The sequence below is a fragment of the Triticum dicoccoides genome, chromosome 4B, assembly GCF_002162155.2.
Source record: "Triticum dicoccoides isolate Atlit2015 ecotype Zavitan chromosome 4B, WEW_v2.0, whole genome shotgun sequence".
NCBI lineage: Eukaryota > Viridiplantae > Streptophyta > Magnoliopsida > Poales > Poaceae > Triticum > Triticum dicoccoides.
The window spans coordinates 403711706-403783794 of NC_041387.1; positions in this window are offsets into that span (position 1 = coordinate 403711706).

Genomic DNA, 72089 nt, shown 5'->3' on the forward strand with positions numbered 1-72089 from the left:
CGTCGTTGTTGATGATCGAAGGAGCCATCGGGCCTATGAGCGACGACACAGAGGAACTCTCAATGAAAGCACCAATGTTGGTGTCAAAACCGGCGGATCTCGGGTAGGGGGTCCCGAACTGTGCGTCTAGGCGGATGGTAACAGGAGACAAGGGACACGATGTTTTTACCCAGATTCGGGCCCTCTCGATGGAGGTAAAACCCTACTCCTGCTTGATTAAGATGATATGGGTAGTACAAGAGTAGATCTACCACGAGATCAAGGAGGCTAAACCCTAGAAGCTAGCCTATGGTATGATTGTTGTTCGTCCTACGGACTAAAACCCTCCAGTTTATATAGACATCGGGGAGGGCTAGGGTTACACAGAGTCGGTTATAATGGTAGGAGATCTACATATCCGTATTGCCAAGCTTGCCTTCCACGCCAAGGAAAGTCCCATCCGGACACGGGACGAAGTCTTCAATCTTGTATCTTCATAGTCTTGGAGTCCGGCCAATGATGATAGTTTGGCTATTCGGACAACCCCTAGTCCAGGACTCCCTCACCCGACCACGACAGAAGATAGAAAGAGAATGAAAGTCATTCCCTATGCCTTAGTCATAGGTTCTATAAAGCATGCCATGCTATGTACCAGACCAATTGTGTGCCTTTCTATGAGTTTGGCAAGGGGGTACGATAGTTATCCAGGAGGGGATCACTGGATAGCGGTCAAAGTTATCCTTAGTTTCCTAAGAGGACTAAGGAAGTATTTCTCGGTTATGGAGGTGATAAAGAGTTCATCGTAAATAGTTATGTCGATGCAAGCTTTTACACTAATCCGGATGACTTTGGGTCTCATTCTGGATACATATTGAAAGTGGGAGCAATTAGCTAGAGTAGCTCCATGCAGAGCATTGTAGACATAGAAAATTTGCAAAATACATACGGCTCTGATTGTGGCAGACCCGTTGACTAAACTTCTCTCACAAGCAAAACATGATCACACCTTAGTACTCTTTGGGTGTTAATCACATAGTGATGTGAACTAGATTATTGACTCTAGTAAATCCTTTGGGTGTTGGTCACATGGCGATGTGAACTATGGGTGTTAATCACATACAAATGTGAACTGTTGGTGTTAAATCACATGGAGATGTGAACTAGATTATTGACTCTAGTCCAAGTGGGAGACTGAAGGAAATATGCCCTAGAGGCAATAATAAAGTTGTTATTTTATATTTCCTTATATCGTGATAAATGTTTATTATTCATGCTAGAGTTGTATTAACCGGAAACTTGATACATGTGTGAATACATAGACAAAACACTATGTCCCTAGTATGCCTCTACTTGACAAGCTCGTTGATCAAAGATGGTTAAGTTTCCTAGCCATGGACATGTGTTGTCATTTGATGAACAGGATCACATCATTAGGAGAATGATGTGATGGACAAGACCCATCCGTTAGCTTAGCATAATGATCGTTCAGTTTTATTGCTACTGCTTTCTTCATATCAAATACATATTCCTCCAACTATGAGATTATGCAACTCCCAGACACCGGAGGAATGCCTTGTGTGCTATCAAACATCACAACGTAACTAGGTCATTATAAAGATGCTCTATAAGTATCTCCGAAGGTGTTTGTTGGGTTGGCATAGATCGAGTTTAGGATTTGTCACTCCGAGTATCGGAGAGGTATCTCTGGGCCCTCTCAGTAATGCACATCATATGAAGCCTTGCAAGCAATGTGACTAATGAGTTAGTTGTGGGATGATGCATAACGAAACGAGTAAAGAGACTTGCCAGTAACGAGATTGAACTAGGTATGAAGATACCGACGATCGAATCTCGGGCAAGTAATATACCGATGACAAATGGAATAACGTATGTCGACATTGCGGTTCGACCGATGAAGATGTTCGTAGAATATGTGGGAACCAATATGAGAATCTAGGTTCCGCTATTGGTTATTGACCGGATAGGTGCCTCGGTCATGTCTACATAGTTCTTGAACCCGTAGGGTCCGCACGCTTAATGTTCGATGACGATATGTATTAATTTATATGTTTTGGTGACCGAAGGTTGTTTGGAGTCCCGGATGAGATCACGTACATGACGAGGAGTCTCGAAATGGCCGAGAGGTAAATATTTATATGTTGGAAGGTATTATTCGGACACCAGAAGGGTTCAGGAGTGTATCGGATACATACCGGAGTACTGGAGGGGTTACCGGAACCCCCCGGGGAAAGATATGGGCCATATGGGCCATAGGAGGGAGGATAACTAGCCCACAAGGGGCTGGTGTGCCCCCCACAAGGGAGGAGGCTGAATTGGACTAGGGGAGGGGGCGCCACCCCCCTTTCCTTCTCCCTCTCCCTCTCCTTCAGCCTTTCCCCCTCCGTTAGAAGGAAGGGGGGCGAATAGGACTCGGAGTCCTAGTAGGACTCCTCCCTTGGGCGCGCCCTAGGATTTCCTCCTCCTCTCTCCCTCCTTTATATACATGGGCGGGGGGGGGGGCACCTCTAGGCACATCAATTCTCTTAGCCGTGTGTGGTGGCCCCCTCCATCGTTTACTCCTATGGTCATATTGTCGTAGTGCTTAGGCGAAGCCCTGCGCGGATCACATCACCATCACCGTCACCATGTCGTCGTGCTGACGGAACTCATCTCCTTCGTACCTCTACTGGATCAATAATTCGAGGGATGTCATCAAGCTGAACGTGTGCAAAACTCGGAGGTGTTGTATGTTCGATACTTGATCGGTTGATTCGGGAAGACGTTTGACTACATCAATCGCGTTAAGTTAACGCTTCCGCTTTCGGTCTACGAGGGTACATGGACACACTCTCCCCCTCTCGTTGCTATGCATCTCCTAGATAGATATTTTTGAAATTGCATGCCACGTTTCCCAACAGAGTTCCCGATTATGGTGGGTGGTCGGGGCCAAGCGATGCACGGAGGTTTGCGGGTTTCTCTCGTACACGTACGTACATGTGTGCGAGGCATTGCGCTCTAACTAAACCCGAGCGAGGCATTGTTCTCTAATTGAACCCGAGTGATTGCACTAGCTACGTTACGGAGCCCCGATCGATCCCTTGCTGTTAACTAAACCCAAGTGATTACTTCGCTACTACTTCTAACTGAAGACGATCGAAGCTGCCTCTTGATGAACAATTCCCGATGGGGGTTGGATGAATAGTTCCCGGTGGGGGTTGGATGAACAGGATCCCGTGGTAGTAGAGGCCATTGCCGCTGGATGAACAGGACCCCGATCGAGGAGGTGGAGGTGGATGAATAGTAGCCGGTGGAGGGACCTCATGGAGGGTTGGTTGAACAGTAGCCGCTGGAGGCTGGATGAACAGGACCCCATGGAATGCTGGAAGAACAGTAGCCGGTGGAGGCTGGATGAACAGGACCCGGTTGATGAACAGTAGCTGGTGGAGGCTGGAGGAAGTAGACGGTGGATGAACAGTAGTAGGTGGAGGCTGGAGGAAGTCGACGATGGATGAACAGTAGCCCGTGGAGTCCCGTTTTGTGGTACGGCACACCCCTCCGATGAACAAGACCCTGTTTCGATTGTAGGCGCTCCAACACAAGTCCGTTTCCTCTGTTTTGCGGTACGCCACACCCCTCCCGATCAACAACACCCCATTTCGACCGTACGCTGTCAAACACAAGTCCGTTACCTCCATTTTGTGGTACGCCAGACCCTTCCCGATGAAAAGGACCCTGTTCCGATCGTACGCGGTCGAACACAAGTCTGGTTCCTTCATTCTGCGGTACGCCAGACCCTTCCCAATGAACATGACCCCATTTCGACCGTATGCGGTCGAACAGAAGGTCCGTTTCCTCCATTCTATGGTACACCAGACCTCGTTTTAGCTGTTCCGTCCAAGCCGGTTGGCTCCCGATGAACATGATGTATTATGTTGCCTCCCGATGAACACGACGCATTCTGTTGCCTCCCCATGAACACGACGCAGTTTCTCCGTTCTGACCCAGCCGGTTGGCTTTTGATGAACAGGACGCCATTGCTGCCGTTGTAGCGACCAGACCTCAAACAGTCTGATCTCTGTGCTTCAGTGTCATCCTTGGATCAGTAATGCTGAGACGCACAGTACTTGAAGGATTTATAACAGAGTAGCAATCACACACTTATTACATCGAATGTCTCAAAATAGAACTTATTACAATAAACATGGCTTAAGGCCATCTAATAACGATAACAGCGGAAGGCTTGGAAGATAAGTGAGTCCATCTACTCCAACGGCATCACTGAGTATAGAACCACGACCTAAGGCACCTTACTCGTCGTGAAAAGTCTGCAACATGAACGTTGCAGCCCGAAAACGGGCCAGGACATGGAATATGCTGGCAATGTAACACATAGTGTAATGGAAGAATAATGATATTCTGCATGCATATATGGCTGGTGGAAAGCTCTATGGTTACAGTTTTGCATAAAGCCAATTTTTCCCTACTGCAAAGGAATAAATTTAATTTAACTATCATGGTGGTTGTTAAACATTGTGAAGATAGACATCCTCTCAATCCCAATTAAACATCATCATTAAACCCAACAAATTAAACTAAAGTAACATGATGAGATTCACATGATAATCTAGGTACTAGATACTCAAAACGTCCATAACCGGGGACACGACTAACCATAATTAGTTTATACACTCTGCAGAGGTTTGCGCACTTTTCCCCACAAGACTCGATCTCCTCTGTTGGATTTCTCGCACTACATGGTGTTTGAGAAATGGATGACCGAGACATAGTATTTCAGAAGCGTTTGCACCTTACGATCGGGTAGACAGTACCAACCTACATCCCCTACATCTGCTAGTCTACCACTATAAGAGTTCACACAACTTAATCAACTATGCTAGAGCCCATAGTAGCTTGTGGCTGCACACGGAAGTTTCTAGCATGAATAATCTCATGATCCCTTTGAGCCTGGGTGGCGGTCCATAAAGAAAAACAGGCAATCGCTGGAATACCCAGGTGCCTCAATCCACCCAGATGTGTGTTTAAGTTGCCACCTTAAATAAACCATTAAATAACAATGTCACATCTGTCATGGATACACTCATCCAATCCATGTCTACTAGCATAGCATGGCATAATAAGCAAACGTAGAAGTAACTCCCAAGGGTTTGATATTAAAGCAGGTAATAGGTACTACCTCATCTACTTCCCAAAACCCACAATTTAATTAGATCCTAATCATGCAATGTTTGAGGATTGATCTAATGCATAAAAACTGGGTATGAAAAGGATATGATCAAAGTGTTACTTGCCTTGCTGATGATCTGTGAAACCTAGAGATTCGAAGTAGCAAGCGGCGCACTCCGGGTACTCTATCGCAAACAAACAAGCATACAACAAGTACTCATCTAATGCACAAGAAAAACTCAAATAAGAGATCTAACCAGAAAGTTGAACTGAAGAACTCCGGTTTGCAAAAAGAATCAAATCGAACGAAGCAACGAAACACAAACAGCGAAAGAAACAAGCTTTGTTTACTAATCTGGACCTAAGTCAAATTTTACAGAAGCAAAAACTTGTTTGAGTTGGTTAAATGGAAAGAGGGTTTCGAGACGAAACTCTAGGCGCTTGAATCGCCTGATTCCGATAAAGGAGCGAAAAGTTATACTAGAACGAAAATCGGACCAGAAACGTGATCTGGAATAACCGTGGAAAAATCCGAGAAAAAGAAAAACTGACGAACAGTTTAGCGAACGGACGTTCGTTAACTGAAACTAAACGGTGAACTCGTTTGTTAAAACGAACGAACGAGCGAACGCTCGCTAAATAAATAAACCAAAATAAAAAATAAAATAAACCGACAAAAAACCCTAGGGTTTTCTAAAAAAACCAAATTGGTTTTTCTTAGAAAACCGGGGCGGGGGCGGCGGCTACCTCGTCGGGCTCCTGCGAAGTCCGGCGGGGTCCGGGGGCTGTGGGGCCCGGCAGCGGCGGCGGGTGGCGTGGGTGGCAGCAACGACATCGGCTGGGACGGGGTGAGGCGGCGGGGTGGGGCGGTATTTAAGGAGGGGGGGTGGTGGCTTGGGGGAGGGGGCAAGGCGGCGGCAGAGTCCCGGTCGGACTCGGGTCCGAGCGGCGGCGGCGGTGCGGCCTCCTGGCGGGAGACGGCGGCACGGGGAAGACGGGCCTGCTCGGCTGGGCCTCGGCCCAGTCGGGCGCTCGTGTTTTTTTTAAATAATTCCGCCAAACAGAAAATAAATCCTAGAAAAATAAATAAAAATCTTAAAATGCCAAAACAAAATTTCATCGTCTAAATAAAATATTTAGAACTATATGAACATTTTCTTGGCCCTAAAATGCAGTTTTGAAAAACGTGCAATTTTCCTAAATTCAAATAAAATAGCGAGAACTCCAAAATAAAATCTTATTTGATTTTTTATTAAATCCTCAATATTTCTTTATTTTGGGAAAGTCATTTTATTCCCTCTCTCATATTTTTATAATTGAAATAATTGAAGATAAAATAAATAAAATCAAATGATCCTATTTTCAAAATTCGAGAAAAACTCAAATATAAAAATAACGAAATCCCCAACTCTCTCCGAGGGTCCTTGAGTTGCGTAGAATTTCGAGGATCAAGACAAAAGCAATAAAATATGATATGCAATGATGATCTAGTGTATAACACTCGAAATTGAAAATTTGGGATGTTACAAACCTACCCCCTTAAGATGAATCTCTCCCTCGAGATTCGGGTTGGCGAGAAAATAGGTGAGGGTGGTCCTTCAGCAGATCTTCCTCTTGCTCCTAGGTGGCTTCATCCTCGGTGTGGTGGCTCCACTGAACTTTGCAAAACTTGATAACCTTGCTGCGGGTGACTCGACTGGCATACTCAAGAATCTCAGTCATCTCTGCGGTAAACTCGACTGGCATTCTCCTCATAGGTCAAATCACTATCCAACTGAATCGCTTCCAGCGGCACTGTATCTCTTAGCGGTATCTCAGCCATCTCTACGTGGCACTTCTTCATCTGGGAAACGTGGAACACATTGTGAACTCCCGACAATCCTTCGGGCAATTCCAACTTATAAGCAACTTCTCCCATACGCTCCAAAACTTTGTATGGTCCTACAAAACATGGCGCTAACTTTCTCTTAACTCCAAAGCGCTTAACTCCTCGAAGTGGAGATACTCGAAGATAAACTCGGTCTCCGACTTTGTAAACTATCTCCTTGCGTTTAGAATCTGCATAGCTCTTCTGCCTGGACTGGTCTACCTTGAGCCTATCGCGAATCAACTTCAGCTTCTGTTCAGACTCCTTAATCAAATCTGGTCCAAACAATTGGCGGTCTCCAACTTCAGCCCACGACAATGGGGTCCTGCACCTCCTTCCGTACAAGGCTTCGAAAGGGGCCATCTTCAAACTGGATTGATAACTGCTGTTGTAAGAGAACTCTGCATAAGGCAAATTGTCGTCCCAACTAGATCCATAATCTAGCGCACAAGCTCTCAGCATATCCTCCAAAATCTGATTGACTCTCTCGGTCTGTCCATCTGTCTGCGGATGAAAGGCTATACTGAACTCTAGCCTGGTACCCAAATTTTCGTGCAACTGATTCCAGAACTTTGAGGTAAATTGGGTTCCTCTATCTGATACAATGCTCCTCGGAACTCCATGCAGACATACGATCCTGGTCATGTATATGTTGGCCAACTTAGCACTGGTGTAAGTGGTCTTCACTGGGATGAAATGAGCTACTTTCGTCAAACGGTCGACTACAACCCAAATCGAGTCATAGCCTGAACGAGTCCTGGGCAATCGTGTGATAAAATCCATGCCTAACTTATCCCACTTCCATTTGGGTATCGGCAATGGCTGTAACAATCCTGCTGGCTTCTGATGCTCTGTCGTCACTCTCAGACATACATCACAAATTGCTACATACTCCGCAATATCCTTCTTCATTCCGGTCCACCAGAAAGTATCCTTCAAATCCAAATACATCTTGGAATTTCCTGGGTGAATCGAATACAGTGAATCATGGGCCTCTTGCAGAATCAACTTCCTGATCTCTGGATCATTAGGCACATAAACGCGGTCCTCAAACCATAAGGTATCATGCTCATCCTCACGAAATCCTTTAGCTTTTCCTTTGCTCATCTTCTCCTTTATAGAGGCAATCTCCTTGTCAGTCTTCTGAGCTTCTCTGATCTTATCCATCAAAGTAGACTGGACCTCCAATGCTGCTACATAGCCTCTCGGAACTATCTCCAAATATAGCTCATGAAGGTCCTCGTCTAACTCCTTCGGTAACTCTTCGGTCATTAGTGTGTTGACATGGCTCTTGCGGCTCAACACATCGGCTACTATGTTAGCTTTTCCAGCGTGACAATACAGTCTCATATCATAATCCTTGATGAGCTCCAACCATCTCCTTTGCCTGAGATTCAACTCCTTCTGCGTGAAGATGTACTTCAAACTCTTGTGATCCGTGTACACCTCACAATGGTTTCCGATGAGAAAATGTCTCCAAGTCTTCAATGCATGCACTACAGATGCTAACTCCAAATCATGTGTAGCATAATTCAACTCATGAGGCTTAAGCTGTCGTGAGGCATACGAAACAACTCTTCCCTCCTGCATAAGCACTGCTCCAAGTCCTCGACGATAAGCGTCGCAATAAACTTCATAATCCTTCGCTGATCTGGCAGAATCAATACTGGCGATGTAACCAAATGTTTCTTCAACTCCTAGAAACTGGCCTCACATTCCTCAGTCCATTTAAATTTGGTGTCCTTCTTCAACAACTCCGTCATGGGCTTTGCAATCTTTGAGAAATTCTCAATGAACCTCCGGTAGTATCCTGCGAGTCCAAGAAAATTCCGGATCTCTCCAATTGACGTGGGTGATTCCCAGTTTGTCACAGTGACAACCTTGGTGGGGTCTACTGCTATTCCTTCTCCGGATATAACGTGTCCGAGGAATCCAACTTCCTTCAACCAAAACTCACATTTGCTGAACTTGGCGTACAACTGATGTTCTCTGAGCTTCTCAAGTACCAAACGCAAATGCTCCTTATGTTCTTCTTCATTCTTTGAGTGGACCAAAATATCATCAATGAACACCACGACGAACTTATCCAGAAACTCCATAAACACCTTGTTCATCATGTTCATGAAATATGCGGGTGCGTTAGTCAGACCAAATGACATAACGGTATACTCGTACAACCCATACATGGTGGTAAAAGCCGTCTTGGGTATATCCTGCTCTCGAATTTTCAACCGATGGTATCCTGATCGCAAGTCGATCTTGGAAAATACCTTAGCTCCTTGCAATTGGTCAAACAGATCATTGATCATCGGCAGTGGGTACTTGTTCTTGATGGTCACTTCATTCAATCCTTGATAATCAACAACCATCCTTAATGATCCATCCTTCTTCTCCACTAGAAGCACTGGCGATCCCCAAGGTGAAGAACTTGGGCGAATATAGCCTTTATCCAGTAACTCCTTAATCTGCTTCTTAATCTCCTCCAAATCTTTTGCGGGCATCCTGTATGGTCGCTTAGATATTGGCCCTGTGCCTGGCAAAAGCTCAATCAAAAACTCAATGTCTCTATCCGGTGGCATGCCTGGCAACTCCTCTGGAAATACGTCAGGAAAACCCTTCACCACTGGTACTTCCTCCTGTACAACTCCCAATAAGGAATTTATTTGAGTCCTCTTCGGCACATGCCGGGATACATACTTGATCCTTCTTCCTTCTAGGGTGGTAAGCAAAATCGTCTTACTAGCGCATTAAATGTTCCCTCCATACTTCGATAACCAATCCATGCCTAATATCACATCCAATCCTTGCGATTCCAATACTATTAGGTCCGAGGGAAACACATAGATACCAATCCTTAATGGTAACCGATCACACCATAAACTAGCCATATACTTTGCTCCAGGAGAGGTTACTAACATGGGTGACCTAAGGGCTTGGGTAGGCAGCTTATACTTATCCACAAATCCCCTTGATATGTATGAATGCGATGCACCAGTATCAAAAAGAACGAGTGTAGTAAATGACTTAACCAAAAACTTACCTATTACTGCATCTGGCTGGGCTTCAACCTCCTCCATGTTAACGTGGTTCACCTGTCCCCTATTGAAAGGGTTCAGCTTCTTCCCAGAACTTCCATTGCCATTTCCATTCTGGGCTTCAGGACATTCCTTGGCATAATGTCCAGTCTTCTGACACTTATAGCAAGTGACTTGGCTCAGGTCTCTCTTGGCTGGGGTTGATGGGTTGGTACGGTTCTGGCCGTTGCTTCCTCCATTCCTATTACCATTCTTGGGGCCATTATGATTGTGCGAACTCCCTCCTCCATGGCTATGCTGAAAATGTCCTCCCGATTTCGGGGTAAAACATGGCTTCTGCTGAGCTCCAGAAGTGTACTTTCCTTGTCCATACTTCCTCTTGTGGTTTTCAATTTGCTGCTGCTTCCCTTAAATCATAAGAGCATGATCTACCAACTCCTGGTAGTAATTGAAAGTTGCTACCATCAACTGCATGCTCAGCTCATCATTCAGTCCCCTCAGAAACTTCTCCTGCTTAGCTGCATCCGTAGGAACGTCATCTGGGGCATAATGTGCTGACTTACTAAAGTCATCCACATACTGGCCAACTGTCCGTCGTCCTTGGCGCAAGTTGCGAAACTCACGCTTCTTCATGGCCATAGCTCCTGCTGAAACATGGGCAGTACGGAAAGCCTGTTGAAATTGATCCCATGTGACAGTGTCGATAGGATAAGTGGCTGTGAAATTATCCCACCATGATGCTGCGGGTCCATCAAGCTAATGTGCGGCAAAATGCACCTTTTCCGCATCTGTGCATCCTGCAGTGGTCAACACCCTCCCGGTCTTGCGGAGCCAATCATCTGCAACCATCGGCTCGATGCTACTAGAGAACACCGGCGGATTCAGTCTAAGGAAACATGTTAAGTGATCAACTGGTGGTGGTGGTGGTGGGTTGTTGTTGTTGTTGTTGTTCCCCTGATTCTGATTTTGGACTAGCAACTGAATCAATGCATTCTGCTGCTCGATCAACTAGGTGAGCTCCGGTGGGAAAGCAAATCCATTGTCACGTCTCGGAGGCATCTGAGGGTTTAGAGAAGATGAGAAAATAGAATAGAATGAGGTCTAGAGAGAAAACACTACCCATATGCACTTGAGACAAATGCAAACAAAATCACTTCATTCAATCAAACAAGGGCATACAACGGTCTAACTATCGTTATAAAAGTGCTCGGACTATACTAGATACATGTGGTATACTACTACTATTATGGTGGTCGACTAGAAAAACTGCTCTGATGAAGACTCCATGATATCTGCTCCAGCTTCATCAACATAGTCATCATCGCTGTCGGATGTTGGGTTCCAGTAGACCCTTAAGGTTCGAACTCTGGGGTGCGCACGAAGATCTCTCCCCTATCGTTCTACACTCGATCGCCTCGTGAGATCTAGGCTAGAAATGATGAACAACACAAGGGACACGAGATTTATACTGGTTCGGGCCACCGATGTGGTGTAATACCCTACTCCAGTGTGTGGTGTGGTGGATTGCCTTAGGGGCTGATGATGAAAAGTACAATGGGAGAACAGCCTCGCGAGAGGTGTTCTTGAGCTGGTGCAATGAACTGCTCGGGTGAGTTCGATCGCCTCTCTCTCTCTCTAGGCTTCCCCTCGTCTCTCTCCGGTGCCTCTACTCTGTGGTGGCTAGCTCTATTTATAGAGGCCCTGGGCCTCTTCCCAAATATTGAGCGGGAAGGGCGCCAACAACGGCCATTTCAAAGGGGAACATCTAGTACAAGTTGTCCTGACTAAAGTTGGTCTTCGGCTGCCAAAAGCACTGGCGATGACGCCGTCTTGGGCTCCATGGTGACCTCCATCCTGCTGCTCCGCTGGTCTTGGTCTCGTTGCACTGAAATGGCAACCTTTGCCTGATGCCTCGGTACTCCACGTCTGTGCTTGCCCCCTTTGCACCAAAGAGGAAACAAGGACACTGCACAGGCCGATGCCCGCCTGGCGCCCGCCTGGTCTCGATCGTCATGGCTTGCGTCACGAGCACCTCGCGAGGTACCCTACCTTGATCTCTTTGCCTCCTCGCCAGCCAGCCTGGCGAGGCCGTCCCTGAGGAAGCCTTGTGTCGCCCGCCCCGTGAGGCTTGGCCCCTCGCGAGGATCTTGAGTCTTGAGCTGATGAGGACGGGCCGTACTGGGCCACCACTTGAGCCACGCCACAGGCCGCAAGCAGGCAAGCCTGGGGACCCCCGTTCCCAGAACGCTGACAGTAGCCCCCGGGCCCAAGGTGCGCTCGGACTTGGCTTAGCGGAGAAGCGAAGGGGCAAGTGCGGAGCATCGCGGGCCCCATCAGCCTGCGGCCTTGGGCGCCGCGTGGCGGTTGATTGGACTGGGCGTCTCCGCTTTCCCATGCTGCCTCGGCAACCACTCGACTTGACAAGTCCCTACATGCAAAAATGGGTCATGATTACCTAAGATCATGGTGGCCGACGGTTGGCCTTCTCCGGACTATAAGTACGGACGGGCGAGAGCCCCCGCAGTCCATCCCTTCCCGCTACTCTCTTTCTTCTTCTTCTTCCTCTCCCTTGCTCCACCTTACGCCAATGGCGTCGATCCGCTGGTTTTCCACGGAAGAGAAGGGAAAGGCCCCCCGAGAGGGTCCTGACCCGCTTCCGCCGAAGAAGCGACCTATCCCCGGCCGTCGCGACGTGGTCGCTTGGCAGGGGTCGTCGCGGCCCTGGTACGAGCGGCCACAGCCTGGGTTTCCGCTGCCCTTGTACACGCGACTCGAGGGCCCTGGAGGAGAAGATGCCGAGCAACACCGACGATGCCGACGGCGGCGCCGGCGAGTCACGGCGGTGCGCATCGTCACCCCCGGCGTCCACGCCGAGGGTTCTTCCCGCGAATTCGTGTTTCATGCCGCCATGCCTCCGCGATCTTGGATTCACCTTCCTCCCTCCTTTGCCTTTGAGATGCCGCCGAGTGGGTCTCTGGAGCTCTGGCTGTAGCACGTTGGCTGCAGCACCCTTGCAACCGGAACGGAGGTTGCGGTCGTCGCTCCAGGCAAGGTCTTCATGACCTGGGGCTGGGGAGAGATCGCCCAAGTCTGCCGGACAAGTGGTGCCCTGGTAATTCATCTTGAATACGATGGTGCCTCCTTGATGTTCTTCAAGGTCTTCGACGCGGAAGGCCGCCGGCTGGAGTGCTGCCCCGAGAAAGGCGACCGATGCACCGGCGTGGCAAGGGCCAGGCCGGCCAACTGTCTCCGCAGCAGCTCCTCAGACAGCAGCGGAGGAGCCAGAGGGTCTAGCAACTCCGTCGAGCTTCATGCGACTCCGGAGACGAGCGACTACAGCTACGAGCCCCCGAGCTCGCGTCGCGCTCGGAGCAGGGCAGCCGCTTCAGGCCATCAGTGCCACTGATCTGGATGGGGTTGGTGCCGGCGCCTAATGGCCCACTGTTGACGATGGCGTCTCCTGCAGAGGCGCGCATAGTTAACGCTCCTTAGGATTGGCACCTGTTGTTCCCTGCGAGGAATCGAAATGACACCCCATGGGGGTATGTAAGGCGCTTGCCATGTCTTTTTCGATTTGTACATCCTTATTATGAATCGATGCTAGATGCATGTCCTGTCCCGGCTCGGCTCCCCCTTTCTTTCCTCACGAGGGCTCGGTGCTCTACGCTGACAGGTCCCGGTCCCCAGGCAGGCTTCAGCCGTCGCTGGTATGCCAGGTCACGATGCCGTGGTCAAGGCCAGGAGGTGAGCGGCCCAAGGTCCAGTAAGAGCCCCTGAGTTGTGATGCTCAGGAGGTCCCCTTTAGCGCTCAAGCAGCCTCCGCTGGGCGAGAAAGGCAGGCAACGTTGCCGTGGCAGAGCTACAATAGGCGAGGGTTTGGTGTTGAGTCGATTTAGCTTTCGCGTGACTTATCTCATGGGTTTGGAGTAGTCCCTCGGCGAGGTGCTGGGCCTGCGTGCCGGCAGCTGGGGTGTTGCTGGGTCAGGTCCTCGTGAGCTTCTCCCCTCTTCCCCGTGCTTTCCTTCATGCTCTACGTCCTCAGGTCCCGGCCCTCGAGCGAGCTCAGCCGCCGCTGGTATGACAGGTCGCGATGCCGTGGGTCATGGCCAGGGGTGAGGGTTGGAGAGCCAGTAAGAGCCCGTGAGTCACGATGCTCAGGCGCCCTCCCTTTTAACGCGCGAGTGGATCATGCGGGGGAGAGGGAGAGAGAGCTCGCGACGCCCCCCGCGGTACTCCTGGAGCGGATCCTGCACACCAATCACGAGGGAAAACAAGGTCTGTCGTTACGGTTGCCAGCCAGCCATTGGTTGCTCCGAGGGAGTGATTGGGGCATTGAGGGCCTGGTGAGGTGGCGCTATGCGGGGCTGCCGCGGCCAAAGGTCGACCACTCAGATTTGTCGGTGTTGCAGGGACGGACCCATGCGCAAGCGCCGTGCCAGAGCGAGCGACTCCAAAGGTAGGTGTCAATCGAGCAGGCGATTATCTCGAGCAGGTTAATCATGAAGGAGCAAATCCACTTAGATCGATGTGAAGAAAGCAAACGCCATTGGGTCAGGTCCGAGCGGCTTGGGGATGATGCAGCCCGAGGGGCGCCCCCAACAAGGTAAGTAGAAGATATAAGCAAAACGGATACGTGCCGCAGGGACGGACCCACACGACGTGGGAATGATGCAGCCCTGAGGGCACTCCCAGCTGAAACAAAAACTGAAAAGAAGTCACATGATACTGTCGCAGAATGATTGTCGGAGTAGCTGATGATGCGGGGCGAAGGAGCCGATCTTCACGAGCCCTCAGGACTCCGAGCCTCGGGAGGCTCAGGAGGTCCGGGCGGCCTGACGAGGTCCACCTCCATCTCCTCCAAGAACGCGCAATGCTTGGCCACCTGAGCTTCCAGAATGCTCCTCATCAGGCGCTGGTGGGCTGCAGCCGCGTTTGGCAAGCTGGAGGGCATGCGAACAAAGCTGTGCGGTAAGCCCGCGCAACGCCCCATGCACAAAGGCCAGAAGCACTCTTGAGAAGCGACTCAATTGAGCCCTGGGTAGTCGATGCAGACGCGCAGCCCGCCATCCTCGCCTGGATTGGGAGCTACGCCGGGCAGACGGCGGTTGCCGCGCATGACTCTCGATTCCTCCACATCCTGAGCGGCCTTGGTGATGAACTCCTGAGGGTTGGGTCCTTCTTTCCTTACGCCTTCCTGAGGGAAACGTGCCGTGAAGCACGCCTCCAAGTGGTGCCCAAGCGCCTCCCTCGTGACCTTGGCAAAGTCGGTAGCTCCCCTGGAGAGAGCCCTCGAGCCCTACCCGAGGAGGGCGTCAGGCGCGCCTTCCTATGCGATGGAGGGTGGCGCCCCTGGGACGGGCGCATGTCCTGATGTGGCGCCTCCGGAGGTGCCTGCCTCCTGAGGCCTTGAACCAGGTGATGTCTTCTTCTTCTTGGGGGCTGCTCCAAGGAGGTTTCCACTCTTGCTGTCCGGGTCCTCGATCGACGCGGCCGAGAAGGCGCACTCGAGGGAGCACACCGCATCCTTGTCTTCACAGGGGACCATGATGACCCCACCGCTTCCTAGCATCTTGAGGACATTGTAGCCATGGTGATTCACTGCCATGAACTTGGCCAGGGCCGGATACCCGAGGATGGCATTGTATGGCAGGCGAATGTGAGCGACATCGAAGTCAATGAGCTCGGTGCGGTAGTTGTTGCACTGTCCAAAGGTGACAGGAAGGCGGACCTGCCCTATCGGGACAGTGGAACCATTAGTGACTCCTGAGAAAGGCTTGGTAGGCTGAAGCTGATCATATGGCACTTGGAGATTGTTGAACGTCTCAACGGATAGAACGTCGGGTCCAGCGCCGCCGTCGATGAGGGTCCTGGTGACTTGCACATTGCTGATGACTGGGGAACAGAGCATTGGGAGGACACCGGCCGTCGTCGCGCACTTGAGCTGATCCGCTGAGCTGAACGTGATGGCGCACGCAGACCACCTGAGAGGGCGTGTGGCCTCAAGCTTGGGGAGGCCTGCATTCACCTCGCGAGCAAACTGCTTGAAGATGCGCTGTGAGGCTGGGGCCTGAGCGCTGCCCAGGATGCAAGCGATTTCACGTGGCTCTTGGAAGCCCCAGCCCCCTCATCCTGATGATGGTCTTCATTCCTTCTTGGTGGTGGTGGCAAAGGAGGAAGGCCTGCGTTGCCTTGCGGGCGGTCCTCACGAGGCTGATCTCTCCAGGCTCCCTCGCGAGGCTGGTCCTGCCAGCGGTCCTCGCGAGGTCGGTCACGCTACCCTTGGCGAGGGCCACAGTTGTCCCATCGTCCTCCACCTCTTGCTCCGCCTCGGCCGTAGCCCCGATCGTTGCGCTCGGGGCGTCGACCGACGCGGCCTTCTCGCACGGCCCTGAGCTCTTGGCACTCATTAGTGTTGTGGGTGTGGATATCGTGGTACACACAGTACCAGCTGCCCTTGGACGACTTCGGCTGGTCCCTGCCGTGCTTTGTGTCTGGCTCTGCTGCGAGCACAGCTGCTCCCTTGCGCTTCACATCCTTGGCCTTGGCTTTCTTCTCTTCTGGGTCCGCTGCTGGGAGCTCGAGAAGGGAGAGGCGTCCCTTTTCAGCCCTTGCACACTTGGTCGCCAGGTTGAACAGCTCCAGAGACGTGCACAGATCTTCATGGATTGCCAGCTCCTCCTTCATCTTGACGTCGCGAACGCCATCAGAGAACGCCGAAATGATGGCCTCCTCAATCACCCAAGGAATCTTGAGGCGAGTGTTGTTGAAGCGCTGGATGTACTTCTGCAAGGTCTCTCTAGGCTGCTGCTTGATACGGCGCAGGTCACCCACGGCTGGCGGACGGTCGCGCATGCCCTGGAAGTTGGCGATGAAGCGGGTGCGCATCTCATCCCAGGAGGAGATCGTGCCAGGAGCCAGGTTCAGGAGCCAGGTTCGGGCATCGTCCTTGAGTGCCATGGGAAACCAGTTCGCCATGACCTTTTCATCCCCGTTGGCGGCTTCAATGCCCAGATCGTAGAGCTGTAGGAACTCCGCGGGGTCTGCTGTGCCGTCGTAGCAAGGAGGCAGGTCTGGCTTGAAAACTTGCCTGACCAGGCGACACTGCGCAGCTCGGGTGTGAAGGCGCGGCAGCCTGCGGTGGCCACCAGAGCTCTTTGCTGGTGCTGGGCTTGCTCTTGGAAATTCCCATGCGCCGCCGCTTGGAGCAGCGCAGGGTCTTGACGTGGCGGCGCAGGGATGCGGTCATGGCGCATTGGTGCCGGGAGCACATGAGCACCTTCTTGGGGACGAGGGATTTCTTGGCAGCTCCTTTCTTGTCGCGCGGGCGCCGGACGTGGTGGATCTTGTCCTGGGGCCACGCGCCTTGGGGCCAGGGCGCCTTCTTGGGGAGGAGGTGGCGGAGGAACCTCCTGATCTGCGTCTCCTGCGCAGGACAGAGGGCGAGGCAGCAAGAGGGACAGCATAGGAGAGCCCCCTGCAGCGCTGACAAGCTCGGTGATGCGGGCGAGCCAGTCCTCATAGAGGTCGTCGACAGGACGGTAGTGCGTGCGCGTTCGTGGGGGCTTGACGGGCGTGGGACGATGAACTGGCTGGAGTCAGCGACGGGGTGGTGGTGCGGCCTTCCCTCCTCAATGAAGGATGCAGAGACGAGGCCTGCTGCTCGTTCCCCACCGGGCCGGTGGCGGCGTTGGCGGCAGGCGACGGGGAACGATGGGGGCACCCGCCGACGGGCGCCGTCTGGGCGACGCGGGTGGCGAGAGCAGCCTGACGCTCGGCGCGAGCCCGACGAGCGTCAGCCATGGACACGACGAAAGATCGAATGCGAACAACGGAAGAAAGATTCCGGCGCACCCCTACCTGGCGCGCCAAATGTCAGATGTTGGGTTCCGGCAGACCCTTAAGGTTCGAACTCTGGGGTGCGCACGAAGATCTCTCCCCAATCGTTCTATGCTCAATCGCCTCGTGAGATCTAGGCTAGAAACGATGAACAACACAAGGGACACGAGATTTATACTGGTTCGGGCCACCGATGTGGTGTAATACCCTACTCCAGTGTGTGGTGTGGTGGATTGCCTCAGGGGCTGATGATGAATAGTACAACGGGAGAACAGCCTCGCGAGAGGTGTTCTTGAGTTGGTGCGATGAACTGCTCGGGTGAGTTCGATCGCCTCTCTCTCTCTCTAGGCTTCCCCTCGTCTCTCTCCGGTGCCTCTACTCCGTGGTGGCTAGCTCTATTTATGGAGGCCCTGGGCCTCTTCCCAAATATTGAGAGGGAAGGGCGCCAACAATGGCCATTTCAAAGGGGAACATCTAGTACAAGTTATCCTGATTAAAGTTGGTCTTCGGCTGCCAAAAGCACTGGCTATGACGCCGCCTTGGGCTCCACGGTGACCTCCATCCTGCCGCTCCGCTGGTCTTGGTATCGTTGCACTGAAATGGCAACCTTTGTGTGATGCCTTGGTACCCCACGTCTATGCTTGCCCCCTTTGCACCAAAGAGGAAACACGGACACTGCGCAGGCCGGCGCCCGCCTGGCGCCCGCCTGGTCTGGATCGTCATAGCTTGCGTCACGAGCACCTCGCGAGGTACCCTGCCTTGATCTCTCCGGCTCCTCGCAAGCCTGCCGGTCGAGGCCGTCCCTGAGGAAGCCTTGCATCGTCCGCCCCACGCGGGTTGGCCCCTCGCGAGGGTCTTGAGTCTTGAGCTGATGAGGACGGTCCATACTGGGCCACCACTTGAGCCACGCCGCAGGCCGCAGGCAGGCAAGTCTGGGGACCCCCGTTCCTAGAACACCGACAATCACTATCATCTGGGTCCGAGTCGGTGTCGTCGATGATGATGTAGTTCTCTGGACAGGTGCAATCATCTTCTCCTCTAGTCGCGGGAAATCCCATGAATACCTTCAGTTTCTTCTTCAGATCATCGTTCTTCTCCACGAGTGTTGCTATTTCCTCCTCATATCCATCGCGTGTAGACTTGAGTTCTTCCTCCAGTCCCGTGATCTTGGTCATGGCCTTCTTCAAATCTATCATGCCTGCGCACATCTGGTTCTCCTGGCGTCGAATGTGGTGGTTTAACTCCTGGGTGAAAGCTGCAATTGATCTATCCTTCCTGGTATTGATAATCTCCCATTGATCATCTCGGCGCCCACAAATCTGGTAGATAGTATCCTTGAGATCCTTTTTGTAAACTTCTCCAATGCGTCCCATTGTGATGTGGGCTGCCATGCTCTTTCCCAAACTCCAGGTTGGTGCATCGAAGGAAAACTCTATGGGCTCAGTGACGGGCATGAACGTCCTTCCTGGAACTTGAACTTGAATCATCCAACGCTCCTCTTCGGGTAAAGTGGCGATGTAGGTCCTGGTGAAGCTTGGTACTCCGATGTTTAGGTATCTAGTGACTTCCTTCAAGTGGCGTCCAAAGGGTGTATCTTCATCCGGTTGCGTGAACTTGTTCCTTGCATCCGCCATCCTAAAAGAGTAGAAAAGATGAGGAGTCAGAAATGAGAAGAGTGAGTAGTGATCTATGGCTTTTAGCTTAGTGGTCGTGTCCTACAGTCAGTGTGTGCTCTGATACCATCTTATAGCGACCAGACCTCAAACAGTCTGATCTCTGTGCTTCAATGTCATCGATGGATCTGTAATGCTGACACGCACAATACTTGAAGGATTTATAACAGAGTAGCAATCACACACTTATTACATCGAATGTCTCAAAATAGAACTTATTACAATAAATATGGCTTAAGGCCATCTAATAACGATAACAACGGAAGGCTTGGAAGATAAGTGAGTCCATCAACTCCAACGGCATCACTGAGTATAGAACCACGACCTAAGGCACCTTACTCGTCGTCTGAAAAGTCTGCAACATGAACGTTGCAGCCCGAAAACGGGTCAGCACATGGAATATGCTGGCAATGTAACACATAGAGTGTAATGGAAGAATAATGCTATTCTACATGCATATATGGCTGGTGGAAAGCTCTATGGTTACGTTTTGCATAAAGCCAATTTTTCCCTACTGCAAAGGAATAAATTTAATTTAACTATCTTGGTGGTTGTTAAACATTGAGAAGATAGACATCCTCTCAATCCCAATTAAACATCATCATTAAACCCAACAAATTAAATTAAAGTAACATGATGAGATTCACATGATAATCCAGGTACTAGATACTCAAAACGTCCATAACCGGGGACACGACTAACAATGATTAGTATATACACTCTGCTGAGGTTTGTGCACTTTTCCCCACAAGACTCGATCTCCTCCGTTGGATTTCTCGCGCTATATGGTGTTTGAGAAACGGATGACCGAGACATAGTCTTTCAGAAGCGTTTGCACCTTACGATCTGGTAGACAGTACCAACCTACATCCCCTACATCTGCTAGTCTACCACTGTAAGAGTTCAGACAACTTAATCAACTATGCTAGAGCCCATAGTAGCTTGTGGCTGCACACAGAAGTTTCTAGCATGAATAATCTCATGATCCCTTTGAGCCTGGGTGGCGGTCCATAAAGAAAACAGGCAATCGCTGGAATACCCAGGTGCCTCAATCCACCCAGATGTGTGTTTAAGTTGCCACCTTAAATAAAGCATTAAATAACAATCTCACATCTGTCATGGATACACTCACCCAATCCATGTCTACTAGCATAGCATGGCATAATAAGCAAACGTAGAAGTAACTCCCAAGGGTTTGATATTAAAACAGGTAATAGGTACTACCTCATCTACTTCCCAAAACCCACAATCTAATTAGATCCTAATCATGCAATGTTTGAGGATTGATCTAATGCATAAAAACTAGGTATGAAAAGGGATATGAAAGTGTTACTTGCCTTGCTGATGATCCGTGAAACCTAGAGATTCGAAGTAGCAAGCGGCGCACTCCGGGTACTCTATCGCAAACAAACAAGCATATAAGAAGTACTCATCTAATGCACAGGTAAAACTGTAATAAGAGATCTAACCAGAAAGTTCAACTGAAGAACTCCGGTTTGCAAAAAGAATCAAATCAAACGAAGCAACGAAACACAAACAGCGAAAGAAACAAGCTTCATTTACTAATCTGGACCTAAGTCAAATTTTACAGAAGCAAAAACTTGTTCGAGTTGGTTAAATGGAAAGAGGGTTTCGAGACAAAATTCTAGGCGCTTGAATCGCCTGATTTCGATAAACGAGCGAAAAGTTATACTAGAACGAAAATCGGTTCAGAAATCGCGATCTGGAATAACCGCGGAAAAATCCGAGAAAAAGAAAAACTGATGAACAGTTTAGCGAACGGACGTTCATTAACTGAAACTAAACGGTGAACTCGTCCATTAAAACAAACGAACGCTCGCTAAATAAATAAACCGAAAAAATAAACCGATCAAAAAAACCTAGGGTTTTCTAAAAAAACCGAATTGTTTTTTCTTAGAAAACCGGGGCGGCGGGCGGCGGCTACCTCGTCGGGCTCTGGCGAAATCTGGCTGGGTCCGGGGGCTGCGGGGCTCCGGCGGCGGCGGCGGGTGGCGGGGGTGGCGGCGACGGCGTCGGCTGGGACGGGGTGAGGCGGTATTTAAGGGGGGGGGGTGGTGGCTTGGAGGAGGGGGCAAGGCGGTGGCGGAGTCCCGGTCGGACTCGGGTCCGAGCGGCGGTGGCGGTGCGGCCTCCTGGCGGGAGATGGCGGCGCGGGGAAGACGGGCCGGCTCGGCTGGGCCACGGCCCAGTCGGGCGCTCGTGTTTTTTTAAAACAATTTCGCCGAACAGAAAATAAATCCTAGAAAAATAAATAAAAATCTAAAAAATGGCAAAACCAATTTTCGCCGTCTAAACAAAATATTTAGAATGAGATGAACATTTTCTTGTCCCTAAAATGCAGTTTTGAAAAACGTGCAATTTTCCTGAATTCAAATAAAATAGCGAGAACACAAAAATAAAATCTTATTTGATTTTTTTATAAAATCCTCAATATTTCTTTATTTTGGGAAATTCATTTTATTCCCTCTCTCATATTTTATAATTGAAATAATTGAAGATAAAATAAATAAAATCAAATGATCCTATTTTCAAAATTCGAGAAAAACTCAAATATGAAAATAACGAAATCCCCAACTCTCTCCGAGGGTCCTTGAGTTGCGTAGAATTTCTAGGATCAAGCCAAAAGCAATAAAATATGATATGGAATGATGATCTAGTGTATAACATTCCAAATTGAAAATTTGGGATGTTACAGCCGTCGGTTGCCTCTCCATGTACACGAGCCCTGGTCGTACAAATGCGCGAGTAGGCGTTTGAGACCCTGCCCATATGTATGTACATGGTCGTATTTTTTGGCATCTGGTTATACGTACATGTACACGGTTTTGACTGGACTACCTGAACTGCTACGTCGGGGGCTCTACTACTACACGTGTCACTGCTTGTTCGACCACGGTTCATCGTTGCAAAGAGACCGGTCGACTAGTACGTACACATTCACAACCAGAATGACAACGCTACGTACGCTTCGACCAGGTGGGTCCCAACTGTCATGGAGGATAAGGAGGCACTTCCTTGCTTGCGAAGTTATTGATGGTGGGTCCCAGCAGTCGGGGGGGGGGGATCATTTTTTTTGCCTGTAATATGGACGCACGTCCTTGCGTGCGAAGATGTAGCTGGTAGGTCCTAGCTATCTGGTGGGAAACAATTTTTCACAAAATACAGTCCCTTCCGGTGTGTCCCTGCTGTCAGGTGGAGGAATAATTATTTTACGCGTAATAAGGTTGCACTTCCTTGCTGCGGCCGTTGACCCAGCTATCAGCCTCTCCACGTATAGTCCTCTTCCGATGGAAGTCGTTCCTTAACCATTGTGACCACGCCGTGCCGAGAGCACCAAGGCAATGGACAACGGCGAGGCCTGGAAGGGGACGACGTGGAGCCAGGGAAGACGTGGTAGTGGATTGCCACGAGGAGAGGAGTACAAGAGTTGACTGGTTCGGCTGCGGTGTGAGGCTGTCGTTGCCGCAGAATAACACGGGTTGTGGGTGAGTAGACAGTAGAGGGATGGCCTGGCCAGCGGTTGATGAAGCCATGTACCTAGGGTAGGGTCATGGACCTGTCCAAGATACCCTCCCCAAGGACATCTTTAGAAGAAACTACCTTTCACTCGACCTGGAAGGATTCCACTCGACGGACTTGAAGACACTCGACCATGAAGCCTCACTCGACCACCAGGAGATCAAGAGTCACTCTGTACCCAAACGGTCTGTTATTAAGTAGTCTTTATGGTCATGATAGCACTTTATGTAGGGCGTTACCAGTAACGCCAGGCCTTAATGTACTTTAAACCCCGCATAACTGAGGGCTGGAGGGGTCTGGCAGACTCTATATAAGCCATCCCCTCCTTAGTGTAAAGGGTTCGCACCCCTGTAACTCATACGCACATAATCTAGTCGACCGCCTCCGGGCTCCGAGACGTAGGGCTATTACTTCCTCCGAGAAGGGCCTGAACTCATAAACATCTTGCATATACGACTACTCCATAGCTAGGATCTTGCCTCTCCATACCTACCCCCTATTATACTGTCAGATTTAGAACCACGACAGTTGGCGCCCACCATGGGGCCGGTGTCTTAGCGACTTATTGGAGAAGTTGCAATTATTCCGATCGCCTTCACCATGGTTTCTGGCAGAGTTTTAGTTGAGGGCCGCGAGATCCGTCTCAGGGCGCTCACGTTCATCGCCGACGACTCCGCTTGGCTCCAGGAGGCTCCACTCGACATCGACGCGCTCCCAGTCCGTGGGGTGACACACTTTCGCGCATGTGTCCACGGCGTCCTGCTGCGGCAACCGTCGGCCCCGTATCGGTCGACCCCTGCGTCGTCCTCCCTCCCTGTCTCCCACCAGCGCAAGCGCTCCGGTCGGTCGAGGCTTCAGCGGTGGGTGAGGCACGCAGTGGCTCGCCAGTCGGCCACCACCCAAGTCGCGGCGATCGAGCCCAACGAATCTCTCTACGGCCTGTTCAATCTATCGACTGGCTCCGTAGGGACTGCATCCGAGTGCGATAGCAATGATCCAGCGACGGAGGTCCTGATGGTCAATGGACTGCATAGTCCTCCCGGCTTCCCCCACAGCGACGGAGAAGACGGCGGAGGCAACCCAGTGCAGGTGCACGAAGAGTATCAACCCGAGCCACTCACTTCACTTCAAAGGGAAGATCTTCGCCGCCGGAACATGGATGCCCTACATACTCCTATCGTAGGAGAAACCCCCGAGGCTCGCGCCCTAGAGGACGCTCGTTTGGCCAACTTGGCTGAACGCACTCGACTGGAGAACCTCCAACGAGCACTCGACGAACGTGCGCGGCAACGAGTACCAGACTCCAGTCGACGTCAACTCTTTCCACCACCGACTCAGGTATATCGAACTCCAATTCAGAATCTAGCAGCTACAACCCGTATAGCGGAGTCGATTCAGCCGTCTTAGTCAGAGGCTGGCAGAGGCTTGATGCAGATCAGAGATTTGCTCCAAGGAGCGGGAGATCAAAATTCAGCTGTATCGCAGTCGCGTAATAGGATTCACAGTCGATCCGTCGCTGCGAATACAGTCCAGTCAGCCCATAGCCCAAGATCACACACACGGCGTGAGGGACGTGAGGTCGACGTGATCAGTATGATGACCGATTCGATCGCGATGATTGGCGTCGAGTGCCCACTCCTCCCCCAAGGGGTGGGTCGTACGCCCCTCGACAGCAAGATGACAGGCACCAGCACAGTGTTGGACAAAGAGTTCTAGTCGACCCCAGAGAACCAGGCTTTGATGTGAGATCCATTATTGTTCAGGGTTTGGTCGACCGGAACAGAGCTCGCCAAGAAGGTCATGATAGAGATGTACCCACCAGCAGCAGAGTTCATGTTTCAGGGCCAGAGTGTTTTAGCAGAGCCATCAGAGCCACGGTGATTCCTCCCAACTTCAGGTTGGCGACTGGAGTGAGTAAGTTCACTGGTGAGTCCAAGCCCGATACTTGGCTTGAGGACTACTGAGTGGCTGTTCAGATTGGCGGTGGCAATGATGAGGTGGCCATGAAACACCTACCGCTTATGTTGGAGGGCTCGGCCAGAGCCGGGCTGAATCAGTTGGCACCTAGCAGCATTTACACTTGGGAAGATCTTGCCCGAGTGTTTGTCAGGACATTTGAAGGAACTTGCAAGCGACCAGCAGGTTTGACAGAGCTGCAGGTTTGCGTGCAAAAGTCGAATGAGACCTTGAGAGATTACATCCAGAGATGGATCACATTGCATCACACGGTGGAGAATGTATCTGATCACCAAGCAGTCTGTGCCTTGAAGGAAGGCGTTAAGAACAAAGAGTTAAGCTTGAAGTTCAGTCGGACCGGAGACATGACTCTGAGTCGTATGATGGAGATAGCAACCAAATATGCCAATGGTGAAGAAGAGGATCGGCTCCAGAGTGGCAAGTACAAGCCGACTGGCCATGAAATCAGAGGAGGGAACTCCAGTCGGAAGCAGAAGCGGAAAGCCGAGCCAGCTGCTCCTGGAGAAGCCTTGGCTGTGACTCAGGTCAAGTTTAAAGGGAAGCCCAAAGGATATTGGAACCCCAAGAAGGTTAACGACAAAGAAGGAAACGACATGATGGATTTGCCATGCCATATCCATACGAAGAAAGACGAGGAGGGTAACTTCATTTACCCGAAACATACCACTCGCCAGTGCCGGCTCTTAATCCAGGAGTTTCAGGGGAAACAACCCAAGGATAAGGAAAAGGAGTCGGACAAGGTTGAGGACAAAGAGGACAGTGATGGAGGATACCCCCATGTCAATTCCACCCTGATGATTTTTGCTGATGTTGAGAGCAAAAATCGATTGAAAGTTATCAACCGTGAGGTGAATATGGTTGCTCCGGCGACACCTAGTTATCTGAATTGGTCCCAAACTGCCATCATGTTCGACTAGTTTGATCATCCGACACACATAGCCACCCCTGGGAGGCAAGCTTTGGTGGTCGACCCAGTCGTCTAAGGAACTCGACTGACTAAGGTTCTGATGGATGGTGGCAGCGGCCTGAATATATTGTATGCAGAGACGCTGAAAGGAATGGGCATTCCGATGTCCAGACTCAGTTCCAGCAACATGAGTTTCCATGGAGTCATTCCTGGGAAGAAGGCTGAGTCACTCGGCCAAATTGCTCTTGATGTGGTTTTCGGCGATTCAAAGCATTTCCGCAAAGAAAAGTTAACATTTGAAGTTGTGGATTTCTAGAGTGCCTATCACGCTATTTTGGGCAGGCCGGCTTATGCACGATTCATGGCTTGACCATGTTACGTGTACCTCAAATTGAAGATGCCTGGTCCCAAGGGTGTGATCACCATCACTGGCAATTGGAAAAAGGCAGAAGAGTGCTTTCAGAAGGGCTCAAAGATTGTCGATGCTCAGATAACAGTGGTGGAGTTGCAGGAATACCAGAAAAATGCAGATCCGAGTGATTTATTGCGGGCCAAGAAGCTCGCCATGGAGTCAGTGTTCCAGTCGTCTGGTGAGACAAAGCCCGTTCACATTTACCCGACCGACCCCAGTGCTGCTCCGACTGACATCCCCACTACACTCGACTCTAAATAGGAAGAAGCGCTCATCCAGTTCCTTCGTGAGAACTGGGACATCTTCGCATGGAAGCCTGCTGACATGCCGGGTGTTCCCAGGGGATCGACTGAGCATCGTCTACGAGTCGACTCAAAAGTGAAACCTGTCAAAGAACATCTTCGACGGTCCGCCGTCCAGAAAAGAAAGGCCATTGGCGAAGAGGTGGCTCGGCTCCTGGCAGTAGAGTTCATCTGAGAAATTTACCACTCCGAGTGGCTCGCCAATGTTGTCATGGTCCCCAAGAAGGACAAGTCACTTCGCATGTGCATTGATTTCAAACATATCAATCGGGCCTGCCCGAAAGATCATTTTCCTCTCCCCCGCATCGACCAAATAGTCGACTCAACTGCCGGATGTGAGCGCCTGTCTTTTTAGACGCTTATTCCGGTTACCATCAGATCCGTCTGTATGGACCCGACGAGATCAAAACAGCTTTCATCACTCCAGTCGGGTGCTTCTGCTATGTCACCATGCCATTCGGCCTCAAGAATGCCGGAGCCACATTCACGAGGATGATTCAGAAGTGTTTACTCACTCAAATCAGTCGGAACGTGGAAGCATACATGGATGATATAGTGGTCAAATCACGGAAGGGTTCCGACCTGTTGACTGACCTCGCTAAAACATTTGCCAATCTCAGGAGGTTTGATATCAAGCTTAATCCATCAAAGTGCACATTCGGAGTTCCTGGTGGAAAGTTACTCGGTTTTCTCGTTTACGAACGAGGGATCGACGCCAACCCCAAAAAAGTTGGCACTATACTCCGAATGAAACGCCCCGTATGTGTGCACGATGTCCAGAAACTTACTAGATGCTTGGCCGCATTAAGTCGATTCATCTCTCGCCTCGGTGAAAAGGCATTGCCTCTTTACCGACTGATGAAGAAGTCAGACAAGTTCGAGTGGACTCCAGAAGCTGATGCAGCGTTTGCAGAGCGAAAAGCTCTGCTCTCCACCTAGCCGGTGCTTGCTGCTCCAATCAGCAAAGAGCCTTTGTTGCTTTACATTGCAGCCACAGGACAAGTCGTTAGTACAGTACTTACGGTAGAGCGGGAAGAAGAAGGGAAAGCCTTCAGAGTTCAGCGCCCAGTATATTATCTTTCCGAAGTGTTGACCCCATCGAAGCAAAGATACCCTCATTATCAGAAGCTTGTATACGGGATTTACATGACCACGAAGAAGGTTGCTCATTATTTCTCTGATCATTCCATTACAGTCGTCAGCGACGCCCCCTTGTCAGAGATTTTGCACAACAAAGATGCAACAGGTCAAGTGGCGATATGGGCGATTGAACTCCTTCCCCTTGATATCAAGTTTGAGGCAAAGAAAGCCATTAAGTCCCAAGCAGTAGCAGATTTCATCGCCGAGTGGATTGAATAGCAACAACCGACTCAAGTTCACTCGGAGCACTGGACCATGTTCTTTGACGGTTCTAAGATGTTGAATGGCTCCGGTGCTGGGGTAGTATTGGTTTCCCCCCGAGGAGATAAGCTCAGATATGTGCTCCAGATCCACTTTGATTCCTCCAATGCCAGGACCCCGACTCAATGCCACATCGATCTAGCATGTAACACCTCATATCACTTTGCGGCCTCACGCACGGTATTCCCACGGGTGTCGCCTTACCTTTGCCCGAGACCGTTTGCGCCTTTTGGCATACGTATATGATAGTGTTGCTAGCATCCATATGATAAGGAGCCCGGGCTGACATGGCTAGTCGTAAACCCAAAGTGGCACAAACTTACAGGGACAGGCATCCATGACCCAGCATCGAACGTGTCGGTCATCAGCGAGTGAATCCAGGCTGTAGCACTGGGCTAGCAGGACTCCGGTGAACTGGGCTATAGCGGGCTAACAGGACTCCGGTATTCATCGCGTGACATTTCCCCGAAGGGACAGACACATGAACGATGAAGGACACATGCCGGCCAGCCTAAGTGTTCCGGAGCAGTAGCAAGCTACCATGGCTCAGTGGAAGCACTAGGAGACATTTCCCGGTAAGAGAGGCTACTAAGGATAAACAACTAGATAGTCAGATCCCACACATACCAAGCATTTCAATAACATACACACAATATGCTCGATATGTGCAAATACAACATGGCATCACAACATGACTCTACAACTCAAGTATTTTATTCAATAGGCTTCGAGGAGCGAGATATTACAAACATGGGTCTCATGACCCAACATTCAGAGCATACAAGTCAAGCACAAGCGGAAGCTTAACATGTCTGAGTACAGACATCTACAAATGAAAAAAGGCTGAGAAGCCTGACTATCTACCAGATCCTGTCGTGGGCACAAGATCGTAGCTGAGGTAACAAGCTAAACGTCGAAGTCCATGCGAAACTACTGGTGAGACGGAAGTCTCTCTGCAAAAACATAAAATAGGCAAACGTGAGTACAAATGTACCCAGTAAGACTTACATCAGATCTAACTACATATGCATCAATGTCAACAAAGGGGATGGTGGGGTTTAACTACAGCAAGCCAGCTTTGACTCGATGGCTATCCTGAACTACGACTGCAAGTAACTCTTTTGAGGTGGCGCACACGAGTCCACATATTCACCATATCAATACACCACTATGGATCCACTCCCATCACCCTATGAGAACGCCATCCATAGCACTCACGCTTATCTTGCGTATTTTAGAGTATCCACTTTCACTTGTATATGAAATGTACAGGCAACCCAGAAGTCCTTTTCCACGGACACGGCTATTCGAATAGATAATGTTAACCCTGCAGGGGTGTACTTCTTCACACACGTTATCGCCACTTACCACCATGTACACCTCGTGTATCTCGGCAACCTTCAAGCGGAAGCCTGGCGAGGGAGTCGGCCACGACCTGACTAACCACACAAGTCTCTCGTCCAGGTTTATCGCCTATTCGGGTTCCATCCGCAAGGAGATCCGGCCGGGGTGTCGCTCACGGCCCCAAACGATGTGTGCAGGGTTCCCAAGCCCACCTCGACGGGTGGATCTACGCTTGGTACACCGTGCCACGGTGCCTAGTCTGTCCCAAGCCCACCTGTACCGGGTGCCACTTGGTAGACTACTAACACTACCTACAAACACTAGAAAGTAGTTGCAAATCCTGGACAGAGACCATGTTGATTAATAAGTCGAGAGGGGTCGAGTTACCGGAACCCAATCTGTGGTAGTAACTGTTCATGGATCACAAACACAGAACTTAGTTCCTGAGGACGGTTTCAATGAGACAACCCACCATGTACTCCTACATGGCCTCTCACCGCTACAGGTCATGCACAGGAAAGGGGTTCAACTACCGCATCATGTAACAGTTGAATCGTTGTTGTCCTAATGCAGTGAAAGAGAGCAGGAGCGAGAGAGTGGGATTGTATCGGAATGAACAAGGGGGTTTTGCTTGCCTGGCACTTCTGAAGATAGTATATCTCTTCATCAGTGTCATCGAACTCATCGTCGGAACCAAGTCTATCGAGAGGGGACAAATACCAGCAACATAGAGAAAACACAATCAATGCAATGCAACAATATGATGCATGAATATGACATGGCAAAATGAGTGTGTTTTGGCTAATGCAACTTAGAACAGATTAAATGAAGTTGGTTTGAACCAAGGGTTCAAATCCAAACTCCATATGTGGATATTTAAATGCCATTTATATGATTTGTGCTAAACATCAGCAATAAGTTGTTCTAACATGCATGAAAATGGTACAGATGGATGGATTGGATTTTTCTGATCATTTTTCATATATAATTTATTTCATTTGGAGTTACGGTTGATTTTATATGATTTTTAGAAGTTTTGAACATTTTCTAGAATTACAAATCATTTAAGATTTATTTAAATTCCAGAAAAGGATTACCGCGTCAACATTATGTCATGCTGACCTCAGCAGGTCAACAGGCTCCATCCAGGTCAAACCTGACGTGTGGGGTCCACACGTCAGTGACACAGTTAACCAATAGGGTTAATTAAAATTAAACTAAACAAATTAACAGCCGCTGGGCTCACTGTCAGTGTCAGCTGGGGTAATTAGTCCTAAACTAATCTGGTTAGGGGCGGGCCCCATGCATGTTGACCCCAGGGAGGTCAAACCCCTGGTCAGCGGGGTCAAACCCGCCGGCGACTCGACGCCGGCGAGGTCAGACGCGGCGGAGGGCCTCAGATTTGGTCCTCCGGTGACCAAATCGCCGGTGGAGACGGGCTACGCATAGCTGGGGAGCTGCCGCATCCAATGGTGCAAGTGGTTGGACACGGGGATGCCGGAAACGACGCCGGTGAGCTCGACTGCGGCGGCCGGAGTTCGGATGGGGTTGGGTTCGACGCTACGGTGCATGGGAGGAGGAGCTGGTGGTGGCTACGGGCTCCTAGTGCTGCGCTGAGCACAACTGTGAGCTTGGCTCCGAGCCACTGTGGCTCTAGCCACGACGGCGCCATGGCCGGCGGCGGGGAGCTTTTGGGTGCGGTGGAAACGGCAGCTACGGAGGCCAAACGAGCACGGGAGCTAGGGGTAGAGGAAGAGGAGCTCACAACGGGGTCGGAGAAGGGGTCAGCAAGCCCGGGGAGGCCCTGTGGACGACGAATCAGCGGCGACGATCTCCGGTGACCGAGGAGGAAGAAGGTGGAGTAGCCGGTGATGCAGGTCGTCCCAGTGCTTGGGCCAGGGTGGGGCGAAGCAGCGGTCGTCGGCGGTTCTTGCGGACCCAGAGGGGCGGTGAGGGGAGCACGGTGGGCGCGGCTATGTCGGCAGCGAGCTCATGGGCGTCTCGGCCATGGTGGAGAGGGCGAGAGGGAGACGAGGGGGAGAGTGCGGGGCGGTTAGAGTGATCCAGACGGCTCTTGCGGGTCTGTCCGCAGAGCCACGCAAGCTAGCAGGCAGGAGGTGGCATGGACGCGTGGGCGCGCGCGGCAGGTACACGCCCCTCGTCCTTTTGGCAAGAGGAGGGAGACGACTGGCATCGGCCAGCTGGGCTGGGCCGGCTCCTGGGCTTCACAGGTAAGTGGCCCAGGTACTAACTCTCTCTCTCTTTTATTTTCATTTTCTATTTTCTGTAATTGTGTTTGGCTTTAAGAAAAATGCCAAGGCATTTCCAAAAATCATGAAACTGCTCAATGTCACTGTTTGGAATATTTCCAACAGCAAACATTTCAGTTTGTGATTATTTGAGCATTTAAAATATTATTTAGCAATTAAGTGCCCAAATTCAAATACCATACGATTTAATTCAAAAATCCAGAATGGCCTAAGAAAATGTGCACCATTTTTGGGAGAGGTTCAAGACCAATCCAAAAATAATGAACTTTTCTAAAGAGCATTTTGGGTTCATTGAGAATATTTTTATTTGAACCTTGATTTGATCTAGTGCTAGGGTTTGAGCAATCCCCATTTCAACTTAAATGAAATTTAAACATGATGCACACATGAAGGGCTAGTCTAATGCATACCAGAACTAGGGATGTGACAACTCACCCCCTCTAAACAAGAATCTCGTCCCGAGATTCAAGCGTAGGGTAAGATGAAGGGGGGACGCAAACTAACACAATCTTCATGATCCAACTTGCACTTCTTGAAGATGTTGATTCATTGCTTCAAATTGATCTTGACGTCTTCTCTTTCGAGATTTTTATCCAATTCGATGACGACAAAAGAAACTCTATAGAGAACGATCTCCTCGAAGATCGAACACTCAAGATCAACTCACGGATTCAGACATTGAACATCTCTTGAGCTGAGAGGCAAAATACACCTTAAAAGGATGGAAGAAACAATTGATGAGAGTTTCCAAGTAGCGAAGAAAAATTGACATGGTTCCATAACGGGGCACCTCAGGGAAGGTGACTTGTATAAATATCCCCTTAAGTGGCAAAAAGAATTACCTTTGATTCAGAGATCATTGAAACTCTTTATACCAGCCTAAGGCAATTCTCCAGCGATCGTTTGGAGGGGTTCGGTAGAATGGCATACCCGGATTAGAATGGATGATGTGGATTACCTTGTTGAAACAACACAAAGGATGATTTTAGTAACTGGGGAGAAGCTCAACAGTAGAGAGTGAATCCACTGTTTGAAAAATTATAGCATAACCGAGGGAACTGAGAGCAACCCCAGTTGGCGCCAATGATAACGCCTAGCGCTTGTGCGTGCTCTCAAGAACTTGAGCATTTCCATATTCATCAAGGTTTTACCAATATCCGTGTCAAGGATCCTGGCAACACAACGTTCTGCCATGATGAATAGCGATGGACGATGCAGATGCAAAGGAAGATAACCTTCTCAGATTTCACCTTAGCGAGGCCAAGGAAACAAAATCTGGATGATCGACCGAGAGACATTTAGCACTCCGCTTCTAATGTTCTCCTTGATGTGCTAGCGTAGCTCATTCATAGATATGGTTTTATATCTAGAACATCAAGTAAAAGGTCAGACTTCGGAAACACAAAATCCATAAGGAATAACTATGGAGGTAAATCCTACAAAATCCTCATGGGAAGGTGGCTAACTTCCTCAATCAAGATACTACAATAATGGGTCTTCCGGTTGGGTGTGTTGGCCATGACATCCACTTTACTGGGTTACAAGAGACCAATATTGTAGCTCTTGGGAACGTTCCAACCATCATATGTACCTGAGATTCAGATCTGGTTGGTGTCAGGATATTCCAGACTCATTAAGTCTAGGAAGAAAAATGAAAGTTTGCAACACAATCGACGAGACGATGTTGCGAGATTCTCGGGAAATGAACTACGATAGTAAGCTCCAAAACATGAGCCGGTTCTGCTACAAACATGTGAACACGTTGTCCCAGACAAGCATGACCACGTGGTAGTCTTATAATAAAACACTATCGAGTTCAGGTGGGGAACCATCATCGATGATAGCGAAGTCTCCACGCGTGGAAGTCCAAAGAGTTCACCTTAGACAGACTCCTTTATCTCTGAACAACTCAATCAGTGGCTTGGTGTGCTACGGATACATATGGAATGAAGGTTGCAAGTCTCCAAACCACAGAATATTTCGCACGTATGCATGATTGATTTGGGACGATTCCAGAAGAAGCAAAACAATCTTTCTCGAATCCATGGCGGCAACTTGCATCAGATGCACATGAATTAGAGGAAGTCACATCTTTCATCCGGACATATGCTTCATGAATGGAACATGAAGATAATGCATATATAAGTTTCCAACACTAGCTTAATGTTCAACAAAATTATGGACAAGATAAAAATGTTGCTGATGGACTCAACAACAATTCATCCAGGTTTCCATATAAGTGGAATTCCACAATTATGTGAACAAGGTGATAGCATTGGTCAGACCCAAAAGATATAATGGTGTATGCTCGAAGAAACAACCATGAGTAAGACAACATTACGAATATCATTGGTTCTGATTTGATTTGAGGATAGCCCATACTCGAATCAAAGATTGGATAAGATGATAGGTTAATTAACTGATCACGAGGGTCAATCGATGAAAATACCATCTTTCTTCAACACACATACAAGATATCCATTAAAATGAACTAAGTCGGACAAGCTTTTATGTTCCAACTCTCCAAGTTGTTGTTTAGCTTAACCAACTAGCTCAGGGGTATCCTGCACAGATTCTTGGAGAAGGTTGGTTTACAAGAAACCAACTTGATCACGAGCTCAGCATAGCGGTCGGGTGACGACCCGGTGATACTTCCGAGAAGATAATCGGAAAATCACAAACCACCGATATGCTATTAAGCTCGAGAACAATCTTGCTTTTCAGGGCAAGACGAGATGATCAAAGAGCGAGGTTTCGACACAATCCTAACTCATTTATCGAGGAGTGCACCGTAAATTAGGACTAGGTAGCACAAGCCATCTTAGAATGATGATTCAATACCAACACGCTAAGAATGAGATTATTGTCCATTAACTACCAAGCAACGGGGTTGCTAGCAGTATTGATTTCACACATCACAATTCACTTGTTGGAATTTCAGTTGCAACAACGCGGAAGCCGGGAAATGAATAATGAGAGTGAGAAGTATCACTGTATCAAGAGTTCATAGGATGGTGTGCAATTCCCAGGATATTTCTGATATAAAGATAGTAATACTTCAAGGTAGAACAGACCAGAAGCTGGATTGCATCTTGATCTGCGGAACACAACTGCTTTGACCCAATCCTAGATATGGATGAGGTTCTGGAGTTTGTTTCTCCTGGTCATTCCAGAATAGAATGGCTTGATGGACCACAAGAATAGTAGGCACCGATCAACACGGATGCACACATACATACCCTTGGCTATCAATTGATAGACGGGGTCGGAATACAACTAAAGAGAGGGACAACTCAAAGGAACATATATCTTTCTGAGTTGTGGATGCATAGATTAGTATGTCGAGCCAAGTTCAACATATTTCTTCCGGACAATCCATGCAGAGAGGTAGGACTGGCAGAGTCACAACATAGAATCGAGAACTCATCGAGAGCACTTTTGTTGTGATCTTTTTGTTCAATGAGGAACTGCTGCCATAAGTAGTTCATGGTAATTGGAAGAACGATATACCATGAATCTCGAGGACTATCACAAAGGTTACTAATATCCTAAAGGAACGAGCAAACACTATCAACATGAGGTGAGTAGGGTGAATCTCGGGTTCAAAAACCCAGGAATAGAATACCTACTAACTAAATTGCATCACATGATGCTTTCGAGAATGATGGCAAGAATGATCACACTGGAAACACAAAACATGTCTAGATTACTAGGTGATACTCTAGACACCTAGGGTCATAATAATAGCTCCAACATATATGTCGAGGCAATGAGGTACCTCCACACACTGGTTAGTGTGGTTAACCTGGCAAAAGGAACTTCGAAATGGTAAGAAGGGATTTGCAAATGCATCAGACTGTTTAGAAACCTGGGATGACTCGGACAGCATAACGACTGCAAATGCTCAAAAAGATTTGAGACATGCTACAAAAATGGTGGCATAACCACTCAGAAGCACAATATCAAGGTTTCGAGATCAACAGTTAACATATGGAAGTAGTAGGAACTGAACTGAAGCTTAGAACCATCAATCCTATAGGTCTACGGATTAGTAACACGTGATCCTAATAGAAAGAAGAGAAAGCCTAGTTCCTTAACCCCATAGGAAAGATAGGATGACTCAGATCAGAAGGCCATAAGGTATAAGGAGTAAAAAGAGCCTTACGTTCCATCCCACAATCAATTCCCTTATATAACTAAAGAATTTCTAAACTCAACTTCGACCAGTTTGGCTTGATAATCCTACAGGCAGTCAAGCTCTGATACCAAAGATGTCAGGACCCCGACTCAATGCCACATCGATCTAGCATGTAACACCTCATATCACTTTGCGGCCTCACGCACGGTATTCCCACGGGTGTCGCCTTACCTTTGCCCGGGACCGTTTGCGCCTTTTGGCACACGTATATGATAGTGTCGCTAGCATCCATATGATAAGGAGCCCGGGCTGACATAGCTAGTCGTAAACCCAAAGTGGCACAAACTTACAGGGACATGCATCCATGACCCAGCATCGAACGTGTCGGTCATCAGCGAGTGAATCCAGGCTATAGCACTGGGCTAGCAGGACTCCGGTGAACCGGGTTGTAGCGGGCTAACATGACTCCGGTATTCATCGCGTGACATTTCCCCGAAGGGACAGACATAGGAACGAAGAAGGGCACATGCCGGCCAGCCTAAGTGTTCCGGAGTAGTAGCAAGCTACCATGGCTCAGTGGAAGCACTAGGAGACATTTCCCGGTAAGAGAGGCTACTAAGGATAAACAACTAGATAGTCAGATCCCACACATACCAAGCATTTCAATAACATACACACAATATGCTCGATATGTGCAAATACAACATGGCATCACAACATGACTCTACAACTCAAGTATTTTATTCAATAGGCTCCGAGGAGCGAGATATTACAAACATGGGTCTCATGACCCAACATTCAGAGCATACAAGTCAAGCACAAGCGGAAGCTTAACATGTCTGAGTACAAACATCTACAAATGAAAAAAGGCTGAGAAGCCTGACTATCTACCAGATCCTGTCGTGGCCACAAGATCGTAGCTGAGGTAACAAGCTAAACGTCGAAGTCCACGCGAAACTACTGGTGAGACGGAAGTCTCTCTGCAAAAACATAAAATAGGCAAACGAGAGTACAAATGTACCCAGCAAGACTTACATCAGATCTAACTACATATGCATCATTTTCAACAAAGGGGATGGTGGGGTTTAACTGCAGCAAGCCAGCTTTGACTCGGTAGCTATCCTGAACTACGACTGCAAGTAACTCTTTTGAGGTGGCGCACACGAGTCCACATATTCACCATATCAATACACCACTATGGACCCACTCCTGTCTCCCTACGAGAACGCCATCCATAGCACTCACGCTTATCTTGCGTATTTTAGAGTATCCACTTTCACTTGTCTATGAACTGGACAAGCAACCCAGAAGTCCTTTTCCGCGGACACGGCTATTCGAATAGATAATGTTAACCCTGCAGGGGTGTACTTCTTCACACACGCTCTCGCCACTTACCGCCATGTACACCTCGTGTATCTCGGCAACCTTCAAGCGGAAGCCTGGCGAGGGAGTCGGCCACGACCTAACTAACCACACAAGTCTCTCGTCCAGGTTTATCGCCTATTTGGGTTCCATCCGCAAGGAGATCCGGCCGGGGTGTCGCTCACGGCCCCAAACGATGTGTGCAGGGTTCCCAAGCCCACCTCGACGGGTGGATCTATGCTTAGTACACCGTGCCATGGTGCCTAGTCTGTCCCAAGCCCACCTGTACCGGGTGCCACTTGGTAGACTACTAACACTACCTACAAACACCAGAAACTAGTTGCAACTCCTGGACAGAGATCATGTTGATTAATAAGTCGAGAGGGGTCGAGTTACCGGAACCCAATGTGTGGTAGTAACTGTTCATGGATCACAAACACAGAACTCAGTTCCTGAGGACGGTTTCAATGAGACAACCCACCATGTACTCCTACATGGCCTCTCACCGCTACCTTTACCAAATCGTGTTCACACACTTAGCTCACACATAGTTGGACATGTTCACACACCTCCGATTCATCCCCGATGAATCAGACATGACTGAACTCTAAGCAGTAGCAGGCATGACAAACAAGCATGAATGAGGAGGCACATCAGGGCTCAAACAACTCCTACTCATGCTAGTGGGTTTCATCTGTTTACTGTGGCAATGACAGGTCATGCAGAGGAAAGGGGTTCAACTACCATAGCATGTAACAGTTGAATCGTTGTTGTCCTAATGCAGTAAAAGAGAGCAGGAGCGAGAGAGTGGGATTGTATCGGAATGAACAAGGGGGTTTTGCTTGCCTGGCACTTCTGAAGATAGTATATCTCTTCATCGGTGTCATCGAACTCATCGTCGGAACCAAGTCTATCGAGAGGGGACAAATACCGGCAACATAGAGAAAACAAATCAATGCAATGCAACAATATCATGCATGAATATGACATGGCAAAATGAGTGTGTTCTGGCTAATGCAACTTAGAACAGATTAAATGAAGTTGGTTTGAACCAAGGGTTCAAATCCAAACTCCATATGTGGATATTTAAATGCCATTTATATGATTTGTGCTAAACATCAGCAATAAGTTGTTCTAACATGCATGAAAATGGTACAGATGGATGGATTGGATTTTTCTGATCATTTTTCATATATAATTTATTTCATTTGGAGTTATTGTTGATTTTATATGATTTTTAGAAGTTTTGAACATTTTCTGGAATTACAAATCATTTAAGATTTATTTAAATTCCAGAAAAGGATTACTGCGTCAGCATTATGTCATGCTGACCTCAGCAGGTCAACAGGCTCCGTCCAGGTCAAACCTGACATGTGGGGTCCACACGTCAGTGACACAGTTAACCAACGGGGTTAATTAAAATTAAACTAAACAAATTAACAGCCGCTGGGCCCACTGTCAGTGTCAGCAGGGGTAATTAGTCCTAAACTAATCTGGTCAAGGGCGGGCCCCACGCATGTTGACCCCAGGGAGGTCAAACCCCTGGTCAGCGGGGTCAAACCCGCCGGCGACTCGACGCCGGCGAGGTCAGATGCGGCGGAGGGCCTCGGATTTGGTCCTCTGGTGACCAAATCGCCGATGGAGACGGGCTACGCATAGCTGGAGAGCTGCCGCATCCAGTGGTGCAAGTGGTTGGACACGGGGACGCCGGAAACGATGCCGGTGAGCTCGACAGCGGCGGACGGAGTTCAGACGGGGTTGGGTTCGACGCTACGGTGCACGGGAGGAGGAGCTGGTGGTGGCTACGGGCTCCTAATGCTGCGCTGAGCACAACTGTGAGCTTGGCTCCCAGCCACTGTGGCTCTAGCCACGACGGCGCCATGGCCGGCGGCGGGGAGCTTTCGGGTGCGGTGGAAACAATGGCTACGGAGGCCAAACGAGCACGGGAGCTAGTGGGAGAGGAAGAGGAGCTCACACCGGGGTCGGAGAGGGGGTCAGCGAGCCCGGGGAGGCCCTGTGGACGACGAATCGGCGGCGACGATCTCTGGTGACCGAGGAGGAAGAAGGTGGAGTAGCCGGTGATGCAGGTCGTCCCAGCGCTTGGGCCCAGGGTGGGGTGAAGCAGCGGTCGTCGGCGGTTCTTGCGGACCTAGAGGGGCGGTGAGGGGAGCACAGTGGGCGCGGCTATGGCGGCAGCGAGCTCGTGGGCGTCTTGGCCATGGTGGAGAGGGCGAGAGGGAGACGAGGGGGAGAGTGCGGGGCGGTTAGAGTGATCCAGACGGCTCTCGCGGGTCTATCCGCGGCGCCACGCAAGCTAAAAGGCAGGAGGTGGCATGGACGCGTGGGCGCGCGCGGCGGGCACATGCCCCTCGTCCTTCTGGCAAGAGGAGGGAGACGACTGGCATCGGCCAGCTGGGCTGGGCCGGCTCCTGGGCCGCACAGGTAAGTGGCCCAGGTACTAACTCTCTCTCTCTCTTTTATTTTCATTTTCTATTTTCTGTAATTGTGTTTGGCTTTAAGAAAAATGCCAAGGCATTTCCAAAAATCATGAAACTGCTCAATGTCACTATTTGGAATATTTCCAACAGCAAACATTTCAGTTTGTGATTATTTGAGCATTTAAAATATTATTTAGCAATTAAGTTCGCAAATGCAAATACCATATGATTTAATTCAAAAATCCAGAATGGCCTAAGAAAATGTGCACCATTTTTGGGAGAGGTTCAAGACCAATCCAAAAATAATGAACTTTTCTGAAGAGCATCTTGGGTTCATTGAGAATATTTTTATTTGAACCTAGTTGATTTGATCTGGTGCTAGGGTTTGAGCAATCCCCATTTCAACTTAAATAAAATTTAAACATGATGCACACATGAAGGGCTAGTCTAGTGCATACTGTCGTGGATCTAAGTCTGACAGTAGAGTGGGGGGTAGGTATGGAGAGGCAAGGTCCTAGCTATGGAGAGGTTGTAAACACAAGAGATGTACGAGTTCAGGCCCTTCTCGGAGGAAGTAAAAGCCCTACGTCTCGGAGCCCGGAGGCGGTCGAGTGGATTACGTGTATATGAGTTACAGGGTGCCGAACCCTTCTACCTGTGGAGGGGGGTGGCTTATATAGAGTGCGCCAGGACCCCAGCCAGCCCATGCAGGAGAGGGTTTAAGGTGTGTTAAGTCCGGGGCGTTACTGGTAACACCCCACATAAAGTGTCTTTACTATCATAAAGTCTACTTAATTACAGACCGTTGCAGTGCAGAGTGCCTCTTGACCTTCTGGTGGTCGAGTGAGTCTTCGTGGTCGAGTCCTTCAAGTCAGTCGAGTGAGTCCCTCGTAGGTCGACTAGAAAGTGATCTCTTCTAAGGATGTCCTTGGGCAGGGTACTTAGATCAGGTTTGTGACCCTACCCTAGGTACATGACTCCATCATTAGCCCCCGAATGGATTGAGGCTTGAGTGACGAAGGAGTTGATGTTGTTTCCGATTAGCCTTCGCATGCTAGTCGTGCGTTGCTTTGAACCAAAAAATCTCTTTGTTGATAGTGAGCAACTTTTCTTCAGTCGACTCGATCCATTCTTTTTCTTCGTCGAGTGATCTTTTGGACTTCGCTGATTTCCAAGCGACGGATCGCAGGAAATCCCGCGTCTGGCAGACTGATCTGCCGTTCGCGGATTCCGCGGGATACGGAATTTGGGGGAGCGCGCGAAGCGGAGCGGACCGCGGTGCTCGGATGGGACAGGGCATAGACACCTCGATCCCCGTGCCGCTTTTTTCGCCACGTATCACGCCCGCGCAACTGTTTCAGGATATGATTAGATCGACCAGGCCCACCTGTCATCCACTCGGAAGGGATCTTATAAATGCACCCGGCGAGGGTTTTTTGAACAGTGTCTCAGCATTCTCCCTCTGCTCCCTTCGTCTCCACCCAACGCGCTCGCTCTCGCCTCCGCGCAACTTCTCCTCGCGCGCCTCGCCGGTAGCCATGGTCAAGGAGAAGACGGCGGCGCTGGAACGCACGAAGAAGGCGTCGGCGACGGAGAAGGCGAAGGGGAGATCCACCAGCCGCGGCGGGTCTTCGTCTAGATCTCGCCTGCCGAAAGGCTGGGTCCAGGGTGATTCGATCCAGTCGACCATCACGGAGAAGGATCTCCTCGATATGGCCAACGAGGGCCTGATCCCTCATGGAGCTGCGAGGCTTCCGGGGAAAGAGTGGCAGCCCCAGCCGGAAGAGGGTGAGTGCGTGCTTTTGGCTACCCATGTCGACCGCGGATTCTCTTTGCCACCGAGCATTTTCTTTCGTAGTTTCTTGAACTTCTTTGGAGCGCAACTCCACCACTTCACCCCGAATTCTATCGCCTATCTTGCCGCGTTTGTGTCCATGTGTGAAAGTTTCCTGGGTTGTCGACCGCATTGGGGTTTGTTCAAGCACATATTCACGTGTCGCTCTCAGACCGTGAAGAAGGCGAGCCCGAGCGACGAAAAAACCCGAGTTGTCCAAATGTGTGGGGGTCTGGGGATCCAGGTGAGGAGTAAGAGCACCTTCCCAGCCATGACATTTCCCGAGTCAGTCAGAGGCTGGCAGTCGACCTGGTTCTACTGCCAGGATCAGTCGACGCCGGGGCAGTTGAGTGGACTCCCTCAGTTCACCATGAGCCGAGTGAACAATCCCTCCTCTCTGAAGGTGATTCCGGAGGAGAAAGCTGACGTGAAGATGCTGATGGAGCGTGTAGTTCAGCTGGTTCGGGAGGGAGTGACGGGTATGGATCTCCTGGAGGTTTTCCTTAGGCATCGCATCCAGCCTCTTCAGTTCCGGAGCCATTGCATGTGGTTGTACTGCGAGACTGAGGATGTGACTCGGGTCAATCCTGAAACAGTCGACGATGCCACTCTGGAAAGGTGGATGGCCGTTGTTACTGGGAACAAGGATAACCCTCGCGGAGCCAGAAGGATTCCTCCACTCGACTGCCACAGTGATCCAAACAAGGTATGTCTGCTCCACTTCCCATTGTATTCTCGTCACATTTATTTCTGTTTTCTCTGCCGATCGGTCGACTGATCTTTCTCTTGATGTCTATCAGGCCCTCACTGAACTGTACTCGATGCCCAACGGAGCACAGGCTCCGACCGAGGAGGGAGAAGCGAGCGGGGGCGAGAGCTAGGAGGAGGAGTGGGACTCGGACGCCGCTGAGGCTGATGATGATGTTGACGACGATGATGATGATGACGATGAGGACGAGGAAGAGGACGAGGAGGAGGAGGTCGCACCACCGCGCTCGGAAAGGCGGTCGAAACTTGTCCATGACCCTGCGACTGAACGCGGCGAGGGGGTTGCGATTGTTACACAGTCGAGCAAGCGCCCTCGGACCACCTCTCCGGCGCCGACTGAAAAGGCGTCGAAGCAGCCCAGGGCGGCCCCGTCAAAGCCGACCAAGCACTTGCTGAAGATGAAGGTGTCCATCCCCACCATATCAGGGTAATCATGTTGCTTAAGTCTTCTTGTTTTGTGTGAACTTTATCTCTGGTTGGCGCTGGAGTTAGTCGACTGACTCTTTGGAGTTGCAGTGCTGCTACTTCTGAGACCTCATCCCGGGCTGACGACCATAAGATGGAGGACGCAGCAACCTCAAAACCTGGTACTATACTCTTAACACTGTTTCTAGTCGACTGACTCATGATCTCTAATTCTGATTCTTTTATGTAGCTCCATCCAATGTTGTTATCACTCTCCTTGACGATGATGAAGATGAGGAACCGCTGAAGCCCAGAAGAAGTAGGAAAGCGTCTGCCAGCAGGGTGCCCCAGGATGTGACGGTGCCTGAGACTCTGGTCGCGGAGGCGGAAAACGCCACTCGACGCACTGTGTCCTTCGCAGATCCGCTGACGAGCGCTCCGCAGTCCTCCCTCTTCACGACGCACCACGTCCCAGAGGACCAAGCTGGCGCAGTGAAGGAGGTGATACGCCAGGCAGGGATCATGATGGAGCAGTTGAAGACCATCCGAGATGCGAGCCAGGCAGCTTACGACGCCAGTTCCGCCCTCCAAAGCAATGTTTAGGACAGTCGACCACCGTTTGTCTTGTTAGGATATGCTATCAAAAACTTTTCTTTCCAGAATTTATAGTAATCACCCACTGGGTGTGTCGATTTAAACTCCGTGTTAGCGGGGGCACGCTGAGTGCACCCGCTGGGTGTAGTCCCCAAGGCTAAGGTCGACTGCTGGCAGTCGGCCTTAGGCTTTATAAGTCCAGTCTTTCCGTCATTCGACTATGGCGAATTGATTTCGAAAACCGGTGGGGGCACGCTGAGTGCACCCACTGGGTGTAGTCCCCGAGACTGTGGTCGACTGCTTGCAGTCGGTTACAGTCTTAAAGAATACATCTTGTTTTTTTTTGAGGTCGACTGGTCGAATCTGTCTCCAAGGCTAAGGTCGACTGCTGGCAGTCGGCCTTAGGCTTTATAAGTTCAGTCTTTCCGTCATTCTACTATGGCGACTGGATTTCGCAAACCGGTCGACTGGTCGACTCTGTCTTCAATAGGATTAGTGGGGGCACGCTGAGTGCACCCACTGGGTGTAGTCCCCGAGACTACGGCCGAATGCTTGGATTCGGCTGTAGTCTTAGAAATGCGTGATTTTTCCTTTTCCACTCGGAAGTGAATTATCTTTGACATTTAGTCGATTGGTTCTTTGCAGAACTCCTGTGACCTTGCGGCTCGCTACACTGAACTGGAAAACAAGCACATTCAGCTCGAGCTGAATTTGAAGCTGGTTCAGGAGAATCTGACGAAGGCAAAGGAGGAGACCGAAGGTATGTTTGGTGAGACCTCGACGACTGCTTTTTCCCTTCATTTGTTTCAAAATCTGATCTTGCTGTAACTTGCAGGAAAGGTGAGGGAGGCCCAAAGGAAAAAAGAACTTGAACTAGCTGAGAGGATCAAGCTTGCCGACGAGAAGTTAGCTTCAGTTACCAAGCTTGAACAAGAAAATACCAATCTGAAAGCTGCTCTTGAGAAGAAAAATGATCTGGAGGCCTTCCTGAGTGGTCTTGCCAAGAAGCTGTTTCTTATGCTTGAAGGTAAACCTTCAACAATCATTTTCAACTGTGGTTTTTTCATTCGACCATTGCTTTGACTCGGTGATCGTCCTTGCAGAATTTTGTCAAAACTTTGAAGAAGAGACTAGCCGGCTGGAACCAAACCTTGACCTCGTCAATTCTCCGGTGAACGACGAAGTTGCCATGAATGTTTTCCGACTGGAGTCCCGTGTTGCAGCTGCCGTGGACTATCTTGCAAGGCTGAAGGTCGCCACATCTCGCATCGACTCAACGCTCTGGCCCGGGGAGACACTCCAGAACAACCTCGAGTCACCGATGGCTCGTTTGAACGCTGTCCCTGGTCGAGTGCAGGAGTGGAAAAAGTCCTCGGCTCGGTGTGGTGCAGATGTTGCTCTATGTCTGGCCCGAGTCCACTGCAAAGATGCGCGAGAAGACAAGCTGGCTGCCCTCTGGGTGGCCAACACCAAGAAACACGACTTCAGGTCCTTTATGGAAACTTCCCTTGCTGCTGCCACTCGGATCGCAGATGGGATTGATCTTGATGAGTTTGTTGCGCCTTCCAGCCCTCCACAGGAGGGGTAAAAAACTTCTTCTAAGCTCGACGCTTTAAATTTGCCTCGGTATGCCGAGTGGAGTTGTAACCGATAAACCTTAACAGGCTTAGCGCCTGAGCACTTTCGGTTCCTTTAGGTATCGATCTGAACTTGAATTTGGTGTTTGAATATGATTGCTTTTGGCTCGAAATGTCTTTTGCAGGTTCGAAGCAAGACGCTCACTGCAGTCGACTTATTCCTTAATCCACTTAGGCGAGCGCTGGGCTGCAGCTAAGCCCTCCGAGTGAGAGGTTTGCTCTTCACTCGGTAGGATTTTGATAACTTAGGCGAGCGCTGGCCTGCAGCTAAGCCCCCGAGTGAGAGGTCTGCTCTTCACTCGGTAGGATTTTGATAACTTAGGCGAGCGCTGGGCTGCAGCTAAGCCCCCGAGTGAGAGGTTTGCTCGTCACTCGGTAGGATTTTGATAACTTAGGCGAGCGCTGGGCTGCAGCTAAGCCCCCGAGTGAGAGGTTTGCTCTTCACTCGGTAGGATTTTGATAACTTAGGCGAGCACTGGGCTGCAGCTAAGCCTCCGAGTGGAAGTCTGGCTTACCACTCGGTAGGATTTTGATAACTTAGGCGAGTACTTGGACTGCAGCTAAGCCTCCGAGTGGAAGTCTGGCTTACCACTCGGTAGGATTTTTATAACTTAGGCGAGTACTTGGACTGCAGCTAAGCCTCCAAGTGGAAGTCTGGCTTACCACTCGGTAGGATTTTTATTACTTAGGCGAGTACTTGGACTGCAGCTAAGCCTCCGAGTGGAAGTCTGGCTTACCACTCGGTAGGATTTTTTATATCTTAGGCGAGCACTGGGCTGCAGCTAAGCCCCCGAGTGGAAGTCTGTTTACCACTCGGTAGGATTTTATTTAATCTTAGGCGAAACGGATTCACAGCTAAGTCTCCGAGTGGGAGTCTGGCTCACCACTCGGTAAGGATTTTTACAAACTTAGGCGAAACGGATTCGCGGCTAAGTCACCCACTGAGGGAAAATTTTATTGGACAAAAATAAAAAGTGACAAAAATTATGGAGGAACTATGAAACTATTATTTTGAGATCCATGAACTACAGAAGTACTTTATTGCAACTCATCCGAGTGATAAACTTAAGTGTAAAATGGGCGGAGTAGTTCCGCGTTCCAAGCTCGGGGCTCGTCGATATTATGTTCGACGTTGTAAAGACGGTACGCCCCGTTGTGGAGAACTTTGGTGACGATGAAGGGTCCTTCCCAAGAAGGAGCAAGCTTGTGTGGTTTCTTCTGATCCACTCGGAGAACTAAATCTCCTTCCTGGAAGGCTCGACCCCTCACATTTCTGGCGTGGAAACGACGAAATCTTGTTGGTAGATGGTCGACGGGATCAGAGCCATCTCCCTTTCTTCCTCTAAAAGGTCGACTGCGTCCTGCCGCGCTCGTTCAGCTTCTGCTTCGTTGTAGATTTCAACCCGAGGAGCATTGTGGAGAAGATCACTCGGCAAGACTGCTTCAGCTCCGTAGACCAGGAAGAATGGGGTTCTTCCGGTCGACCGATTAGGTGTGGTCCGCAGTCCCCAAAGCACCGAGGGAAGTTCGTCGACCCAAGATCCAGCTGCATGCTTGAGATCACGCATCAGTCGGGGTTTCAATCCCTTGAGAATCAGGCCATTGGCTCGCTCTGCTTGCCCATTCGTCTGCGGATGGGCGACTGAAGCGTAGTCGACTCGTGTGCCTTGAGAGTTGCAGAAATCCCTGAATTCTTCCGAGTCAAAGTTCGACCCATTATCTGTAATGATGCTGTGCGGGACTCCATATCTGAATATCAGTTCCCTGATGAAGCTAACAGTAGCACCGGCGTCAAGGTTCTTGATTGGTTTAGCCTCAATCCACTTGGTGAACTTGTCGACTGCCACCAGTACATGCGTGAAGCCACTTCGCCCTGTTCTCAAAGGACCGACCATGTCCAACCCCCATACTGCGAAAGGCCAGACGAGTGGAATGGTCTTCAGAGCCGATGTAGGCTTGTGCGACATATTCGAGTAGAACTGACATCCCTCGCACTTATCCACTATTTCCTTTGCCATCTCATTCGCCTTTGGCCAGTAAAATCCGGCTCGGTATGCTTTGGCCACGATGGTCCGAGAGGACGCATGATGACCACAAGGTTCTCGAGTGGATATCATTGAGGATGATTCGACCTTCTTCTGGTGTTATGCACTTCTGACCAACTCCAGTCGCGCTTTCTCTGTATAACTGTCCTTTGATTACGGTAAAGGCTTTAGATCGACGGACGATCTGTCGAGCCTCTTCCTCATCCTCCGGGAGCTCTTTTCTCAGGATATACACGGTATATGGAACTGTCCAGTCAGGAATGACCACCAAGACCTCCATGACCAAGTCGACCACTGCTGGGACTTCAACCTCAGTCGGATCTGTGGCACTTTTGGGCTGTGGAGCTTCTTCGGTGAAAGGATCTTCTTTGACTGACGGAGTGTGTATATGCTCCAAGAATACACCACTCGGAATGGCCCCTCTCTTGGAACCTATCTTTTCTAGATCATCAGCTGCTTGACTTTTTAGTCGGGGTATATGATGGAGCTCCAACCCCTCGAACTTCTTTTCCAGCTTCCTCACTGCACTGCAGTATCCAGTCATGGCTGGGCTTCTCACGTCCCACTCCTTCATCACTTGGTTGACCACTAGATCTGAATCGCCATAGACCATCAGGCGACGGACGCCGAGTGAAATGGCCATGCGCAATCCGTATAAGAGGGCCTCGTACTCTGCCTCATTGTTGGAGGAATCAAAGTGAATCTGGAGCACATATTTGAGTTTATCTCCTCTGGGGGAAACCAGGACAACCCCAGCACCGGAACCATTCAACATCTTAGAGCCGTCAAAAAACATGGTCCAATGCTCCGAGTGAACTTCAGTCGGCTGCTGCTGTTCAATCCACTCGGCGAGGAAATCTGCTATTGCCTGGGACTTAATGTCTTTCCTTGCCTCAAACTTGATATCAAGGGGAAGAAGTTCAATCGCCCATTTCGCCACTCGACCAGTTGCATCTCTGTTGTGCAAAATCTCTGATAGTGGAGCGTCGCTGACGACTGTGATGGAATGATCAGAGAAATAATGAGCAACCTTCTTTGTGGTCATGTATATTCCATACACAAGCTTCTGGTAATGAGGATATCTCTGCTTGGATGGAGTCAAGACTTCAGACAAATAATACACTGGGCGCTGAACTTTGAAAGCTTTTCCTTCTTCTTCCCGCTCGACCGTAAGCACTGTACTGACGACTTGTCCTGTGGCTGCGATATAAAGCAACAGAGGCTCTTTGCTGATTGGAGCAGCAAGCACTGGCTGGGTGGAGAGCAGAGCTTTTAGCTCAGCAAACGTTGCATCAGCTTCTGGAGTCCACTCGAACTTGTCTGCCTTCTTCATCAGTCGGTAAAGAGGCAATGCCTTTTCACCGAGTCGTGAGATGAATCGACTTAATGCGGCCAAGCATCCAGTAAGCTTCTGGACATCGTGCACTCGCACAGGGCGTTTCATTCGGAGAATAGTGCCGATCTTCTCTGGATTAGCGTCGATCCCTCGCTCGGAAACGAGAAGACCGAGTAATTTGCCACCAGGAACTCCGAATGTGCACTTTGATGGATTGACCTTGATATCATACCTTCTGAGGTTGGCAAATGTTTCGGCGAGGTCAGCGAGCAGGTCGGAACCTTTTCGTGACTTGACAATGATATCATCCATATACGCTTCCACATTCCGACTGATTTGAGTGAGTAGACACTTCTGAATCATTCGCATAAATGTGGCTCCGGCATTCTTGAGGCCGAATGGCATGGTGATATAACAGAAGCACCCGAATGGAGTGATGAAAGCTGTTTTTACCTCGTCGGGTCCGTACAGACGGATCTGGTGGTACCCGGAGTAGGCGTCCAGAAAAGACAACCTCTCGCATCCCGCAGTCGAGTCAACAATTTGATCTATGCGGGGGAGAGGAAAATGATCTTTCGGGCAGGCCCGATTGATGTGCTTGAAATCAATGCACATTCGGAGTGATTTGTTCTTCTTAGGGACCATGACGACATTAGCGAGCCACTCGGAGTGGTATATCTCTCGGATAAATCCTGCCGCCAATAGTCGAGCCACTTCCTCACCAATGGCTTTTCTCTTCTGGACGGTGGACCGCCGAAGATGCTCTTTGACTGGTTTTGCTGATGAGTCGACTCTTAGGTGATGCTCAGCCAGTCCCCTGGGAACACCTGGCATGTCAGCGGGATTCCATGCAAAAATGTCCCAGTTCTCACGGAGGAACTGGATGAGTGCTTCTTCCTATTTCGGGTCGAGTGTTGTGGAGATGTGGGTCGGAGCTGCATCGGGGTCGGTCGGGTGAATGTGAACAGGCTTCGTCTCACCGGACGACTGAAATGCAGATTCTGTGGCGGGTTTCTTGGATCGCAGCAAATCACTCGGATCTGCATTTTGCTTGTATTCTTCGAACTCGACCGCTGTCACCTGGGAATCGGCAATCTTTGAGCCCTTCTGAAGCACTCTTCTGCCTTTTTCCGATCACCGGTGACAGTGATCACTCCTTTGGGGCCGGGCATCTTCAATTTGAGGTACACGTAACATGGTCGAGCCATGAACCGTGCATAAGCTGGTCTCCCCAAAATGGCATGGTATGCACTGTGAAAATCCACGACCTCAAACGTCAACTTCTCTTTGCGAAAATGTTTCGAATCACCAAACACCACGTCCAGAGCTATTTGGCCGAGTGACTCGGCTTTCTTCCCTGGTATAACTCCATGAAAGCTCATGTTACTGGTGCTCAGTCGGGACATCGGAATGCCCATTCCTTTCAGTGTGTCTGCATACAACAAATTCAGCCCACTACCACCGTCCATCAGCACTTTTGTCAGTCGAGTGCCTTCGACAACTGGATCGACCACCAAAGCTTGCCTCCCAGTGGTGGCAATATGAGTCGGGTGATCAGATTGGTCGAATGTGATGGGTGTTTGGGACCATCTCAGATAATTTGCTTTTGCTGGGCTAACCATGTTCACCTCACGGTTAATGACTTTCAATCGACTCTTGCTTTCCGCATCTGCAAAGATCATCAGAGTGGAGTTGATATGCAGATATCCTTCCTCACTATCCTCCTTGTCTTCGGCCTTGTCTGACTCCTTTTCCTTGTCTTTAGACTGTTTTCCTTGAAACTGCTGGATCAGGAGTCGACATTGGCGAGTGGTATGCTTTGGGTAAATGATATTCCCCTCTTCGTCTTTCTTCGTGTGGATGTGACACGGCATATCCATCACGTCATTCCCTTCTTTATCCTTTACCTTCTTAGGGTTCCAGGATCCTTTTGGTTTCCCTTTAAACTTTCCCTGAGTCACGGCCAGAGCCTCTCCAGGAGCTGCCGGTTTAGCCTTCCGCTTCTGTTTCCGACTGGTGTTTCCCTTCTCCGACTGACTCGGCTTGTGCTTGCCGCTTCGGAGTCGGTCTTCTTCTTCGCCGTTGGCGTACTTGGTAGCATTTTCCATCATCCGACTCAAGGTCATGTCACCGGTTCGACCAAATTTCAAACTCAATTCTCTGTTCTTGACACCATCCTTGAAGGCGCAGACTGCCTGATGATCAGACACATTCTCCACAGTATGGTGCAAAGTGATCCACCTCTGAATATACTCCCTGAGAGTCTCATTGGTCTTCTGCACGCAGACTTGCAGCTCCGTCAATCCAGTCGGTCGCTTGCAAGTTCCTTCAAACGTTCTGACGAACACTCGGGACAGATCTTCCCAAGTGTAAATGCTGCTAGGAGGTAACTGAGTCAACCATGCTCTGGCAGAACCTTCCAACATGAGGGGCAAATGCTTCATGGCCACCTCGTCATTCCCACCACCAATCTGAACCGCCACTCGGTAGTCCTCAAGCCAAGTTTCAGGCTTAGACTCACCAGTGAACTTGCTGACTCCTGTTGCCAACCTGAAATTGGGAGGGATCACTGCGGCTCTGATAGCTCTGCTGAAACATTCCGGACCAGAAACATGCACTTGACTGCTCGTGGGCGCATCTCTGTCGGGTCCACCTCGATGGGCTCTGTTCCGGTCGACCAAGCCTTGCACGATAATGGATCGCGCGTCGAAGCCTGGTTCTCTAGGGTCGACTGGAAATCTTCGCCCCGCACTGAACTGACGTCTGTCATCTTGCTGCCGAGGAGCGTAAGACCCACCCCTCGGAGGGGAAGTGGGCACTCGACGCCTATCATCTCGGTCGTGTCGGTCTCCATATTGGTCTCGCCGATTCTCGCGTCCTTCACGCCGCGGAGGCGATCTGGGACTGTGAGCCGACTGAACCATATTCGCAGCGACGGATCGACTGTGAATTCTGTTGCGCGACTGCGACATGGCTGAATTCTGATCTCCTGCTGCCCGGAGCAGATCCCTGATCTGCATCAAGCCTCTGCCAGCTTCCGACTGAGAGGGCTGGATGGACTCTGCTATACGGGTCGCAGCTGCTAAATTCTGGATTGGGGTTCGATATACCTGAGTCGGCGGGAAGAGTTGACGTCGACTGGCATCGGTAACTCGTTGCCGCGCGCGCTCGTCGAGTGCTCGCTGAAGATTCTCCAAGCGAGCGCGTTCGGCCAAGTTGGCCAAACATGCCTCCTCCAAGGCGCGAGCCTCGGGGGTTTCTCCTGCGATGGGAGTATGCAGGGCATCCATGTTCCTGCGGCGAAGTTCCTCTCTTTGCAGAGAGTCGAGTGGCTCGGGCTGGTACTCTTCGTGGTCTCGTGCGGGGTCGCCTCCATCGCCTGCCCCACCATCACGGGCGAAGCCAGGGGGACTGCGGGGCCCGTCGACTATCAGGATTTCCGCCGCTGGATCACTGCTATCGCACTCGGATGCAGTCTCTACGGAGCCAGTCAACAGATCGAACAGGCCGTAGAGGGACTCGTCGGGCTCGATTGCCGCAACTTGGGTGGTGGCCGTCTGGCGAGCCACCGCGTGCCTCACCCACCGCTGAAGCCTCGACCGGCCCGAGCGCTTGCGCTGGCGGGAGACCGGGAGGGTGGCCGATGGGGGAGTCGACCGATACGGGGTCGACGGTTGCCGCAGCAGAACGCCGCGGACACATGCGCGAAAATGCGTCGCACCGCGGACGGGGAGCACATCAACGTCGAGTGGAGCCTCCTGGAGCCAGGCGGAGTCGTCGGCGACGAAGGTGAGAGCACCGAGACGGATCTCTCGACCCTCGACCAAAACTCCAGCAGCCACCATGATGAAAGTACTCGGAAGAATCGCAACTTCTCCACAAAATCGCTAAAACACCGGCCCCACGGTGGGCGCCAACTGTCGTGGATCTAAGTCTGACAGTAGAGTGGGGGGTAGGTATGGAGAGGCAAGGTCCTAGCTATGGAGAGGTTGTAAACACAAGAGATGTACGAGTTCAGGCCCTTCTCGGAGGAAGTAAAAGCCCTACGTCTCGGAGCCCGGAGGCGGTCGAGTGGATTACGTGTATATGAGTTACAGGGTGCCGAACCCTTCTACCTGTGGAGGGGGGTGGCTTATATAGAGTGCGCCAGGACCCCAGCCAGCCCACACAGGAGAGGGTTTAAGGTGTGTTAAGTCTGGGGCGTTACTGGTAACACCCCACATAAAGTGTCTTTACTATCATAAAGTCTACTTAATTACAGACCGTTGCAGTGCAGAGTGCCTCTTGACCTTCTGGTGGTCGAGTGAGTCTTCGTGGTCGAGTCCTTCAAGTCAGTCGAGTGAGTCCCTCGTAGGTCGACTGGAAAGTGATCTCTTCTAAGGATGTCCTTGGGCAGGGTACTTAGAACAGGTTTGTGACCCTACCCTAGGTACATGACTCCATCACATACCAGAACTAGGGATGTGACATCCAACAATGAAGCAGAATACGAAGCGCTTTTGTATGGGTTGCGCATGGCCATTTCACTCGGTGTCCGTCGCCTTATGGTTTATGGCGACTCAGATTTGGTGGTCAATCATGTGATGAAGGAGTGGGACGTTAGAAGCCCAGCCATGACTGGTTACTGTAATGCAGTAAGAAAGCTTGAGAAGAAATTTGAAGGGTTAGAGCTCCATCATATACCCCGACTGAAGAATCAAGAGGCTGATGATTTGGCAAAGATAGGTTCCAAGAGAGAAGCCATTCCCAGTAATGTGTTCTTGGAACATATCCATACTCCATCAGTTCAAGAAGATACTTTTACCGAAGAGCTCTGCAGCCAAAAAGTGTCACAGATCCAACTGAAGTTGAAGTTCTAGCGGTGGTCGACCTGGTCATGGAAGCGTTGGTCATCGCTCCCGACTGGACAGTGCCGTACATCGCGTATATCTTAAGGAAAGAGCTCCCAGAGGATGAAGAAGAGGCTCGACAGATCGTCCGCCGATCCAAAGCCTTTACCGTATTAAAGGGACAGTTGTACAGAGAAAGCGCGACTGGAGTCGGTCAAAAATGTATAACGCCTGAAGAAGGTCGGATAATCCTTGACGATATCCACTCGGGGACCTGTGGCCATCATGTGTCCTCTTAGACCATTGTGGCTAAAGCATACCGAGCGGGATTTTACTGGCCGAGAGCAAATGAAATGGCAAAGGAGGTAGTCGACAAGTGCGAAGGATGTCAATTTTACTCCAATATGTCACACAAGCCCGCCTCAGCCTTGAAGACCATTCCACTCGTCTGGCCTTTCGCTGTATGGGGATTGGATATGGTCGGACCACTGAGAACAGGCAGAAGCGGCTTCACCCATGTGCTGGTGGCAGTTGACAAGTTCACTAAGTGGATTGAAGCTAAACCCATCAAGAATCTTTATGCCGGTACTGCTGTCAGCTTCATCAGAGAGTTGATATTCAGATATGGAGTTCCACATAGCATCATCACTGATAATGGGTCGAACTTTGATTCCGAGGAGTTCAGAGCTTTTTGCACATCCCAGGGCACACAAGTCGACTATGCTTCAGTCGCTCAGCCCCAGTCGAATGGACAGGCAGAACGAGCAAATGGTTTAATTCTCAAAGGGCTGAAACCCCGACTGATGCGCGATCTCAAGCACGCTGCTGGTGCATGGGTCGACGAACTTCCGTCAGTACTTTGGGGATTAAGGACCACACCTAATCTGTCGACTAGGAGAACTCCGTTCTTCTTGGTCTACGGAGCTGAAGCAGTCTTGCCGAGTGACCTGCTTCACAACGCACCCCGAGTAGAACTCTACACTGAAGATGAAGCAGAGCAAGCTCGACAGGACGCAGTCGACCTTCTAGAATAAGAAAGCGAGATGGCAATGATAAGATCGACCATTTATCAGCAAGACTTACGTCGCTTCCATGCCAAAAACGTGAAGAGTCGAGCCTTCCAAGAAGGAGATTTGGTTCTCCGAGTGGATCAGCAGAAGCCACTCAAGCTTGCTCCTACTTGGGAAGGTCCCTTCATCATCACCAAAGTTCTCCACAATGGGCATACCACCTTTATAATGTCGGTCACCAGATTGATGAGCCCCGAGCTTGGAACGCGGAGCTGCTCTGCCCCTTTTATACTTAAGTATCCACTCAGATGAGATGTAATAAAAGTACTTCTGTAGATTATTTATCAAAGACGAGAGTTTTATAATTTTCCAAGTGATTGTTACTACTTTTGTATACTTGAGCAGTCCCCCAGTGGGTGGCTTAGCTGCGAATCCGTTTCGCCTAAGTTTGTAAAAAAAAATCCTTGCTGAGTGGTGAGCCAGTCTCCCACTCGGGGGCTTAGCTGCGAATCCGTTTCGCCTAAGTTTAACAAAATCCTACCGAGTGGTGAGCCAGCCTCCCACTCGGAGGCTTAGCTGCGGTCCAAGTACTCGCCTAAATTTAACAAAATCCTACCGAGTGGTGAGCCAGCCTCCCACTCGGAGGCTTAGCTGCAGTCCAAGTACTCGCCTAAGTTTAACAAAATCCTACCGAGTGGTGAGCCAGGCTCCCACTCGGAGGCTTAGCTGCAGTCCAAGTACTCGCCTAAGTTTAACAAAATCCTGCCGAGTGGTGAGCCAGCCTCCCACTCGGGGGCTTAGCTGCAACCCAGTGTTCGCCTAAGTTCAAATACAATGTGCGCTCCGCAAGGAGGACGAGGTGCAGGTCGACAGTTACCTTCTCCTTCCGAGCTACACCATAAATACAATGTGCGCTCCGCAAGGAGGACGAGGTGCAGGTCAATTGCTACCTTCTCCTTCCGAGCTACGCCACAAATATGATGTGCGCTCCGCAAGGAGGACGAGGTGCAGGTCGACCGCTACCTTCTCCTTCTGAGCTACACCACAAATACAACATGCGCTCCGCAAGGAGGACGAGGTGTAGGTCGACTGTTACCTTCTCCTTTAGAGGTACGCCACAAAAATCCTACCGAGTGGAGAGCAAACCTCCCACTCGGGGGCTTAGCTGCAGCCCAGTGCTCCCCTAAGTTTTTGAAAATCCTACCGAGTGGAGAGCAAACCTCCCACTCGGGGGCTTAGCTGCAGCCCAGTGCTGGCCTAAGTTTTTGAAAATCCTACCGAGTGGAGAGCAAACCTCCCACTTGGAGGCTTAGCTGCAGCCCAGTGCTCGCCTAAGTTTCTGAAAATCCTACCGAGTGGAGAGCAAACCTCCCACTCAGGGGCTTAGCTGCAGCCCAGTGCTAGCCTAAGTATGAGATCCATTCCGCTCCAGTCGGATCCGCAGGAACGCAAGTCGACTGCAATATGTGCTTCATTCCTACTTGCAAGAGTGCATCACAAGCGCTAGCATATATTCAGAGCAAAGATCAGTGTTCATTCGAAGACAAATGCAAACGTATTCAATGGCAAACCCAAGTTCAGATAGCATCCTATAGATCCAGGAGTTCTCAGGAACCAAGCCCGTTAAAGTTTACCAGTTACAAAAATCACTCGGCATTCCGAGGCAAATTTAAGGCATCAAGCATAGAAGTTTTTTACTCCTCCTGTGGAGGACTAGAAGGCGCGACAAACTCGTCCAGGTCGATTCCATCTGCAATCCGAGTGGCAGCAGCAATGAAGGTCTCCATGAAAGATCGGAAGTCATGCTTCTTGGTATTGGCCACCTTGAGAGACGCCAGCTTGTCCTCTCGCGTGTCCTTGCAGTGAACACGGACCAGAGACAGAGCAACATTAGCACCACACCTGGCAGAATATTTCTTCCATTCTTGCACTCGACTTGGAATTTCGTTCAGTCGAGTCATCAGAGACTCAAGGTCATTCCGAAGTGTTTCCCCTAACCAGAGTGCTATGTCAATGCGCGACGTTGCAACCTTCAGACGAGCAAGATAGTCGACCACAGCAGCAACGCGAGACTCGAGCCGGAGCATGTTCATGGTGGCTTCATCCTTCACAGGAGAGTTGATGGGATCTAGGCTTGTCTCCACTCGACCAGTTTCTTCCCCAAAGTTTTGGCAGAATTCTGTAAACACAACCCAAGGATAAGCCCGCAGTTTTGTGGTAAGTCCACAATTACAAGTCAATCAGACATAAAAGATTACCTTCAAGCATGAGGAATAGCTTCTTGGCGAGTCCTCCCAGATAAACCTCTAGATCATTCTTCTTTCCCGCCAGTTCGCTAGCCTTGTCGCTCAGGGTTATCTTGTCATTCTTCAGTCGACTGACCTCCTTGTTGGCCGCGTTGAGAGCAACTTTCATATTAGTATTCTCCTCTTCAAGTTTGCTGATAGAAGCCAGCTTTTCTTCTGCAAGTTTCATCTTGTCTGAAGCCGTTTTCTATGCCTCGGCAAGGTCAAGGTCCTTCTTCTTCAGAGCATCCCTCAGTTTATCTGCAAAATGGCAGTGGGGTCAGACTCAGGAATGGAAAAGAAATAAGGGCAGTCGTCGAGGTTCTCACCGAACATACCTTTTGCCTCCTCCTTCGCCTTCATGAAGTTCTCTTGGACAAGCTTCAGATCAAGTTCGAGCTGGATATGCTTGTTCTCCAACTCAGTATAACGAGCCACAAGCTCGCAAGATTTCTGTGAAAAATCAATCGACAAACGTCAAGGATAGGTCACTTCCGAGTGACTAAGAGAAAGATCGTAGTATTTCTAAGACTATAGCCGAATCAAAATATTCAGCTGTAGTCTCGGGGACTACACCCAGTGGGTGCACTCAGCGTGCCCCCACTAGTTCTATCAGCTCGGGTCGATCAGTCGACCAAAAGAGAGATAAAAAGGCTAACTACCAGTGGTTAACCACAGTTTCAAAAAAAAGAGTTCTTCAGACCATAGTCGACTGCCAGCAGTCGACCACGGTCTCGGGGACTACACCCAGTGGGTGCACTCAGCATGCCCCCACTGGTTTCCATGATTCTATTCGACCAGATCAAGTGGAGAAAGTAAAGAGAAAAAGTTCAAGGTATAAAGACTATAGTGGACTGCCAACAGTCCACCACAGTCTCGGGGACTACACCCAGTGGGTGCAGTCAGCGTGCCCCCACCAATCCTGACATTCAATCGACACACCCAGTGGGTGTACGACAGATAGTAAGATCTTCAGAAAGAAAAGTTTTCAGGTATCATATCCTAACAGAACAGGCGGTGGTCAACTAACCTGGACATTGCTCTAAAGGGCCGAGCTTGCATCATAAGCCGCTTGACTGGCGTCTCGGATCGCCTTCACTTGCTCCATCATGACCCCCGCTTGGTGTATAGCTTCTTTAGCAGCGCTTGCTTGGTCCTCTGGGACATGGTGGGTGGAAAAAGGAAAGGCGGATCTGCACTCGACGACGGAGGGCGAGCACTCGTCAGCGGCACGGCAAAGGACACGGTAGTCCGAGTGGCGTTGCCCCCCTCCGGAACCAGTGTATCAGGTGCCGATACGACCTGAGCAGTCTTGCCAGCAGACGTCTTCCTATTCCTCCTCTGCTTCAGTGGCTCCTCATCGTCATCATCAGGGATATCAATGATGATATTAGGTGGAGCTGCAGAAAAGATTCAAAAGTTAAAAATGAAGATCCTATTGACCGAAAACGAAACTACAGAGATCATACCAGGGTTGGAAGTGACAGCATCCTCCATTTCTTGATCTTCATGTCTAGTCGAGGTCTCAGAAGTAGCAGCACTGCGATTTCAGAAATCAGTCGGTCAGCGAAGGAGTCAACCAAGAGTGAATCCATGTTAAACAAGAAAACATAAGTTATGCCATTACCCGGAAATGGTGGGGATCACCATCCTCATCTTCGGCAGGGCCTTCGTCGGCTTGGATGACGTCGCTCAGGGTTGGTTCGGCTCTTTCTCAGTCGGCACCGGAGAGGTCTTCCGAGGACGTTTGGTCGACTGCCCAACAAGCACGACCGCCTTGCCACGCTCGACTGCAGGATCATGGACGAGCTTGGATCGTCTTTCAGTACGGGGAGGCTGGACTTCCTCCTCCTCTTCCTCTTTAGAGCCGGCATCTTCGTCAACCTCCTCACCATCGGATTCCCACTCGTCCTGACTTTCACCCCCGCTCCCTTCCTCCTCTTCGGTATGTTCTTGCGGCCCGTTGGGCATCGAATACATCTCAGTAGTGATCTGAAAGACAACAAACAAGACAAAAGTCAGTCGACTGAATAGTAGCAAAGCAGAATGAAGGAAACAGGGTCACAGTCAGAGATATGTGGTCAGACCTTGTCTGGTTCGTATGACTGGTCGAGCGGCGGGATCCTCCTGGCTCCATAGGGATTATCTTTGTTCCCTGTGATGGCAGTCATCCACCTCTCCAGAGTGGCATCGTCGACCTCCTCCGGGTGGACCCGAGTGGTGTCTTCGGTACCAGAGTACAACCACGTCGGATGGCCCCGATATTGAAGTGGCTGAATGCGCCGTCGAAGGAAAACCTCCAGAAGATCCATGCTAGTTACCCCGTCGCGAATGAGCTGGACTACACGCTCTACCAACATCTTAACCTGAGCCTTCTCCTCCGGGACCACCTTCAGAGAGGACGACTTGTTCACTCGGTCCATGGAGAACGGAGGGAGTCCAGTCGACTGCCCTGGCGTTGGCTGGTCTTGGCAGTAGAACTAGGTCGACTGCCACCCTCGGACTGACTCGGGAAGGGTCATGACTGGAAAGGCACTTTTACTCCTCATCTGAACCCCAAGACCCCCACACATCTAGATTACTTGGGTTTTCTCGTCACTCGGACTAGCCTTTTTCACCGTCTGAGAGCGACAGGTGAAAATGTGTTTGAAAAGGCCCCGGTGCGGCCGACAAACCAAGAAGTTTTCACACAAGGACACGAAAGCGGCGAGATAGGCAATGGAGTTGGGTGTGAAGTGATGGAGTTGTGCCCCAAAGAAGTTCAGAAACCCCTGAAAGAAAGGATTCGGCGGTAGAGAAAACCCACGGTCAACATGGGTGGCTAAGAGGACGCACTCACCCTCCTGAGGCTACGGCTGCCACTCCTTCCCCGGAAGCCTCGCTGACCCATGGGGGATCAGTCCTTCGTTGGCCAGGTCGTCGAGGTCCTTCTGGGTGATGGTTGAGCGGATCCAGTCTCCCTGGATCCAGCCTTGCGGCAGGCCGGCCCACGACGAGGATCCACCCCGACTGGTCGCCCTCCCCTTCGCCTTCGCCGTCGCCTTATTCGCCCGCTCCAAAGCTGCCGTCTTCTCTTTCACCATCATCGCCGGCGAAGCAGACACAGAGCAACCGCTCTGGGATGATGGCGAACACAGCAGGAGAATCTGAGGAAGAAAGAGGGGAAAATGAGGGCGTACTGTTCAAAAAACCCCCGTCTGGCGCCTTATATGGAGTCTCTTCCGAGTGGCTGACTGGTAGGCCCGGACGATCCTGTCAAATCCCGCAATAGTCGCGCGCGCAATACGTGGCGAAAAAGGTGGCGCGAAGATCGAGGCGTCCCTGCCTTATCCCATCCGAGTACCACGACCTCCTCTGCTTCGCGCGCTTCCCGAAATTCAGATCCCGCTAAATCCGCGAACAGCAGAGCAACTTGTCAGACCGTAGATTTCCTCCGATCCGTCGCTCGGAAATCTCCAAGCTCATAAAGTTCACTCGACAGATTCAAAGAATGGATCAAGGTGACTAAAAGAGAAGTTGATGCCATCACTAAAAGTCATTGGTCCAGAATAAGACACATTCGCAGCGCGAAAAACAGATCGGAAGAATTCTCAACTCCTTCCACACTCAAACCTCGATCCATTCGGGGGCTAATGATGAAACCATGTGCCTAGGGTAGGGTCATGGACCTGTCCAAGATACCCTCCCCAAGGACATCTCTAGAAGAAACTACCTTTCAGTCGACTTGGAAGGATTCCACTCGACGGACTTGAAGACACTCAACCATGAAGCCTCACTCGACCACCAGGAGATCAAGAGTCACTTTGTACCCAAACGGTCTGTTATTAAGTAGTCTTTATGGTCATGATAGCACTTTATGTAGGGCGTTACCAGTATCACCAGGCCTTAATGTACTTTAAACCCCGCATAACTGAGGGCCGGAGGGGTCTGACAGACTCTATATAAGCCACCCCCTCCTTAGTGTAAAGGGTTCGCACCCCTGTAACTCATACGCACATAATCCAGTCGACCGCCTCCGGGCTCCGAGACATAGGGCTATTACTTCCTCCGAGAAGGGCCTGAACTCGTAAACATCTTGCGTATACGACTACTCCATAGCTAGGATCTTGCCTCTCCATACCTACCCCGCTATTCTACTGTCAAATTTTGAACCACGACAGCGGTGGAAGTAGGGTGGGGCGGTGAGGCCTGCACGACAGCACAGTTGGCCACTGGAGGCAGGAGTAGGCAGTCTCGCGGGTGCTAGTTTGGGCGGCTGGTGCAAGAAGACAACGGTTGAAGAAGCAACATGACCGTTCGATTAAAATCCAACGGTCACTGCTGCTAGAATCATTTGTTGACTAAGTTGATAAAGCACTACGTATGCGTCAACTTAGTAGGCCCACATGTCAGCCTCCGAACCGGTGCGCCTAGATGTCAGTAAGAGGAATCATTTTTTTCGCGTAATAAGGAGGCAGTTGCTTGCGTGCGGCCATGTACCATGTGGGTCCCTACTGTCAGCCTCTCCACCTACATCCCTATTCTGATGGCTGTCGTTTGTTGAATGTTGAGCACGCCGTGCCTAGAGCACCAACGTGGTGGACGATGATGAGGCTTTAGAATAGAACGACCCGGAGCCGGCAAAGACACAACAGTGGATGCCCACACTAAGGGGAGTATGACGGTTGACTGGTTCGGCTACGGCGTGAGGCTACCGTCACAGGAGAATAATAGGAGGTGCGGGTGGGTAGAGGGATGGCCAGGCCAGCGGAGGGAGTAGGGTGGGCCGGTGAAGCCTGCGTGGCGTCACAGCCGGCCACAAGAGGAAGGACTAGGCAATCCCGCCGGTGCTGGTTTAGGCGGCTGGAGCAGGAAGATCAGAGATTGAAGAAGCACGTCGGCCGTTGGATGGACATCCAACAGTCACTGCTGCTAGAATCGTGTGTTGACTAACAAAGCATTGCGTAAACAAGTGAGCCTCAAAATCAGTGGCGTGTACAACCCAATTGCTATTATTTTTTTATAATTTACTGCCTATTTGCTAATTCATATGGAATTTATTGCAGCCCATTTTCTATTTTTAGAATTGCTGCCCATTTTCTGGTCAGTGCCAGGTTTAAAATTTTGAACTAAAAAATGTGCGAAATTTTAAAAATTCGCATATTTTTGCTGGGGAAGAAAATATTGTTAATCCAAAAATTAGTGCCCATACTAAAAAAAATTTAAAAATAAAGTAGTACTATGTCATGTTAAAGTCCAATGAAATATAAAATATCAGTGAAGAACAAAAACAAAAAACAAAACTAATTGCCCATTTGCTATATTTTTTTGGAATTTGCAACCCCTATCATATTACTTTTAAGATATACTGCCCATACTCTTTGGCCTGGCCGGAATGCATCCCTCCTCGTCGGAGAAAACAAATAGGCCTAGCTTGGGTATTCTTTAAAAAGAAATAGTGGGCTACCTAGTTTCCCAAAGGAAAAACTGCTGGGCTGGTCATGTTGTTAGACGGGCCACAAAGACCGCACAACCCAGTTTATAGCTTGCTCCTTCAAACAAATCGTCAAAAAAAGTTGTGCAATTATGTCATTAATTGAATATACGTTGATAATGATGTGGGTCCCAAATATAGCAGGGTGGATTAGAGTAAAAATGAGGGGTGCATCTGAGTAGTAAAAGCGGCGCTTGCTTGTGATCGAGAGTGGACCTGGTGGGTTTGTAATGTCATACTCACAACTACAATCCTCTCCCGATTCACTATGTTGACAGGGCCGGATGGCGGCGCCGCGACGAGCGCACCAAGGCGGAGGATAAAGTGGTGTCGCCAATGTGTTGGGCTGGATCAGGCATTCTTATTGAAAAAATATAATGGACTGGAACTGTTGACTATGATTTGCATGGGTCCGCTTGTTGCAGGAAGAAAATGGTGGGAGAAAAAAGACTGGACGCTATCTTTGCCTAAGAATAATATCGAGTGAATGTAATGACACTCTCATAGGAAATAATATCCTCCTGTTAAAATATGAATTTTCAAATCGTGATTTAAAGAACTGGTGCATGAGCATTTAGCTTTATTTATTTAGTTATTTATGTTTAGGGGACCATGAGCATGTACCTGGGTCAGATTCATGTGAGAGCCTTCCTTCCAGTTAATTATGGACTCCTCTATTGGGCCTTGATCAGTGGGCTGCATGTTATTGACAAGTGGGAAATGTGTTCTGTACCAAAAATAGTATGTGCAACGTACGGTACGCGGCACTAAAGGATCGGGCCGTGCAACTACTTCCAAAACATTGTGTTTGTCATTCTAACAACAGATTTATTCAACCAATAGATGAAATATACTACTGATTGTACATTGAAAACAGTAGCAACAGAAGCAACCAGGGCCGCGGGTGCAACAGAAGTAGTAATCATGCCAAAAGAGTAAAGAAGCAACTCTCTCTTCCAAACCAAACATCAGCATCATTACAAAAGGGCTACCAAAAAATAACAAGTGTATGCATCAAACTAAATAAAGATCCTACTACACCAAGTGTACACATCTAACTAACTGGCTCAGTTAGACATTACTATTTATTAAGCTGTGGAGATTGGCTGACGGCTTGAACTAGATGGGTGCCTGACGAGGGAAACTCCAGCCAGCAGGTCGAAGTCTGATACTTGCGACCCTCTCTCCTACTTTGGGTTTCAGAGCGTGGCGGCACATACGAAGGTATGGTGCATGGGGAGACGCATGGTACGCCATGTACACACAGTTTTGCCTGATGAGCGAAACCGCGCTGCCATCATGATCCTTGCCGCCGGGTATCTCCTGGTTAATCAGATAATTCAGTCCAAGAAACAAAGAGAGTGTACCAAGGCTACTTACCAGCCTCCAGTCAAAAATTCCCTAAGGCCCGAAGAAGCTGGGATCCTGCTCAAAGATCTTGCAGTGACTGTGATTGTATTCCGCGAAACAACACGTCCGGTATGTGCGAATGATCATCAATCGTTTTCCATCGTCTGATCGAGCCAGGAACCACCTACAACTGCCATGCCGCTTTTCTTTGAAAGGTTCTGGGATTAGGAAGGTTAGGGACACCACGCGGCCTACAACATCATATCAAGTTGGAGTCAAATAAAAAAGGGCTCATACTATAGTCAATCTTAAGAACAGCATGTTATGAGCATGAATATTTTTCAGTAAATGTTGACAGTAATATAAGCAAGCCATCATGATATCATAGGAAAGTAACATACTGCTGGAACAACCGTTTTAGCGATGACTGGAGTAGGCCAGCAATACGTCCAGCCATAGAAGGAGTCGACATCGTAAATGAAGCCCTTGTGTTCAATGGCATCAGAGAACCATGGAGGATGTATGATCCTGCAATGGACGTGCAGATTTGTCCACTTACTGCAGTGACATGTCAGATAGGCGAGATGATGTCTACTACACAACCTTCTTCTTGTAGACGTTGTTGGGCCTCCAAGTGCAGAGGTTTGTAGGACAGTAGAAAATTTCCCTCAAGTGGATGACGTAAGGTTTATCAATCCGTGGGAGGCGTAGGATGAAGATGGTCTCTCTCAAACAACCCCACAACCAAATAAAAAAGAGTCTCTTGTGTCCCCAACACACCCAATACAATGGTGAATTGTATAGGTGCACTAGTTCGGCGAAGAGATGGTGATACAAGTGCAATATGGATGGTAGATATAGGTTTTTGTAATCTGAAATTATAAAAAACAGCAAGGCAACTAATGATAAAAGTGAGAGAAAACGGCATTGCAATGCTTCGAAACAAGGCTAAGGTTCATACTTTCACTAGTGCAAGTTCTCTCAACATAATAACATAACCGGATCAAATAACTATCCCTCAACATGCAACAAAGTGTCACTCCAATGTCACTAATAGCGGAGAACAAACGAAGAGATTATTGTAGGGTATGAAACCACCTCAAAGTTATCCTTTCTGATCGATCTATTCAAGAGTTCGTAGTAAAATAACATGAAGCTATTCTTTCCGTTCGATCTATCATAGAGTTCGTACCAGAATAACACCTTAATACACAAATCAACCAAAACCCTAATGTCACCTAGATACTCCAATGTCACCTCAAGTATCCATGGGTATGATTATATGATATGCATCACACAATCTCACATTCATCTATTGAACCAACACAAAGTACTTCAAAGAGTGCCCCAAAGTTTCTACCAGAGTGTCAAGACGAAAACGTGTGCCAACCCCTATGCATAAGTTCATTGAACCCGCAAGTTGATCACCAAAACATACATCAAGTAGATCACGTGAATATCCCATTGTCACCACAGATAATCACGACAAGACATACATCAAGTGTTCTCAAATCCTTAAAGACTCAATCCGACAAGACAACTTCTAGGGGAAAACTCAATTCATCACAAGAGACTAGAGGGGGAGAAACATCATAAGATCCAACTATAATAGCAAAGCTCGCGATACATCAAGATCGTATCACCTCAAGAACACGAGAGAGAGAGAGAGATGAAACACATAGCTACTGGTACATACCCTCAGCCCCGAGGGAGAACTACTCCCTCCTCGTCATGGAGAGCGCCGGGATGATGAAGATGACCACCGATGAGGGATCCCCCCCTCTGTTAGGGTGCCGGAACGGGCTCCCAAGAGGTTTTTGGTGGCTACAGAGGCTTGCGGCGGCGGAACTCCCGATCTATTGTGTTCCTCGATGTTTTTAGGGTATATGGATATATATAGGCGAAAGAAGTCGGATAGGGGAGCCACGAGGGACCCACGATAGTGGGGGGTGCGCCTAGGAGGGTAGGGCGCGCGTCCCTACCTCATGGCTTCCTTGTTGCTTCCCTGACGTCTACTCCAAGTCTCCTGGATTGCTTCCGTTCCAAAAGTAACTCTCCCGAAGGTTTCATTCCGTTTGGACTCCGTATGATATTCCTTTTCTACGAAACACTGAAATAGGCAAAAAAACAGCAATCTGGGCTGGGCCTCCAGTTAATAGGTTAGTCCCAAAAATGATATAAAAGTGTATAGTAAAGCCCATTAACATCCAAAACAGGTAATATAATAGCATGGAACAATCAAAAATGATAGATACATTGGAGACGTATCAAGCATCCCCAAGCTTAATTCCTGCTCGTCCTCGAGTAGGTAAATGATAAAAATAGAATTTTTGATGTGGAATGCTACCTAGCATAATGCTCAAAGTAGTTTTCTTTATTGTGGCATGAATGTTTAGATCCAAATGATTCAAAATAAAAGTTTAATATTGACATAAGAGTAATAATACTTCAAGCATACTAACAAAGTAATCATGTAGTTTGGCTATGCTCTATCTTCATCACACAAAATATTAAATCATGCACAACCCAGATGACAAGCCAAGCAATTGTTTCATACTTTAGTATTCTCAAACTTTTTCAATCGTCACGCAATACATGAGCATGAGCCATGGACATAGAACTATATGTGGAATAGAATGGTGGTTGTGGAGAAGACAAAGAAGGAGAAGATAGTCTCACATCAACTAGGCTTATCAATGGGCTATGGAGATGCCCATCAATAGATATCAATGTGAGTGAGTAGGGATTTCCATGCAACGGATGCACTATAGCTATAAGTGTATGGAAGCTCAACAAAAGAAACTAAGTGGGTGTGCATCCAAATTGCTTGCTCAGAAGACCTAGGGCAATTTGAGGAAGCCCATCATTGGAATATACAAGCCAAGTTCTATAATGTAAAATTCCCACTAGTATATGAAAGTGACAACATAGGAGACTCTCTATCATGAAGATCATGGCGATACTTTGAAGCACAAGTTTGGAAAAGGATAGTAAAATTGTCCCTTCTCTCTTTTCCTCTCATTTTTTGGTGCGCTTCTTTGGCCTCCCCCTTTTTTTCATAACTCCGGAGTCTCTTCCCAACTTGTGGGGGAATCATAGTCTCGATCATCCTTTCCTCACTTGGGACAATGCTCTAATAATGAAGATCATCACACTTTTATTTACTTACAACTCAAGAATTACAACTGAATATTTAGAACAAAATATGACTCTATGTGGATGCCTCTGGTGGTGTACCGAGATATGCAATGAATCAAGAGTGACATGTATGAAAGAATTATAAAGGTGGCTTTGCCACAAATACGATGTCAACTACATGATCATGCAAAAGTAGTATGACAATGATGGAGCGTGTCATAATAAACGGAATTGTGGAAGTTGCATGGAAATATATCTCAGAATTGCTATGGAAATGCCATAATAAGTAGGTATGGTGGCTGTTTTGAGGAAGGTATATGGTGGGTGTATGGTACCGGTGCAAGTTGCGCGACACAAGAGAGGCTAGCAATGGTGGAAGGGTGAGAGTGTGTATAATCCATGGAATCAACATTAGTGATAAAGAACTCATATACTTATTGCAAAAATCTACAAGCCATTGAAACAAAGTACTACGAGCATGCTCCTAGTGGGATAGATTGGTAGCAAAAGACCATCGCTCATCCCCAACCACCACTCATAAGGAAGACAATCAAAAAATAATTCATGCTCCAACTTCATCATATGACGGTTCACCATACATGCATGCTACGGGAATCACAAACTTTAACACAAGTATTCCTTAAATTCACAACTACCCAACTAGCATGACTCTAATATTACCATCCTCATATCTCAAAACTATTATCAAGCATCAAATTGATCATAGCATTCAACACACTCTATATGATAGTTTTTATTATACCCAACTTGGATGCCCATCATCTTAGGACAAATTATATAACCAAAGAAAATACCATGCTGTTCTAAAATACTCTCAAAATAATATAAGTGAAGCATGAGAGATCAATAATTTCTACAAAATAAAACCACCGCCGTGCTCTAAAAAGATATAAGTGAAGCACACAGAGTATTCTTATAAATTCCGAATAATGTGTGTCTCTCCCAAAAGGTGTGTACAGCAAGGATGATTGTGGTAAACTAAAAATCAAAGACTCATATCATACAAGACGCTCCAAGCAAAACACATATCATGTGGTGAATAAATTATAGCTCCAGGTAAAGTTACCGATAGACGAAGACGAAAGAGGGGATGCCATCCGGGGCATCCCCAAGCTTAGGCTCTTGGTTGTCCTTGAATATTACCTTGGGGTGCCTTGGGCATCCCCAAGCTTAGGTTCTTGCCACTCCTTATTCCATAGTCTATCGAATCTTTACCCAAAATTAGAAAACTCCACAACACAAAACTCAACAGAAAACTCGTAAGCTCCGTTAGTATAAGAAAATAAATCACCACTTAGGTACTGCTGTGAAATCATTATAAATTCATATTGGTGTAATATATACTGTATTCCAACTTCTCTGTGGTTCATACCCTCCGATACTACTCATAGATTCATGAAAATAAGCAAAAAAACACATAGAAAATAGAATCTGTCAAAAACAGAACAATCTATAGTAATCTGTATCATTCAAATACTTCTGTAACTCCAAAAATTCTGAAACAAATGGTTAGACCTGAGGAATTTGTCTATTTCTCATCTTCAAAAAGAATAAACCTAAAAGAACTCTCCAGTAAAAAATGGCAGCTAATCTCGTGAGCGCTAAAGTTTTTATTTTTTACAGCAAGATCATAAAGACTTCACCCAAGTCTTCCCAAAGGTTCTACTTGGCAAAAACACTAATTAAAACATAAAAACACATCTAAAAAGAGGCTAGATGAATTATTTATTACTAAACAGGAGCAAAATCAAAGAACAAAAGTAAAATTGGGTTGCCTCCCAACAAGCGCTAACGTTTAATGCCCTTAGCTAGGCATGATGATTTCAATGATGCTTACGTAAAAGATAAGAATTGAAACATAAGGGATCATCATGAAGAATATGACTAGCACATTTAAGTCTAACTCACTTCCTATGCATAGGGAGTTTTTGAGCAAACAACTTATGGGAACAATAATCAACTAGCATAGGAAGGCAAAACAATATAACTTTAAAACTTTAAGCACATAGAGAGCAAACTTGATATCATTGCAATTCCTACAAGCATATATTCCTCCCTCATAATAATTTTCAATAGCATCATGAATGAATTCAACAATATAAACATCACATAAAGCATTCTTTTAATGATCTACAAGCAGAGAATTTTTATTAATCTCCACATAAGCAAAATTCTTCTCATTCGGAATAGTGGGAGTATCATAAGAGACTCGAATGCTATAAATTGTTTCCATATTAAAAGAGTAATGTTCAGAAAAAGGGCAATCATAATCATGACAAGTTTTATAAATATAATCATCACTACTTTTTATAGCATAAGTTTCATCACAATAATCATAATAAGTAGCAACTTTGTTCTCATCATAATCAATTGAAACCTCTCCCAAAATAGTGGATTCATCACTAAATAAAGTCATGACCTCTCGAAATCCACTTTCATAAATATTATAAGATTCAACACCCTCCAAAATAGTGGGATCATTACTTCCTAAAGTTGACACTCTTCCAAACCCACTTTCATCAATATAACCATCATAAATAGGAGGCATGCTATCATCATAGTAAATTTGCTCATCGAAACTTGGGAGACTAAAAATATCATCTTCATTAAATGTAGCATCCCCAAGATTGGGACAAACATTAATTGCAGCAAATATATTCTCAAACATGTCATTCTCAGCAAACATAGCATCGCCAAGCTTGGGCCTTTCCATATCATAAGCATAATCACTCTCATCATTAATAGTATGGATAGCACCAATAGTATAGCAATTATCATCATCACAATGAGTAATAGGAGCAACATCATTTGAGAGGGATACCTTTCTACCTTTGCTTCTCCGTCTTTTCTTTTTCTTCTTCACATCATTTGCGGGTTTAACCCTCTTTTTTGAGCTCCTTATTAATGAGATTGGTTGAATAGAAAGCTCCTCCTCCTTACCTGATTCATCATAAGAAATAATATGAGGATATTGGGAAGTCTCTTCCCTTTATTTAGTATTGTCTTCATCTTCTATTTGCTTTATTTTCTTTATGTAATTGGCAATATAAGGATTTTCAATGCAATTCACCGCACAATACATAAAAATTTCTTCTAGATCAAAATCAAGAACTTTATCAAGGACAAATTCTGGCATATCCTCAGTTATACGTTTTATTTCTTCATAACCCACAAGCAAGCTAAGTTCATTATGATGTGCAAGGGAAATCAATTCATCACAATTTTTTGGACATGATACGATCATGAAACAATTTGCATTGGGTATCTAAATGATCACGTTCATTGCAAAGTTCACAAGGATGGCAAAGAAATTTTAAATTTTCAGCACAAACATCTAGCCTTTCTTGCAACCATTTAGTTTCTAAATACTTATGCCTCTTGCAAAATCTATCTTACCTATTTGATGTGTACTTGGAAACTCTATGCACTCCACAAAAGTGACATGCTTATAAGAGATATTTTCATCATGACTAGTGCAATCATCATTAGTACTATGTATATTCAAAGAGTTCATACTAACAACATTGAAATCATGCTCATCATTCAAAGATTTAGTGCCAAACATTTTATATACTTCTTCTTCTAGCACTTGAGCACAATTTTCCTTTCCATCATTCTCACGAAAGATATTAAAAAGATGAAGCGTATGAGGCAAACTCAATTCCATTTTTTGTTTTCTTTTATAGACTAAACTAGTGATAAAACAAGAAACAAAAAGATTCGATTGCAAGATCTAAAGATATACCTTCAAGCACTCACCTACCCGAGAATGGCGCGAGAAAAGAGCTTGATGTCTACTACACCACCTTATTCTTGTAGACATTGTTGGGCCTCCAAGTGCAGAGGTTTGTAGGACAGTAGCAAATTTCCCTCAAGTGGATGACCTAAGGTTTATCAATCCGTGGGAGGCGTAGGATGAAGATGGTCCCTCTCAAACAACCCTGCAACAAAATAACAAAGAGTCTCTTGTGTCCCCAACACACCCAATACAATGGTGAATTGTATAGGTGCACTAGTTCGGCGAAGAGATTGTGATACAAGTGCAATATGGATGCTAGATATAGGTTTTTGTAATATGAAATTATAAAAACAGCAAGGTAACTAATGATAAATGTGAGCGAAAACGGTATTGCAATGCTTCGAAACAAGGCCTAAGGTTCATACTTTCACTAGTGCAAGTTCTCTCATAACATAACTGGATCATATAACTATCCCTCAACATGCAAGAAAGAGTCACTCCAAAGTCACTAATAGCGGAGAACAAACGAAGAGATTATTGTAGGGTACGAAACCACCTCAAAGTTATCCTTTTTGATCGATCTATTCAAGAGTCCGTAGTAAAATAACATAAAGCTATTCTTTCTGTTCGATCTATCATAGAGTTCGTACTAGAATAACACCTTAAGACACAAATCAACCAAAACCCTAATGTCACCTAGATACTCCAATGTCACCTCAAGTATCCATGGGTATGATTATACGATATGCATCACACAATCTCAGATTCATCTATTCAACCAACACAAAGTACTTCAAAGAGGTTTCTACCGGAGAGTCAAGATGAAAACGTGTGCCAACCCCTATGCATAAGTTCATTGAACCCGCAAGTTGATCACCAAAACATACATCAAGTAGATCACGTGAATATCCCATTGTCACCATAGATAAGCACGGCAAGACATACATCAAGTGTTCTCAAATCCTTAAAGACTCAATCCGACAAGACAACTTCAAGGGGAAAACTCAATTCATCACAAGAGAGTAGAGGGGGAGAAACATCATAAGATCCAACTATAATAGCAAAGCTCGCGGTACATCAAGATCTTATCACCTCAAGAACACGAGAGAGAGAGATCAAACACGTAGCTACTGGTACATACCCTCAGCCCCGAGGGTGAACTACTCCCTCCTCGTCATGGAGAGCACCGGTATGATGAAGATGGCCACCGGTGAGGGATCCCCCCCTCCGGCAGGGTGCCGTAACGGGCTCCCGAGAGGTTTTTGGTGGCTACAGAGGCTTGCGGCAGTGGAACTCCCGATCTATTGTGTTCCTCAATGTTTTTAGGGTATATGGATATATATATAGGCGAAAGAAGTTGGTCATGGGAGCCTCGAGGGGCCCACGAGGGTCTCGTGGCTTCCTCGTTGTTTCCCTGACTTCTACTCCAAGTCTCCTGGATTGCTTCCATTCCAAAAATAACTCTCCCAAAGGTTTCATTCCGTTTGGAGTCCGTTTGATTTTCTTTTCTGCGAAACACTCAAATAGGCAAAAAAAACAGTAATCTGGGATGGGCCTCCGGTTAATAGGTTAGTCCCAAAAATTATATAAATTGTATAGTAAAGCCCATAAACATCCAAAACAGGTAATATAATAGCGTGGAACAATCAAAAATTATAGATACGTTGGAGACGTATCACGAGACCGCGGTTGAAGAACGAAATTAGCCTGAAGTCTTTATAATTCTCGCAGATCTTGTGGGCACTTGGGAGATTACAAGCTTGAGCAAATCAAACTTGGTATCATGTTGGCTACTTTAAGATTCCGAGTATTCTGGGCCGCGATGCCAAAGCAGTGCAATGTTAATTGAAGGAAGGGGGATCAATCGTCGGGTGTAGACCTCCATGAGCATCCAGCTGCCGCAACCGTCGACGAGCACCATCCAAGACGTGTTCATGCCGACCCAGTACATACTGTTAAT